The following is a 72,089-nucleotide window of genomic DNA, read 5'->3' as shown; positions in this document are numbered from 1 at the left end:
CTGCGCTGGTGTTTTGGACTCAGTGCTTCCACTGCAGAGGGCATGGATTCAATCCCTAGCGAAGTAACTAAGATCCCATAAGCTGAGAGGCACAGCCAAAGGAAAAACAAGCAAACGAACTTTCCAGTTGTTAAGAGCCCCCAGCAAGAACCTAGAAGGGTAGAGGGAAAAATAAAAATTTTTTTCTCCTCTACAGTGATACTCCATTCTCACACTACAATTGATCTGTCCTCTATCTTCACCTTTAATTCTCCTGTTGGCCTAAAAGAGGGTTTCTCTACCTCAACACTATTTCGGGAGGATAATTCTTGGCTGGGAGAGACTGTGCTGTACCAGGATACTTAGCAGCATCCCTAGTGTCTACCTTCTCAAGACAAGTGGTATGCCCCACACACCTGGTTGTGGCAACCAAAAATGTCTCCAGATAATGCCAGATGTCTTATTTTGAGTTAAACAGCAATTTCAGTTAAATGACATGATTATATAGTATAAGCATGTTCCATGCAACATTTAAGAAATTGATCTAAAATTTACATTTAACTGAACATCCTGTATTTTTATGTGCTAGATCTGGCTGTCTTATCTGGGGAAGAAAATCATCCCTGATCGAGAGTCTGTGGTTCAGAGGTTAATGAACGTGTTTCACCACTTGCAATGAATCAGCTGCTTTTTTATTACTTTGCTTTTAGTGTCTGCATCACGGACTCAGTGGGTATGAATTTGAGCAAACTCCAGGAGACAGTGGAGAGCAGAGGAGCCTGGTGAGCAGCAGTCCATGGGGTAGCAAAGTCGGACACGACTTAGACACTGAACAACACAACAATACCTACATTCAAACATTTCATTTTTCACGATTATAATAAGTCTCATGCCTTTAGAAACGGATTATAGGGCAGGAAAAAGGATTTTCCCTCTACCCTTCTAGATTCTATGGCTGAGAGCCCCCCTGTAATAAAGGCAGATTAACAAGAGAAAATGGTGCAGACGTTTACTAGCATGTATACCTCATGTACTGGAAGAGAACCAGGGAAACTCTTGGAAATGGCCAAGTCACCACCTTCAATACCATCTTCAGGCAGAAGATTCTGGGGGAGCGGCAGTTATGGGAGGTGATCAAGAAAGCACAGGAAACAAGGGTAATGGTGTTAGGCAGATTTAAGTCATTCTTTCTCCTCGGAGAAATTTCTAGAGATTTAGAATCACTCTTTCTCTCTGGTGGGGTTTCCCAGGTGGCTCAGTGGTAAAGCATCTGTCTGTAATACAGGAGACGCAGTTTGATCCCTGGGTGAGGAATATCCCTTGGAGAAGGAAATCGCTACCCATTCCAGTATTCTTGCCTGGAGAATTCCATGGAGAGGAACCTGGTGGGCTACAGTCCATGGGGTGGCCGAGGCAGACAGACTTAGCAACTGAGTAGGCACACGCACATTTTCTTCCAGGTGCAGTGAAGGAGACACTACAAATGGAGGCTTTCATTTTAAATGTAAATCTCCCTTGCAAAAGAGTAACTTCTGCTGTTTTCAGATCACCAGTCCAGGTTCGATGCATGAGACAGGGTGCTCAGGGCTGGTGCACTGGGATGACCCAGAGGGATGGGATGGGGAGGGAGGTGGGAGCAGGGTTCAATATGGGGAACACATGTACACCCATGGCTGATTTTTGTCAGTGTATGGCAAAAACCACTACAATATTGTAAAGTAATTAGGCTCCAATTAAAATAAATACATTTAAAAGAGTGAATTCTACTGTTTTCAGAGATTCTCTTGAGAATTTGCAGTTTTAATAATAATCAATTCAAAATAATCCGTATGTCAAAAAGGCCTATTTTAGGATGACATATTCTGTTACCATTTATCAGAAAGGAAAAAAAAATTCTCTACTCTTCTAGGTTCTTTGGCTGGCCTAAAAATTAGTTGACAAGAAACAGATTAACAGGAAAAGATCAGATTTAATTTTGTACACACTGGAACCACACATACATGAGAAGTTCAGAGAGAGAAAAGTGAATGAGGTATATATGCCATCCTGAGCTAAGGAATGGAACAGGGGCCTGGGGCTTCAAAGGACAGGAAATTCATTTGCAAGAAAATAAGAGGACATGTTTGGTAATTTAATATTTGCCCTGCAGTATTAAATGAGTCACTTAGATAAAATTTATCTCCAATAGCAAGGCTTTTTTTGGGAAAAACTCCAAACTTAAGTTCATCTGGGTAGTCAGTTCAGTTCAGTTCAGTCGCTCAGTCGTGTCCAACTCTGCGACCTCATGGCCTGCAGCTCGCCAGGCCTCTCTGTCCGTCACCCACTCCCAGAGTTTACTCAAAGTCATGTCCATTGAGTCAGTGATATCCAACCGTCTCACCCTCTGTCATCCCCTTCTCCTCCTGCCTTCAATCTTTCCCAGTATCAGGGTCTTTTCAAATGAGTCAGTTCTTCACATCAGGTGGCCAAAGTATTGGAGTTACAGCTTCAGCATCAGTCCTTCCAATGAATATTCAGGACTGATTTCCTTTAGGAGGGACTGGTTGGATCTCCTTGCAGGCCAAGGAACTCATAAGAGTCTTCTCCAACACCACAGTTCAAAAGCATCAATTCTTCGGTGCTCAGCTTTCTTTATAGCCCAACTCTCACATCCATACATGACCACTGGAAAAACCATAGCTTTGACTAGATGGAGCTTTATTCATAAAGTAATGTCTCTACTTTTGAATATGCTGTCTAGGTTGGTCATAACTTTTCTTCCAAGGAGCAAGTGTGTTAATTTTACGCTGCAATGATTTTGGAGCCCAAAAAATAAAGTCTCTCATTGTTTTCACTCTTTCCCCATCTATTTTCCATGAAGTGATGGGACCAGATGCCATGATCTTAGTTTTCTAAAAGTTGAGTTTTAAGCCAACATTTTCCCTCTCCTCTTTCACTTTCATCAAGAGGCTTTTTAGTTCCTCTTTGTTTTCTGCCATAAGGGTAGTGTCCTCTGCATATCTGAGGTTATTGATATTTCTCCCGGCAATCTTGATTCCCAATTTATGCTTCATCCAGTTCAGCATTTCTCATGATGTACTGCTGAATATAAGTTAAATAAGCAAGGTGACAATATACAGTCTTGACGTAATCCTTTCCCGATTTGGAACCAGTCTGCGGTTCCATGTCCAGTTCTAACTGTTGCTTCCTGACCTACATACAGATTTCTCAGGAGGCAGGTCAGGTGGTCTGGTATTCCCATCTCTTTCAGAATTTTCCACAGTTTGTTGAGATTCACACAGTCAAAGGCTTTGTCATAGTCAATAAAGCAGAAGTAGATGTTTTTCTGGAACTCTCTTGTTTTTCGATGATCCAACAGATGTTGGCAATTTGACCTCTGGTTCTTCTGCCTTTTCTAAATCCAGCTTGAACATCAGGAAGTTCACGGTTCACGTATTGTTGAAGCCTGGCTTGGAGAACTTTGAGCATTACTTTACTAGCGTGTGAGATGAGTGCAATTGTGTGGTAGTTTGAGCATTCTTTGGCATTACCTTTCTTTGGGATTGGAATGAAAACGGACCTTTTCCAGTCCTGTGGCCACTGCTGAGTTTTCCAAATTTGCTGGCATATTGAGTGCAGCACTTTCACAGCATCATCTTTCAGGATTTGAAATAGCTCCACTAGAATTCCATCACCTCCACTAGCTTTGTTCGTAGTGATGCTTCCTAAGGCCCACTTGACTTCACATTCCAGGATGTCTGGCTCCAGGTGAGTGATCACAGCATCGTGATTATCTGGATGGTGAAGATCTTTTTTGTATTGTTCTTCTGTGTATTCTTTCCACTTCTTCTAATATCTTCTGCTTCTGTTAGGTCCATACCATTTCTGTCCTTTATTGTGGTCATTTTTGCATGAAAATTTCCCTTGGTATTTCTAATTTTCTTGACGAGATCTCTAATCTTTCCCATTCTGTTGTTTTCCTCAATTTCTTTGCACTGATCACTGAAGAAGGCTTTCTTATCTCTCCTTGCTATTCTTTGGAACTCTGCATTCAAACCGGTATATCTTTCCTTTTCTCCTTTGCCTTTTGCTTCTCTTCTTTTCAATGCTATGTGTAGGGCCTCCTCAGACAACCATTTTGCCTTTTTGCATTTCTTTTTCTTCGGGATGTTCTTGATCCTTGCCTCCCGTACAATGTCACGAACTTCTGTCCATAGTTCTTCAGGCACTCTGTCTATCAGATCTAATCCCTTGAATCTATTTCTCACCCACTGTATAATCATAAAGGGATTTGATTTAGGTCATAGCTGAATGGTCTAGTGGTTTTCCTACTTTCTTCAATTTAAGTCTGAATTTGGCAATAAGGAGTTCATGATCTGAGCCACAGTCAGCTCTGGGTCTTATTTTTGCTGACTGCATAGAGCTTCTCCATCTTTGGCTGCAAAGAATAAAATCAATCTGGGTAGTTAAGAGAGGGGCAATGGATTCTTTTAAACCCACTGGAGTCTCCATTGCCTTTAGTTCAAAGCAATCTTCATGTTAACATGGCACATTTGGGGAAGCTTGTTTCAAATTCCCACACCTTCAAGATGTAGTCAAGAGAGAGATACAGATTCCAGTTAGAGGAGCTGTGGTCCTGATAGGAAATTAAAGGAGACTTCTCAGTTCAGTTAGGGTGCAAAGAGCTTGGAGAAGCCAGCAGCAAGCTTAGCGTGGAGGTAGTGAAAGTGAAGAGTTCTGTTAAATAAGTTAGTTAGAAGAGGTTACAAAGGAAGCTAAAAAAGGTTACAGAAGATTTACACAAGAGAGTGAAGTACCCCCTGGAAATAGCATTAATGTTTAGGTCAATGGGAAAGACACTGAATGTCTCAAGAGTAAAGAAACGCAAAATCAAACTAAGCCAAAGAGGAAGTCAGCTGCAATCTTAGTGCATATTGCAGACTTCCGTCTCCAAGTCTCCAACAGAAGTATTAGCTAATTCTTAAAACTATTGGGGGATTGGCTCCAAAGCCAAGGCATAGTAGTGTATAATTCTCATGATAACAACAATAAGGCTAGCCCTCTGCATCCATCAGTGGAGTAGAAAGAATTTCCCTGGGGGGTAAAAGAAATTCAAGAGCTCAGGTTGAATCCTAGCTCCTTAATCTTGACCAGAAAGAACCTCAGTTGATCAGAGAGTCCCATCCGTTTGCTTGGGATGATTGAACTCTTTTCTTGAGTGTGTGTTTTAATTCTGGGAATGTTTAGCACTTTGCTGTGGTTGTGTTAAGTTCAGAGAAAATGTGTGAATATTTTGTATTATATTTGGTACCAAATATGACAACTTCCCTGGTGGCTCAGCTAGTAAGGAATCCACCTGAAATGCAGGAGACCTGTGTTTGATCCCTGGGTTGGGAGAATCCCCTGGAGACAGGAACTAACCACTACCCACTCCAGTATTTTTGCCTGGAGAATTCCATGGACAGAGGAGGCTCTGAACTGGAAGGCTACAGTTCATGGGGTCACAAAGATTGGGACATGACTGAGCAACTTGAACTTTCACTTGGTATATAAAATGTCTGGTTTTCCTAGATGGCGCTGCTGCTGCTGCTAAGTTGCTACAGTTGTGTCCGACTCTGTGCGACCAGAGAGCAGCCCACCAGGCGTCACCGCCTCTTGGATTCTCCAGGCAAGAACACTGGAGTGGGTTGGCATTTCCTCCTCCAATGGCGCTTGTGATAAAGAATCCACCTGCCAATCCAGGAGAAGTAAGAGAACTCCATGGGGTTGATCTCTGGGTCAGGAAGATCCCCTGGAGCAGGAAATGGTCACCTGCTCCAGTATTCCTGCCTGGAATATTCCACTGATGGAGGAGCCTGGCAAACTACAGTCCATGGGTCTGCAGAGAGTCAGCCATGACTGAGTAACTGACTATTCACACACACAGACACACACACACAGACACACACACACACGCGCGCGCACACACACACACACATGCACACACACACGCACACACACACATGCACACACACAATGTCAACAGTGCTTAAGAGATTTGGCATGCTAGCCTATTTGACCCTGTGGCCTGGTGATTCCATGAAAAATGTATTGTTGTTGTTCAGTTGCTCAGTCGTGCCTGACTCTGTGACTCCATGGACTGCAGCCCACCAGGTTTCCCCCTGTTTCATCGTCTCCCAGAGCTTGCTCAAATTCATGTCCACTGAGTCGGTGATGCCATCCAACCATCTCATCCTCTATCGTCCCCTTCTCCTCCTGCCTTCAGTCTTTCCCAGCATCAGGGTCTTTTCCAATGAGTTGGCCCTTGGCATCAGGTGGCGAAAGTTTTGGAATTTCAACTTTAACATCAGTCCTTGCAATAAATATTCAAGATTGGTTTACTTTAGGATTGAATGATTTGATCTCCTTGCAGTCCAAGGGAATCTCAAGAGTCCTCTCCAATACCACAGCTCAAAAGCATCAAGTGTATAGTAGAGATTTTAGACTTATGATTTTTAAATGGAATATTATAAATTAATTTGACTAGATTTGAAAAAAGAATGTTTAAGACAATTTAATATTTGTTTCATTAGAGTAAGTTTAGTTTATTAGATTCACAAAGTTGTTTAGCTGTGAAAGTATTACTTGTTATGCTCAGAATTACAGTGCTTATAAAGGAAAATCAAATATGGTAGTACTATAAGTATAATTTAAACCTTTCAAGGTAATTGAATTGACTAGAATGTAAATGGGACTAATTTTTCCAAAAGTTAGTTTCTTTTTGAGTTGCTCAAACTTTACTCAGAGATGCCCTTGAAAGTCATTATATTTATTTATATAAAATAGTGTAGCTCACAAATTGATTTATTATTTTAATTAGTTTATATTAAAACATCAAGGAATGTTAAACAAACTTATCTGTGAATAAAGATAGCAATAATCCATTAGTTTTAAAGTTGATTTTTCACAAAGGTCAGGTCCTGTACTGACATATATGGGTCTAACAAGTGAGTTTGTTTGCACTTAGCCTTTCTCAATAGCTACTGAAAACCAGATTTCACTAGGAAATGTCCCAAACACAGTACCCCATTTTGAGCCCTGAGTCCTTCCTGCCCCTGTGAGAACTTTCCTTCCCTCTTCAACTCTGCTTCCTCCTTTTCACATGTCACCATTGGCAGAGTAGATAGGACTCAGAAACCGGTTCCTCGGGGTTGTAACATTAGATGATGCAAGACTGGGTCATTCATTACACAGTAAACTAATACCCTTGCTTCCCTGGGTTGGGCTCACTGGAAGGTGTGTTGCTGCCTGGGCTGCTGAAAGAGTACTCACCGGCGTGGGAAGATACGACTTGCCACTGACCAACCTGGGCTTCTAGAGACCTTTCTCTGGACTGGGAAGGATTTAGATATTAACTGGAAATACCTTGAGAAGATTGAAGAAGCTGTAGAGGTGAAGTAAATCCGTGAAGGCCTAGTATGGGAATCCTATACTCTGAGGTATGTAAGTTCTCTGGAAATAAGATTCCCAGGGTGTTAAGACTGGCTCCTGCTTTTCAAATGGAACTTCCTATCCCTCTTAATATGTCTCCATTTCTCTTTTCTAATTTTCTGTAAGGGCACTAAGTCGAAATAAGGTCCTGTGTGCTAGTCTTTTTGATATGTTTAATATTGTTAAGGCAATATTATTTTGCAGCTCTAAAACTTCAGCTAGACAGAGTCATAGTGTGTACAAGTCATGATGTCCAGATGTTTATGGGGGTAATTTGGATTCATAAAATGAAATTTATGAAGATGGAGTTAATGGAGTCGTGTTTTTTGATGTCAAATATCCAGGGGATAAGTAAAAATTGTCCTCAGATGAATTTTCTAAACAGACAAAAGATAGCCTGGTTCTTTTAAGGATCCATTTGTATAATACAGAGTAACACCTTTTTTCTTGGTATTTGAAGGGAAATTCACCTCTAGCAGTTACTAATAAAGCCTCTGTCTATATAGAAGACAGATAAAAACAGAATATATTTTGATATTTTTCTTTTCACATCTGATGGATACAGAAATACTTTTTCCTATATTGAGAGTAACCAGTTAGAATCAAATAGATTTTTACTAATGTTTTAAAGGAGAACAAGAGAGTGATGTTTAAACAAGAGAGGAAATGATGCTATTATTCACGATTTGCTCCTTCTCCTTTCTGAAACAAATAGCCTGTCTGTCTGCATTTCATTGCAGACGCTCAGTAGAACCTCTTTGAGTGGTTCATCTGTTACTAAAGGCAGTTTCTCAGTGTTGGCAGTTTTGTCTAATGCCAGTTGTGGGTGTGTGTTTCTGTAGTCAACTTGTTCTTTAATTAGTTTATATTTCTAGGTATGTCTTGACCAATGACTGTAGGCTGGTGAAAAACTCACATAGATGAAAGTGTCAACATGTATAATATTCTAAAATGCTACTCCGGCTTTTCTTAAACCATAGATTGCCTAAGCGCCGGGGAGAGGAACTTGTTGAAAATGCAGTTTCAAGGGCCCCCACCCTAGAGAGTCTGTTTCACTCAGTTTGGGGTAGGGTCCAGAAACCTACTTTGTAGAGGAGCCTCTCAAGTGATCCCTTGTAGGCGATCAGCTTACCACCTCTTGGAGAGAAACATTGCTTTATTTATTTATTTTATATTTTATTTTGCTTTACAGTGCTGTGTTGGTTTTGCCATACATCAACATGAATCTGCCATGGGTGTACACGTGTTCCCAATCCTGAATCCCCCTCCCTCCTCCCTCCCCATACCATCTCTCTGGGTCATCCTAGTGCCCCAGCCCCAAGCATCCTGTATCCTGCATCGAACCTAGACTGGTGATTCATTTCTTATATGATATTATACATGTTTCAGTGCCATTCTCCCAAGAGAAATACTGCTTTAGGCCAGTGCTTTTCAAATTTTAATGTGCATACAGGTCACTCAAACATCTTGTTCAAATATAGATTATTATTCTGTAGGTCTGGCTGGGCCTAAAATAATGCTGCTGGGCCAGGACCACAGCTGTGAGTTTTAGTCGTTCCCTTCTCCAAGGCATCTTCCCAACATAGGGATCGAACCCAGGTCTCCTGCATTGCAGGCGAATTCTTTCCTAACTGAACCAATAGGGAAGACCAGACTGTAGTTTAGGCCCCAGAAATAACTACTTACAGAAATTTCTGTGTGAGCAGTGTAATTGTTAATGGCCTGCTGATGTGGCAGGTGGTTGAGTCAAGGCAAGGTAAGACATAATGCAGTATCAATAAGCAGTATCAATGTGGGCTTCCCTGGTGGCTCAGAGGTTAAAGCGTCCGCCTCTAATGCAGGAGACCCGGGTTCGATCCCTGGGTCAGGAAGATCCCCTGGAGAAGGAAATGGTAACCCACTCCAGTATTCTTGCCTAGAGAATCCCATGGATGGAGAAGCCTGGTAGGCTACAGTCCATGGGCTCGCAAAGAGTTGGACATGACTGAGGGACTTCACTTTACTAGCAGTATCAATGAGAATATCCTCAGAAGCAGAATGAATGGTTCACTTTTCAGATATATTGAGGACAAAGCAATGTGGAATTTACTGTCATATCTGAAAGCAAATACAACAACCACATGCATATACACACATCACATGCTTACACAGTTCAGTTCAGTTGAGTCGCTCAGTCGTGTCCGACTCTTTGCAACCCCAGGAATCGCAGCACGCCAGGCCTCCCTGTCCATCACTATCTCCCGGAGTTCACTCAGACTCACATCCATCGAGTCTGTGATGCCATCCAGCCATCTCATCCTGGGTTGTCCCCTTCTCCTCCTGCCCCCAATCCCTCCCAGCATCAGAGTCTTTTCCAATGAGTCAACTCTTCTCATGAGGTGGCCAAAGTACTGGAGTTTCAGCCTCAGCATCATTCCTTCCAAAGAAATCACAGGGGTGATTTCCTTCAGAATGGACTGGTTGGATCTCCTTGCAGTCCAAGGGACTCTCAAGAGTCTTCTCCAATACCACAGTTCAAACACATCAATTCTTCGGCACTCAGCCTTCTTCACAGTCCAACTCTCACATCCATACATGACCACAGGAAAAACTATAGCCTTGACTAGATGGACCTTAGTCGTCAAAGTAATGTCTCTGCTTTTGAATATACTATCTAGGTTGGTCATAACTTTTCTTCCAAGGAGTAAGCGTCTTTTAATTTCATGGCTGCAGTCACCATCTGCAGTGATTTTGGAGCCCCCCAAAATAAAGTCTGACACTGTTTCCACTGTTTCCCCATCTATTTCCCATGAAGTGATGGGACCAGATGCCATGATCTTCATTTTCTGAATGTTGAGCTTTAAGCCAACTTTTTCAATCTCCTCTTTCACTTTCATCAAGAGGCTTTTTAGTTCCTCTTCACTTTCTGCCATAAGGGTGGTGTCACCTGCATATCTGAGGTGATTGATATTTCTCCCTGGAATCTTGATTCCAGCTTGTGTTTCTTCCAGTCCAGCGTTTCTCATGATGTACTCTGCATAGAAGTTCAACGAGCAGGGTGACAATATACAGCCTTGACATACTCCTTTTCCTATTTGGAACCAGTCTGTTGTTCCATGTCCAGTTCTAACTGTTGCTTCCTGACCTGCATACAGATTTCTCAAGAGGCAGGTGAGGTGGTCTGGTATTCCCATCTCTTTCAGAATTTTCCACAGTTTCTTGTGATCCACAGAGTCAAAAGCTTTGTCATAGTCAATAAAGCAGAAAGAGATGTTTTTCTGGAACTCTCTTGCTTTTTCCATGATCCAGCGGATGTTGGCAATTTGATCTCTGGTTCCTCTGCCTTTTCTAAAACCAGCTTGAACTTCAGGAAGTTCACGGTTCACGTATTGCTGAAGTCTGGCTTGGAGAATTTTAAGCATTACTTTACTAGCATGTGAGATGAGTGCAATTGTGTGGTAGTTTGAGCATTCTTTGGCATTACTTTCTTTGGAATTGGAATGAAAACTGACCTTTGGCAGTCCTGTGGCCACTGGTGAGTTTTCCAAACTTGCTGGCATATTGAGTGCAGCACTTTCACAGCATCATCTTTCAGGATTTGAAACAGCTCAACTGGAATTCCATCACCTCCACTTTCTTTGTTCGTAGTGATGCTTTCTAAGGCCCACTTGACTTCACATTCCAAGATGTCTGGCTCTATATTAGTGATCACATCATCATGATTATCTGGGTCGTGAAGATCTTTTTAGTACAGTTCTTCCGTGTATTCTTGCCACCTGTTCTTAATATCTTCTGCTTCTGTTAGGTCCATACCATTTCTGTCCTTTATCGAGCCCATCTTTGCATGAAATGTTCCCTTGGTATCTCTAATTTTCTTGAAGAGATCTCTAGTCTTTCCCATTCTGTTGTTTTCCTCTATTTCTTTGCATTGATCGCTGAAGAAGGCTTTCTTATCTCTTCTTGCTATTCTTTGGAACTCTGCATTCAGATGCTTATATGTTTCCTTTTCTCCTTTGCTTTTCACCTCTCTTCTTTTCACAGCTATTTGTAAGGCCTCCCCAGACAGCCATTTTGTTTTTTTGCATTTCTTTTCCACTGGGATGGTCTTGATCCCTGTCTCCTGTACAATGTCACGAACCTCATTCCATAGTTCATCAGGCACTCTGTCTATCAGATCTAGACCCTTAAATCTATTTCTCATTTCCACTGTATAATCATAAGGGATTTGATTTAGGTCATACCTGAATGGTCTAGTGGTTTTCCCTACTTTCTTCAATTTAAGTCTGAATTTGGCAATAAGGAGTTCATGATCTGAGCCACCGTCAGCTCCCAGTCTTGTTTTTGTTGATTGTATAGAGCTTCTCCCTCTTTGGCTGCAAAGAATATAATCAATCTGATTTCGGTGTTGACCATCTGGTGATATCCATTTGTAGAGTCTTCTCTTGTGTTGTTGGAAGAGGGTGTTTGCTATCACCAGTGCATTTTCTTGGCAAAACTCTGTTAGTCTTTGCCCTGCTTCATTCCACTTTCCAAGGCCAAATTTGCCTGTTACTCCAGGTGTTTCTTGACTTCCTACTTTTGCATTCCAGTCCCCTATAATGAAAAGGACATCTTTTTGGGGTGTTAGTTCTAAAAGGTCTTGTAGGTCTTCATAGAACCGTTCAACTTCAGTTTCTTCAGCATTACTGGTTGGGGCATAGACTTGTGTTACTGTGATATTGAATGGTTTGCCTTGGAGATGAGCAGAGATCATTCTGTCGTTTTTGAGATTGCATCCAAGTACTGCATTTCGGACTCTTCTGTTAACCATGATGGCTACTCCATTTCTTCTGAGGGATTCCTGCCCGCAGTAGTAGATATAATGGTCATCTGAGTTAAATTCACCCTTTCCAGTCCATTTTAGTTCTCTGATTCCTAGAATGTCGACGTTCACCCTTGCCATCTCTTGTTTGACCACTTCCAATTTGCCTTGATTCATGGACCTGATATTCCAGGTTCCTATGCAATATTGCTCTTTACAGCATCTGATCTTGCTTCTATCACCAGTCACATCCACTACTGGGTATTGTTTTTGCTTTGGCTCCATCCCTTCATTCTTTCTGGAGTTATTTCTCCACTGATCTCCAGTAGCATATTGGGCACCTAATGACCTGGGGACTTTCTCTTTTGGTATCCTATCATTTTGCCTTTTCATACTGTTCATGGGGTTCTCAAGGCAAGAATACTGAAGTGGCTTGCCATTCCCTTCTCTAGGGATGCTTACACACATCCCTGAAAGACTTTAACTTACCCAGAAACTCATAGGTAATTATTCAAAGCTCATAATTAATATTGAATTGTGAATAGTATTGACTGAAAAACACATGCACAACCTAAAAGTTGAGAGTTATGTTTTATTCAGCAGACACTCTGAGGACCAAGCCCAGAAAGCAACATCTCAAGTAACCCTCAGAAAACTGCTCCAAGGAGGTGAAAGGGAAGCCAGGATATATAGGAGCTTTGCAAGCAAGGGCAGGGAGTAGGAACAAAAGATTACTGTTAACCGAAGAAAGCTAAATATCTCAAGTTAAAGAATTTAGTGCTTTTCTGTGTATGGAAAGACGCCAGAGTCTGGGCTCACTGAAATCATTTCTTTGATATGCATCTCAGCTATCTGGGGCCTATATCCTGGTTTCCACATCCTGAGTGTTCTCAGGGCTCACTGTAGGTAGTGGCCGCAGTCTGATGGCAGGTTATTCTTTGTTTTCTTCCTGAGTTCCCTCAGGGCTCACCGGGTCACCTTTGATGGTCAGAGGTGGCTGCAGCCTATGATGACTTTGACATCCTTTGTTTACTGATGTGGCAGGCAATAACGTAGTGATGGGATAAAAGGTATTTCCATGCAACTAATTATCAAATGCTACTACTCTGGGCAACTCAAAGAGGTGCTTACCACTTGGGCTCACATAGCATCTTAACAAAACAACAACGAGTTTGTATATCAGTGGCAAGATGGAAGGAAAGAACTTTGGGTTCCTAAGGCAGAAAATTGAGGGACGGCAAATACATAAGCTAGCTAATGGAAGACGAGAGCTAGTTTCTGTAGATTGCTTTGTTGCCTTCTCTGGGCTGACAAGGGTAATATTGTGTTTTCTGGTAGAGAAGGAAGGGAGATACCTTCACAAATTTATATCCTGCTTTTAGTTAAATAGGAGGGCAGAGAACAATCTTTGTATCTACTTTTTCTCAATTGCTTTTACCTCAAAATAACTGTTACATTAAGAGGTGAAAATTGGGGTGCATATTCTGCTACTCTTTAGAGTCTTACATTGCTAATAGTTATGCTATTTTATATTAATATCTATTTATATTAATACCTAGCATATATATATTTATTGAGATATAACTGACATAACATTACATTAGGTTCAGGTGTATAAAGTTATGATTCAATATTTGTATATATTGCAAAAGATCACCACAATAAGTCCAGTTAACATCCATCACCATATGTAGTTAGAATTAAAAAAAATTTTTTTTTTGGCCATGTGGCATGTGGAATCTTAGCTCCCTGATCAGGGTTTGAACCCACGCCCCTGCACTGCAAGCTTGGAGTCTTTATCACTGGATTACCAGGGAAGTTCCTAGAACCTTTTTTGATGATAACATTTAGGATCCACTCCTCTAGTCGCTTTCAAGCAAGAACTGTACTGTTACTAACTATAGTCACCAAGCTTACATTGCATCCCAATGACTTACTCACTTTATAACTAGGAGTTTGCACCTTTTGGCTTCCTTTACCCATTTCCCCTGCCTTCCGCTTCCTTCCCTCTGTCTCAGGCAACCGCCATCTATTCTCAGTATTCACGTGTGCATTTTTGTGTGTGTGCTTGTTTGTTGTTTTCCTGTGCTGTTATTTGATTCCGCGGAGAGTCAGACATGACTGAGCAACTAGTCACAGCACAGAAGTTAGAGCATCTGGTATTTATCTTTTTCTGTGTGACATACTTCACTTAGTATAATACCCTGAAGGTCCATCTTTGTTATGAGCCCCTGCTAAGTTGCTTCAGTTGTGTCTGACTCTTTGCAACCCCATGGACTATAGCCCACCAGACACCTCTGTCCATGGGATTCTCCAGGCAAGCATACTGGAGTGGGTTGCCATTTCCTCCTCCATCTATGCTGTTACAAGTGGTAAGAGAAACTCGCTCCTTTTTACGGCTGAATAATATTCCACTGTAGATATAGATAAACCACATTTTCTTTATCCATGGATTCACTGATGGACATTTAAGTTGTTTCTAATATATTTTTAAGAAAGAAGGAGAAACTAACACAACATTGTGAATCAATTATACTCCAATAAATTTTTTAAAAAATAGAAGGAGGGAATGAGGGGGCATCCCAGAGTCATTCCTAATGGCTACAGTAGGGGATATGCTCAGAGCTCAGTGAGAGAAGTGGAGTGATCACTCCCAGTTACACAAGCTGGACTTTTAAACAAGGTTGATTCATTTAAACCTTTATGACACATATCTGTTCACACTATTTACAACAATAACAAACACATACTTTGGACTTATTATGTGCCTGGCTGTGCCTGCCAATGCAGGACATGTAAGAGATTCAAGTTCCTTCCCTGGGTTGGGAAGATCCCCTGGAGGAGGGCATGGCAACCCACTCCAGTATTCTTGCCTGGAGAATCCCATGGACAGAAGAGCCTGGCGGGCTACAGTCTACACGGTTATAGAGTCGGACATGACTGAAGCGGCTTAGCACGCATGTACACATGAGGCAGAGACAGTTTCAGGAACCTGCTCAGAGTTATGCAACTAAAGAATACTTACTGGCTAGAGACCTGCGCAGGGGAATTCTGCTTACCTGCTGGTGAACCTGCTCAACTCTTTCCCTAAAGCTCTCTAAACAGGCATGTCACTCTCCATAAAGAAGCTGGCCTTAACCACTCTGCTCCCCACGAAGACACACTACGGCCCTTTCCCTTAGTTAGAAGAACAGGGTACTAAATCCAGGTGCCAGTGAGGTGCATCTTACTCTCAGCTGTAGAGAAGCGTTGCACTGGAAAGGATTGTTGCCAAACAAAAATTAGAAAGCAGAAATATGTATAAAAACTTAAAGCGCTCAAGACTTCGTGCTTAGGAGACCTGTAGAATCTTCTCTAAGCTCTCATACTTGTCAGCTGGGGAAGCAGGCCCTAAGCGGAATATCTAGAGAATCATATGATAAGTGATGTAGCCCTTTACACTTCAGGAAAGTTAAATGTTAAAATTACCTGTAAACAGAGGTGCTTATAGACACACACACACACACACACTCTTAGTATTAATGTTTTAGAAATAAATCTATTTTTCAGATAGGAAGATGATGCCATAGAAAAAGAGCATATGGTTTAAAGAAAAGCTTATCATACTGAAATAAACAGTGAAATAAAGTAATTTCAGCTGAGCAGGGCTTTTTGGGGAGAGCTGGTACCCCTGAGGAGGAGAGCTCAGTGGGGAGAGAAAGAGAGATGTAATGAGTGGAAAGGCCATCAGAATGGAAATCCGGAAGACCTGGAATTTAGTCCCCATTGTGCCAGAAACTCTTGGCCCTTACAGGAAACCATTTAACCTCTCCAGGTCACAGTTTTGATACACATAAAGCAAGAGGGCTGGGTGAGATCCAGTTCAGCATGAAACACTGTGTCATTTCAGATGAGGGAAACGGAGAAGCAAAGGCAGTTGAAAAACAAAATTCTCCCTCTTAATTTTGCAAGCTGTGTCTTCTTTGTTTGTATATTGCTCCCTTTGCAAAATTTTGGCATTATGTATTTAAAAAGAGCACCAAAGAGCACCCAGCTGATGTCTTGATTCCTTCCTTGTATATTTTAAGTATTTTACAAATGATAATAAGGTACTAAATCACTTTTCAAAGAGGAAATGATAACTTCAATGTATTAGCAGAAACCAGAACTAAGTGCTAATAAATATTAATTCATGCATTCAGTCACCTGTTTGTTTAATCAACAATATTGATCACATACTACGTTCCAGGCACATGCTAGTTCCTGGTACATAGTGAGAAAAAATAAAATAAAAGTGGATCTGGACCTCTTGGAGCTACCAGTGTGAAATGAATATACAAACTGAAAAAAAGAGAATTATATGAAAAAGAATTATAGTGAAAAGAGGAAGCAAGGAAGCAACAGGGTAAAGAAAGAGTATCTAAGAGGGGTGTATGTATGGAATTAGATTTGTCCTGAAAGGCTTCTCTGAGATAGTGACATTCGAGCTGAACTCTGGGGAAAATGAATCAAGCTTAGAATCTACTCTTGGAGATAGTGTCCTGGACAGAGGATGCATGTGTGGAGAATCTGAAGCCTGGGAGGTTGGGTCAATTGGACTAGCTGAGCAGTGTATGCAAGGCATGCTGGTGAGAACAGTTCATCTAGGTACAGGCAAGAAGAAGTTTTATTGTCTATTCAGAATTTGTGCTTTCTTGTGCTCAAGTTGTGTCTGACCGTTTGTGATCCTATGGGCTGTAGCCCATCAGACTTCTCTATCCATAGGATTTTCCAGGCAAGAATACTGGAGTGGGTTGCCATTTTCTTTTCCAAGGGATCTTTCTGACCTGGGGACTGAACCCACATCTCTTGTATCTCCTGCACTGTCAGGCAGATTCTTCACCACTCTGCCACCAGGGAAGCCTGGAATTTAAAGATTAATGAATCTGACTCAGGATTGATTTGCTTTTTGTCATCACTGTTCCAGTGATTCTAAATAATGTCAGTTTAACATGGTCCTCCCCACCCTTGGGCAGTCATTGTTTGGCAGCAAGTCCCGGAGTACAGGAAGCAGGAAGTGTGACACTAATCTCTGTTGGTCTCGACCTGTAGCAGCTTGAAGCAGAGTTCTAGCTCCTGGCAGAGACTGATGTCGGGCTACGGCAGTGAGAATATCAAATCCTGGCCACCAGACCACCAGGGACCAGTGATCGATGACAAGACCCTGGCCCCGCAGCTGTGTGAAAATGAATTTCCACGTAGCGATGGAAAGTTGTGAAGCAAGTAAAGTGTCTATTAGGAGGAAAAAGAGTCCATATGGAAAGACACACAGGCAGGCTCAGAGAGAGAGTGCTGTCCCCCTGGTAGTTTGAATTACTTTTATGGGGCATTTCTTCTGGGTTTCCTTTGGCCATTCACCTTGCTTTGCTTGGTTCTGATATATTTGGTGCATGCCAGGATCCTCCTAAGTGTGCGTATGCGTCTCTTAGCCAAGATGCATTCTAGCAAAGAGGCCCCCGGGAAGTTGACATCACTTGCTATGAGGTGATGCTGCCTCCCTTTCTGACCTTCAAGGAGTCTTTCTGCACATGTGTCATCTGGAAGGTCTCCTTGCCTTCGAGAATGAGGAATATGTGATCTTTTATCTCTGACCTGGGTAGGGCTCAGCTCCTCTCTTGCTCCAGCTATTTTGGAGTATCTATCTACAGGGAAGAAACTCCAGCTGTTCAGACTGGGGCCCATCTATCTCCTGCCTCAACACTACTTCTTCCTCAAAGCTCTGCACTTACTTCTTTGGAGGTCTGAGCTGGTGGGGAGATACAGGGCTTCTGATGTGCGAAATTTAGCAGTTAGAACCCATGCTTCCTCTGCCCCTTCTCAAGCAAGCCTTTGCCTTCTTCTGGTCCCCATCACTGATCGCAGGGCTTCTCAGTCTCAAGTGTGGTAATGATGCTTCTTTAGCTTTCTGGCAGTGAAGACATCATCACATTCTCAAGAGGATATTTGTTGGAGAAAGAATAGAAAATAGATAAATGTGTGCCTTGCCTTGATTTCCCCTTCACTGCTACTACTCCTGATAACCCAACCACTGCTGAGACTATCCTTCACGTAACATAAAGGATAGTGGACCTAAAGACAAAAAACAGCAACAACAACAAAAACACCTTGTGCCTTTTTAGAAATTTGTCTGAAAGAAAGAATTTACTGGGAAATTTAAGTCACAGTATGTGGAGAAAGAAGTCATCAGAAGGAAAGGCTTGAGATTTATTGTACAAATAAAATTAAACCTTCATTATTGTTCCTTAAGATTTCCTGAATTGAAGAGGAGGAAAATGCTTTCTGGACTTTTCTGGGAAGACATTTCGTTAATATACAAGGCTCTTTACCTGAACCATGTTGCATCAAAAGCCACTCATCCTTCTTAGAAGTTGTTAGGGAACATTTTAATCGCCCCCCACAGACCTTTTTTGCCATGCCGTGTAGCATGCAGGATCTTAGTTCTCCAGCCAGGGATCAAACCTGTGTGCTCCCTGCATTGGACCTTAACACCTGGACCACCAGGGAAGCCCGAGGGAACATTTTAAATGAGTGGATCTTCAGCATGGAGATGGTTAATAAGCAACTTATCAAGGCAGAGTTCCACATCACCTTTCTTTAGACCGACAGTTCAGGAAGATCCTCTGCACTTAAAGGGAAGCAATACTGAGGACGGCAGTGGTGGGAGAAACTTCGCTTTCAGAGAATCTCTAATGGTGCAGGGAGCTCAGATTCTTCCACGTCACTAGAAATGCAAACCCGCGGACTGTAACCCACCAGGCTCCTCTGTCCATGGAGTTCTCCAGGCAAGAATACTGGAATGGGTTTGCCATTCCCCTCTCCAAGGGATCTTCCCAACCCAGGGCTTGAATCTGGGTCTCCTGTATTGGCAGGTGGATTCTTTACCCTTTAAGCCACCAGGGAAGCCTGAAAAGGTGAGATACACAGTGGGCAGAGGTGGGCTTCCAGCACCCAGCTCCTGACTATTTTTAAGGCCAGACACGTACACTTCCTCTTCTTCTGGCTGATCTGCGAATTAGATGGGCATGAGGAAGATACACAGGAGAAAATCAATCGAACGTTTGATAACGTATTTACATGGGAGAGACCCAGGAAAACTGAGGAGCTCGCCCAAATGGCTGAAACCCTCACGTTAAATACCATCTTCAGCTAAATATGAACAGGATGTCGGGGTAGTGATTTGAGACTTCAAAGGGGAAGAAGGCAATTCACGTAAAGGTGAAAACGCACAGAACTTCCCTGGTGGGCAGGTGGCTAAAACTCCATGCTCCCAATGCAGGGGGCTCAGATTTGATCTCTGCTCGGGGAACTAGATCCTCATGCCACAACTAAGACCCGGTGCAGCCAGAAAAACAAGAATGAATGTTTTTCTTTAAAAAGATGAAAAAGCAGATATTTGGTAGATGGATGTTTGCTGGGCCTGCATAAACAGTGGGACAGAAAGTGAACTCTGACTTTTAGGCTTTGCTGAGTTTTCCCATATTCCTTGCAGAGACCTCTGGTGATAGCTCTATTCTGGAACGGGCCTTTTTTTTTTTTTTTAAATTATAGTTGATTTAGAATGTTGTGCCAATCTCTGCTATATAGAAAAGTGATTCAGTTTTACATATACATACATTCTTATTCTTAAATTTTTTTCAATTATGGTTTATCCCAGGAGACTGGATATAGTTTATCCATTCTAAATGTAACAGTTTACATCTGCCGCTGCTGCTAAGTCACTTCAGTCGTGTCCGACTCTGCCCCGTAGACGGCAGCCCACCAGGCTCCCCTGTCCCTGGGATTCTCCAGGCAAGAACACTGGAGTGGGGTGCCATTTTCTTCTCCAGGGCATGAAAGAGAAAAGGGAAAGTGAAGTTGCTCAGTCGACTCCGACTCTTAGTGACCCCATGGACTGTGTAGGCCACCAGGCTCCTCCATCCATGGGATTCTCCAGGCAAGAGTACTGGAGTGGGGTGCCACTGGCTTATCTACCAGCCCCGAACTCCCAGTCCATATCTCTGCCTCTCCTCAGCCCCCTGGCAACCACAAGTCTGATCTCAACCGATAGTCTCTGAGTCTGTTGCTATCTCATAGATAGGTTCATTTGTGCCGCATTTTAGATCCCAAATGAGTGATATCACATGGTGCTTGTCTTTCTCTTTCTGACTTATTTCCCTTAGTATGATGATCTCCATATTGCTGCAAATGGCATTAGGTTCTATGTCCATATAGGTCATTACCGGGCATTGAGTAGAGCTCCTTGCGCTACACAGTGGGCGCTTTCTAGTTATCTATTTTATATACGCTGCTAAGTCACTTCAGTCGTGTCTGACTCTGTGACCCCATAGACAGCAGCCCACCAGCTCCCCCGTCCCTGGGATTCTCCAGGCAAGAACACTGGAGTGGGTTGCCATTTCCTTCTCCAACACAATTTTATATATGGTAGTGTGTATATGTCAATTTCAATCCCCCAGTTTACCCCTCCTCCAATAATTAGTGATGGGGCTTCCCCAGTGATGCGGCTTTCCAGCAGTAAAGAATCTGCTTGCAATGCAGGAGACACAGGAGACTTGAGTTCAATCCCTGGGTCAGGAAGATCCCCTGGAGTAGGGAATGGCAACCCACTCCAGTATTCTTGCCTAGAGAATCCCATGGACAGCAGGTCGCAAAGAGCTGGACACGACTGAAGTAACTTAGCAGGCACAATAATTAGTTATGTTGAGCATCTTTTCTTGTTCCTATTGACCCTCTATATGTCTTCTTTGCAGAAACGCCTAACATCAGTTGGTAAAGAGTCCACCTACATTGCAGGAGACCCCGGTTTGATTCCTGGGTTGGGAAGATGCCCTGGAGAAGGGACAGGCTACCCACTCCAGTATTCTTGGGCTTTTCTTGTGGCTCAGCTGGTAAAGAATCTGCCTGCAAAGCGGGAGACCTGGGTTCAGTCTCTGTGTTGGGAAGATTCCCTGGAGAAGGGAAAGGCTACCCACTCCAGTATTCTGACCTGGAGAATTCCGTGGTCTGTACAGTCCATTGTGTTGCAAAGAGTCAGATACAGCTGAGTGACTTTCATACACATGGCAAAGAATCATAATAGGCCTTTTTATCTAAATTCTTCAGGTAACTAAGTGGGAGGTAAAAAAGAAAGAGTTTCTGAGTCTTCAGTTTCTTAAAAATAATCAGCCTAAATTAATCCTCATGCCAAAGAGACATATTTTGGGGTGTCAAATTTTGCTCCCCTACATCATAAACCCATCCATCTATTTAAACATAATTGGTATTTATTAACTATGTCTATATTTATTTATAATAAAAACATGTTAGCATAAAGCATGAAGGTCAAACCTCAGATTTTCTGGCAAAAAATTCAGCTAATATAAAGTTCTCTGTATCTTGACTATCTTTTCTCTGTTGCTTTGAACCAAACTGTTCAAATTTCCTTGGCACCAAATTGTCATTCTCTTTAGTAAGGTTAATGCTTTGACTTCTGTTTTCTATCCCATCATTACTCTTTCAGTAATTATTTATCTGATAACCATCTCTGCTCATCTTCTCTGGCTCCTATGTTTAAAAAAAATAGTTATAAGGGTATAGTTTATATTAATTGAGGGTTTATTATGAGTCAGATCTGAGCTATGTGCTTATCTATACAGTCACACTTAATCCTTTTTGTAACCTAGTAAAGAAGATGTGATTATTAAATGAAGAAACAAACTGAACACAAATTGTTTCAGTTGTCCAAATAGCACAGTTGTTGAATGGCAGAGCTGAGATCAGAACCTAGGAATTTTACTTCCAGTGCCCGTATTTATAACCACTTGAAACCACCATCTTGTCTGTAAGGGGGGTAGAACTTTGGCTGGACCCTGCTACTCCCCTCTGGGTACCCACTGGCTCCCTCATAGCTGTCACTACCAAACTTGCAACCCACTCCAGTATTCTTTTCTGGGAAATTCCGCAGAGTGTGATCAGAGAGGAATTTGTGGCAAGTTTGGTGTGTGACTCAGTCATGTCTGACTCTTTGTGACCCCATGGACTGTAGCCTACCAGGCTCCTCTCTGTTCATGGGTATTTCCAGGCAATAGTACTGGAGTGGCCATTTCCCTCTCCAGGGGATCTTCCCGACGCACGGATCGCGAATCTGGGTCTCCTGCATTGTAGACAGACGCTTTACCGTCTGAGCCACCAGGGACTGTGGTGAACTTGATCTCTGAATGGTTATTAATGATCAGATCCAACAATCTTTTCATGCACTTGACTTTCTTAATTCTATCTTCCGTCTTGAAATTTTTAAACTTTTTTTTTAAGCAGATATTGCTAAATACAGAAACTGTGTTTCTAGGATATAAGAAGCCTAGGAATGATGGAAAAATTAGGTCAGGTTAATATTGTAAGTAATGTTGCTCAAATGGGATTGAGAAAACACACCAAGGCACTGGGCAACTCTTGCAGGAAAACTGTCCACTTTTCCTTTCCTCCTCATATTTAACTCTCAATGAAGATTTTGAGCAGCCCAAGCAGAGGGAGCTTTGTGTGGTGTCCTGTGTGAATTGTGGGCTCTTAAAATGTTTGATCTGGAAAGCCAGATTACTACATGAAAAACTCCACGTTTTTAAATATTGTCAACAAAAATTTTAGAAAAAGAAAAATTAACAATTCGTATAGGATGTCTAACCAAGCCAGGAGGACACTTTACTAAATAACAGAAAATTTAACTCTAGAGCCACCTGTTTTTAAGTTTTGGAGACCATCATTTCCAATGAGTAGTAGTGATCAGAGGCAAAGTTTCACAGGTATATGGTTAAATTTTTAAAAAATGAAATGGGTTTTTCCAAACCGCTTAATCTAGCTAATATGACAGACTGTTTTTTCCTTCTGATTACAGACGTCTGTTGTCAGTGCTTTTATGACTCCGAGCTGCCCCCTAGTGGAGATAGCATGTATAACAACATAGACTTTTCTCATCTGCTTGTGCAAGTCATCCAACAAATCATTGTGTGATGTCTAAATAAAAGTTGAGAGTGAAGGTGTAGTCGCTCAGTCGTGTTCGACTCTTTGAGATCCTATTGACTGTATGTAGCCGCCAGGCTCCTCCGTCCGTGGGATTTTCCAGGCAAGAATACTGGAGTGTGTTGTCATTTCCTTCTCCAGGGGATCTTCCGCACCCAGGGACGGAACTCACGCCTCCTGCATTGCGGGCAGGCTCTGTACGGTCAGTTCAGTTCAGTTCAGTCGCTCAGTTGTCTCCGACTCTTTGTGATCCCATGAATCGCAGCACGCCAGGCCTCCCTGTCCATCACCATCTCCCGGAGTTCACGCAAACTCATGTCCATCGAGTCGGTGAGGCCATCCAGCCATCTCATCCTCTGTCGTCCCCTTCTCCTTCTGCCCGCAATCCCTCCCAGCAACAGTCTTTTCCAATGAGTCAGCTCTTCGCATGAGGTGGCCAAAGTATTGGAGTTTCAGCTTTAGCATCCTTCCAATGAACACCCAGGACTGATCTCCTTCAGAATGGACTGGTTGGATCTCCTTGCAGTCCAAGGGACTCTCAAGAGTCTTCTCCAACACCACAGTTCAAATTCATCAATTCTTTGGTGCTCAGCCTTCTTCAGAGTCCAACTCTCACATCCATACATGACCACAGGAAAAACCATAGCCTTGACTAGACGGACCTTAGTCGGCAAAGTAATGTCTCTGCTTTTGAATATGCTATCTAGGTTGGTCACAACTTTCCTTCCAAGGAGTAAGCGTGTTTTAATTTCATGGCTGCAAACACCATCTGCAGTGATTTTGGAGCCCCCCAAAATAAAAGTCAGCCACTGTTTCCACTGTTTCCCCATCTATTTGCCATGAAGTGATGGGACCGGATGCCATGATCTTCGTTTTCTGAATGTTGAGCTTTAAGCCAACTTTTTCCCTCTCCTCTTTCACTTTCATCAAGAGGCTTTTTAGCTCCTCTTCACTTTCTGCCATAAGGGTGGTGGCATCTGCATATCTGAGGTTATTGATATTTCTCCTGGCAATCTGGATTCCAGCTTGTGTTTCTTCCAGTCCAGCGTTTCTCATGATGTACTCTGCATAGAAGTTAAATAAGCAGGGTGACAATATACAGCCTTGATGCACTCCTTTTCCTATTTGGAACCAGTCTGTTGTTCCATGTCCAGTTCTAACTGTTGCTTCCTGACCTGCATATAGTTTTCTCAAGAGGCAGGTCAGGCGGTCTGGTATTCCCATCTCTTTCAGAATTTTCCAGTTTCTTGTGATCCACACAGTCAAAGGCTTTGGCATAGTCAATAAAGCAGAAAGCTCTTTTTCTGGAACTCTCTTGCTTTTTCCATGATCCAGCGGATGTTGGCAATTTGATCTCTGGTTCCTCTGCCTTTTCTAAAACCAGCTTGAACATCAGGAAGTTCACGGTTCACGTATTGCTGAAGCTTGGCTTGGAGAATTTTAAGCATTACTTTACTAGTGTGTGAGATGAGTGCAATTGTGCGGTAGTTTGAACATTCATAACAATCTAATTTTATAATTAAAAAAAGCTTTGCCTCATTTGCATTTGGGCCATATCTTTTCCTGGCTTCTCTTGCAACCTCTCTGGACACTACTTCTTTACCTCTTCGCAGATACTACTGATTAATTTAATTAATACTTGCTTTAGTCACTAAATTATGTCCAACTCTCCACAACTCCATGGACTGCAGTCCGCCAGGCTCCTCTGTCTATGGGATTCTCCAGGTAAGAATACTGGAGTGGGTTGCCATTTCCTCCTCCAGGGGATCTTCTTGACCCAGGGATCGAACCTGTGTCTCTTATGTCTCCTGCAGTGACACGCGGGTTCTTTACCACTAATGTCACCCGGGAAACTCATAAGTGATAATAATAGCTTCCATAAACTAAGTATGATTCATGTGCTAGGTATTTTTAGTGTTTTTTAATACTGTCTAATTAAAATCAATCTGAAAATACTTAATGTTTTTCTCCTCTTTCCCCAGTGCTGCCCAACACTGCATGACCTCTGAATGGTCATTAATGATCAAATTCAGCACTCTTTTCTGGGGCTGTGGTGGTGAATAGAATTACGTTGTTTCTATTCAAGTGGAATTTCTAGCCTGAGCTTCAGTGCTTCCCCACACTCACTGTGGCCTCAACATCTCCTGATTCACACTGGTGTGAAACACACAATTATAAATAAGAAAAGAGGTATAATTATGCCAGTTGCTGTAAAGGAATGCTGCAGTCAGGAAAGACTTGGATGAAAATAACTTATGACATGAAGGACAAGCTAGAAGTTAGCCAGGTGAGGAGAGAGGTGAAAAGTGTTTTGCTTAGCTTGTTTATTTTGCAGAGGGGGTAGTAAGGGCAGAGGCCCCGATGGGGAAATTAAACCTGGGCTTCCCTGGTGACCCAGTGATGAAGAATCCATCTGCCAGTGTTGGAGATGTGGGTTCGATCCCTGCGAAGACCCTCTGGTGAAGGAAATAGCAATCCAGCCCAGTATTCTTGCCTGGGAAATCTCATGGACAGAGGAGCTTGGCAGGTTACAGTCCATGGGGTTGCAAAAGAGTCTGGCACGACTTAGCAACTAAACAACAACAAATTGAAAAAAGAGAGAAGTTCAGAGGGAGAGCAAAGAGGGAAAATTAGGCAAGATTAGGTAGGCTCAGAACCTCCCATTGTGTTTTGCAAAGTTCCTTTAATGCTTTCATAAAATAAACAGCATCTAATTGCAACTAATTACATAATTCATCATTTGTATATTATTTGTCTGAAATAGGTCTTTCCCACTGCGCAGAGCTCCTTGGTGGGGTGTGCGGGAAGGGAGCAGGTGGTCATATGTCCTTAACCCATTACTTGCTGCTGCCCTGAACTCCTCCCATAGGCCAGTTCCATTTTAAGTAAAATCCTGCTTTCCTGACAGACATTAATCCATGAACCCCACACATGATTTCCTTACTGAGTTGGTAATATTGTATCCATTCTTTCACTCTCTGGTCTTGGATGAACATGCGTGTGTGCCAAGCAATTTAGGAAATCATAACAGGTTCCTTGTGTACTTCTGCTTGTCCCAGACTTAAAAGTAGGCATAATGAAGACTCAAGATCTCATCTACAAAGCAGAGAACGACTGTTCCAAAACACTGAATTTCAAGGTGTCGGGTGATTTTTTTTTTCCTGTAGTTTAATTATTCCCGTATTTCAAAACCTGCTTTTGTTTTCCTCTCCTCAGCCCATCTGCCAGGCGGCCTATCAGAATGACCTGGGTCAAGTGTGGCGGTGGGTGAGGGAAGACGGCAACTATGTCAACATCCAAGACAGCTTTAATGGAGACACCCCCTTGATCTGCGCTTGCAGGCGGGGGCACATGAGAATTGTTTCCTTCCTTCTGAGAAGAAATGCTGATGTGAATCTCAAAAACCAGGTGAGGCTGTGACTACAGTAATGCCTTTCCCCTTGGCTCAGTGGAAGCAGTGGACATCATATCAACAAAAATTTTTCTGGCCTTACTTTAGAGAGATTGACACTTACTGAGGCCATGTTATCAGGCTAAAAAGCAAAATAAAGCATAGTTCCATGAGTAGGCATATTTTGTGGGTTTTGTGGCAATTATGTCCTTGCATTTATGAAAAAGCAAAACAAAACAGGAATGGTTCACTCATTTGTCTGCCAAGAGTGTCTTCCTTTCTTTTCCTCCTTCTCCTCCTCCCTAGGCTTCTCTTTGCCCTTCTTCTTTCCCTGCTCATCTTCCTCACTATTACAAAAGTAATTGGCAAGAGTTCCTGGAAAAAAAGTATTGACCTGGTGCTGCTATTTCATCAGTTAGACTTTTGTCTACTATGTCAATGTTCTGATCTCTGGAAGATTCTATAATTTGCTTATGGAATAAAAGAATTTCAGTAAGAAATTTTCAAAGGACAAATATGAGGCTACTTGAAACCAGACAGGAGATGCTGTGAACATCCTTTCAGAGCCCGATGGGAATGTCCAGTTCTGGCATCACAGAAAAGCCGACATTTAAAGGACACTGAGTAAACATAAAAAGTCACTCTTTGTAATAATTGTGGATGCCCAGTACCCACTCAAGTACATTCAATGACGGAAAATAGCCCATAAGGCCCCACCGGCCCCTTCCAAGTCAAAATCCACATTTGGAGTAATAATTTATTATCAGAAAATGGATCACTGCTGGACTTTCTTGTTTGTGCTTCCTGTTTCTTGTGTTGTTGGGCTTAAAAGCAAGTCACGGCTGGGCTGAATCTAACAGATAGGGAGTTTAGTGGAGTGTGACATGATTGCCCCAGCACCCAGCTGAGGAACCAGGTAGGTGGCCTTGTGGTGAGAGCGGGTGGCCAAGACAGATGTGTCTGGGTTCATGCCCTCTCAGGAGACTTGGTGTTTAGGAAGCTGAGAGAGGGAGATGTTTGTCAACACCAGAACGGGCTGAGGAGGCAGCTTAGCTCTGTTTGGCAGAGAACCTGAGCCAGCCTGCTCATGGAGGTCATGGAAAGGACTTCAGTGGCTACTTAAGTAGAGATTTTATGAGAAGTGGTATTTGGTTTGCAATTTAAAAAATATTTTTAATGTTTTTTAAAGGTTTAATCTGTTACATTTTCCCCTATTATTGATTCTTATACATTAATAATTTGAACTGGTGCTTTCTCATTTCTTAGGTCTATGAACTGCCTTCAGGAAGTTCTCCTAACCTAGGAGTTAGGAGTAAGGACTCCTAACTGGAGTCCTTAAAAACAAACAAACAAAAAGCTCCGGTGTGTACCATTGATGATTAAGGAGGGGTGGTGGTGGTAGCTTGGTTGCTAAGTCATGTCTGACTCTTGTGATCCCATGGACTGTGGCCTGCCAGGCTTCTCTGTCCTTGGGGATTCTCCAGACAAGAATTCTTGAGTGGGTTGCCATGCCCTCATTCAGGGAATCTTCCCGACTCAGGGATCAAACCCAAGTCTCAAACCTGCACCTCCCACATTGCAGTTGAATTCTTTATTGCTGAGCCACCAGGAAAGCCCAGATTAAGGACTAACTATAGATTTTCATACTAAATTCAGTCCTTTGTTTATATCTCAATGCATTTTTCCCCCCAAACAGAGTGTGATAATCCATCTTTTGATAATTTGTAAAATGTACATTTTATTTACTGTCTTCTTCTGTGGCCCAACTTTTCCTTTAGACTTACTGTGTTCAATATTCTGGTCAATGGAAAACGGGGTTTATTTGTTAGATGTACTCTTCAGAAAAGGGTGCCATGGGTACCACAAAAATAAAAATCACAGACTAAATTTTTTGATATTATAATTTAAAAATCTGAATTTTGAAAAAGTGTTTTATTAATAAAGAGTCCTTTTATGAATTTTTTAGAAACAGAGAACCTGCTTGCATTATGCCGTGAAGAAAAGATTTACCTTCTTTGATTATCTACTCATTATCCTCTTAATGCCTGTCCTGCTTATTGGGTACTTCCTCATGGTGAGTACAATACTCATGAGATAAGTGAGTAACAGTTCGTCAACATGAGTCATTAAGTTTTGCTACACTGGTGAGATGTAAATAAATGGTAACAAAAATAAGCTCTTGGTTTGTATTCTATAAATGGCATTACCAACATATATGCAATGCTATGACTGAAGTAAAGCAAGAAGAAAGGAACCCAGGTCAATCAATCAATGATAAAATAATCTATACAATGTTTGTTTGGAAAAATAAATTAATTTTGATTACGAATCTTCTGAAGGAAAAGCAAAAATTTTAAATATTAAAAAATCTCCTTCCTACCGTTTATTTTCTCTCTCTCTCTCTCTCTCTTTTTTTTTTTTGTAAGGAGAGTGTAAGTCTGTACATATCTTTCTGAGTTTCTGACTTTTAGGACTCACCCTGGTGTGAATTAAAAAACAGATCCCAGGAGATTTGCATCAGAAGCTGACAAACATAAGAGATCTTTACAGAGAATTTGAAGCCCACCTTTCCCCTTGGTAGATTTATTCATGCCTGAAGGAAGCTTTGGAGTGCAATAATCTGCTTGCATAAAGAAAGATGCAGTTGGTATATGAATACAGTCCTATTATGAGTAGAGAATGAAGCTTGAGTTTTTTCCCAAATAGAATGGCAGATTTGCACTAACTCATTCACTTTTTCCCATCTGGTTCCTCTTTTGGCAAGTTCCACGTTTGAGAGATGACTCAACATATATGCAATTCATTTCAGTTAAGTGACCAACTCCCTTCCCTTCTTGCTAATAGACTATGGCTGTTAGTTATTCTTGTCAACATAAGCTCCAGAACAAACTTTGCCAGTAGGCAATGTGATTATCTCCTTGAGTAATTAAATGTTATAAATTTTGAAGAACTATAATTAAATATGGTAACATTGATTCTGATACTTGGATTTATGAGAGAGCGGGAAAACTATAATTCACTGACAAACATATAATCTGTTTATACTCTCAAAAAGTTCTTAAAAATGTATATTTAGTCTACAGCATTCAAATATTTGTAGTTTTGGTGTGTGTGTGGGGGGCAGAATCTGCCATTCACTTCCAAGCCTTTTTAGAGATTATGAAGAAAAAGTCTCAACTATGATTGGTTAGGCTGTTTCAGAATTTGTTGACACACAAACTTGCACTCTAAAACAGTGCAATGTTTAAAGCTGGAGCCTGGGCAAAAAAGATGAATTACAGCGAATAAGTCAGCTTTGATTGTACATGTATTATATTAATTCACGGGGCCTGAAGTTGTAGATATAATGGTCATCTGAGTTAAATTCACCCTTTCCAGTCCATTTTAGTTCTCTGATTCCTAGAATGTTGATGTTCACTCTTGCCATCTCCTGTTTGACCACTTCCAATTTGCCTTGATTCATGGACCTGACATTCCAGGTTCTTATGCAATATTGCTCTTTTACAGCTTTGGACCTTGCTTCTATCACCAGTCACATCCACAACTGGGTATTGTTTTTTCTCTGGCTCCATCCCTTGATTCTTTCTGGAGTTATTTCTCCATTGATCTCCAGCAGCATATTGGGCACCTACCGACCCAAGGAGTTCCTCTTTCAGTGTCCTATCATTTTGCCTTTTCCTACTGTTCATGGGGTTCTCAAGGCAAGAAAACTGAAGTGGTTTGCCATTCCCTTCTCCAGTGGACCACATTCTGTCAGACCTCTCCACCATGACCCTCCCATCTTGGGTGGCCCATATGGCATGGCTTAGTTTCATTGAGATAGACAAGCTTGTGGTCCATGTGATCAGATTGGCTAGTTTCCTGTGATTATGGTTTCAGTGTGTCTGCCCTCTGATGCATATTGAAAAGCAGAGACATTACTTTGCCAACAAAGTTCTGTCTAGTCAAGGCTATGGTTTTTCCAGTGGTCACGTATGGATGTGAGAGTTGGACTGTGAAGAAAGCTGAGTGCCGAAGAATTGATGCTTTTGAACTGTGGTGTTGGACAAGACTCTTGAGAGTCCCTTGGACTGCAAGGAGATCCAACCAGTCCATCCTAAAGGAGATCAGTCCTGGGTGTTCTTTTGTGCTGAAGCTGAAACTCCAATATTTTGGCCACCTGATGCGAAGAGTTGACTGATTGGAAAAGACCCTGATGCTGGGAGGGATTGAGGACAAGAGGAGAAGGGGATGACTGAGGATGAGATGGCTGGATGGCATCACTGACTCGATGGACAAAAGTTTGAGTGAACTCTGGGAGTTGGTGATGGACAGGGAGGCCTGGCGTGCTGCAGTTCATGGGGTCACAAAGAGTCGGACATGACTGAGCAACTGAACTGAACTGAAGTTGTAAATTTATGATGCATAAGGAATAAATGACATGAGAGGAAATAATCTGGGAAGGGATCAGAAAGGACTGTGTTACCTTAGAGGACAGGAGGAGAAAGGCAGATATTGAGGTGGGAGGGAACTGCAAAGAGAAGACAGTTGGATGCAGCTTCCTAAATGATAAAGGGCATTAACTCCAGGGCATGCCCACTTGAATAGGGACAGCCATGCTCCCTACACAGTGGACTGGTGGGGGATGCTCAAAGTGTCCCCCAGAATCTCAGAAGACTAGGCAGGAAAGGTGGATTTCTGAGGAGCCTAGTTAATTTCATTCATGTTTTCAATCATTCACCACATAATTATAAAACTTTTATGTGCCAGACACGGTACTGGGTATTAGCAATACAATGATGCACCAAACAGGTTTGGTCCTTGTCCTCATGAGAGTTAGATGATAGTGAAGAATGAGTCACTCAATCAAACAGTGAAAGAAACTTATGAAACTCTCATGAGGTAGTTGGTACACAGAGGTGGTCAATGGAGAGGGATGTTGCCTGGACAGGTAGGTCAGAGAAAGCCTGCTGGAGGAAGAGGGGCATAGGGTGAGATATTTACCAGGCAAAGAAGAAAGAGAGGAGGCTTCTAGGCAGAAGAAACAGTCAGTGCAACTCTGCTATGGCACAGTGGAGCCTGTGGGGATGAAAGACTAACAGAGGCCAATGCGGCTGGAGCAAGGTGAGCCGGGGGGTGTGGTTGAGATGGCTGAGCCGTAAGTGGAGGGCAAATATATGGGGATTGCCACAGGCTGAAGATTTTGCTTTTGTCCCCAGAACAATGGGTTGTTATAGAAAGGTTTTGAGTGAGGAAAAGAAAGAAAGGTCACTGGACTCCAACCTCAGTAGCATTTGGTGGGTCTGGCATGGCGCCCTAGATTTTGCATTTCTAGGTCCCCAGATGCTGATGCTGCTATTCCAGGATTACACTCTGACAACCATGGCTTTCCCTAGTTGTTATGGGAGGGCAGGGGGGAAGTGGGGAGAATTTAAGAATGATACATAGATGCAGGGGGATGTTGGGATTAAAATAAAGCCTATTGATGGGAATATTCCAGATATAAGATGGAGACCATGTTTGTAAATAACCCTCTCTTGTTCTTCTTGTGCTTGCCGTTGTAACAGGTGTCAAAGACGAAGCAGAATGAGGCTCTTGTACGGAAGCTGCTTAATGCTGGTGTCGAAGTTAATGCCACAGACTGTGTAAGCTTACATCTTTAGTCACTTTGAAATAACATTCAAAATGGTATTTATGGGTAGTATGCTGCTAAGTCGCTTCAGTCGTGTCTGACTCTGTGTGACCCCAGAGATGGCAGCCCACCAGGCTCCCCCACCCCTGGGATTCTCCAAGCAAGAACACCGGAGTGGGTTGCCATTTCCTTCTCCAATGCGTGAAAGTGAAACGTGGAAGTGAAGTCGCTCAATCGTGTCCAACTCATAGTGACCCAGTGGGCTGTAGCCCACCAGGCTCCTCCATCTATGGGATTTTCCAGGCAAGAGTACTGGAGTGGGGTGCCATCGCCTTCTCTGTATGGGTAGTATACTTGTCTCGAAAGAGTCAGACATGACTTAGCAACTAAACAGCAACAATACTTGTCATCTATAAAGTTGCTTGTTTTTTATTTTGTGAAACACTTGAACATTTAGCTACTCCTTCCTCCTTTCTTGCCTTTCTTCTTCCCGTCCTCCTTCTTTGCCTCACTCCCTCCTGCCCTCCTTTTTCTTCTTCCTTTTTACTGTGTCAGGCAACCTTGAGATTGCCACTGAACTCACGGGATTAATACTTTTATTGAATACAGGACATTTTTAAGAGAACTGCTCCACCAGTAGTGGGAAGGTAATGAAAATGGAGGCTCTGATTACAAAATTGCATTCTCAGTAGTTAAGCTGGGATCCCAATGCCTGTGTGTAAACTGACAGATCCCTTGCCAGTTTTTACGTATGCGAGTTGTGGCAAGTTTTAAACTTGCCTGACTCTTGGGTTGTAAGATGAGGACATCACTAGTTCTTACAAGGCTCTTCATGTGAGGCACTGAGCAGAGTGACTGGCACACAGTAAGTGCTCAATGAATCCTAACAGCTGTTGCAGCCAAAACCCCAACCCACTGGTGAGAAGGTCCCCAACTGCAAACTAAGGAAAAATAAGGGCAAAGGTCAAAGAGAAACCCAAATGACAGTAAAAACAGCGATAACAGAAGCAGTGTAAGCTATTTTCTTCCTGTTTAAATATAAGATTTTGAATTCACCTTTTGCCCCATACCCTTGTACTCATCTTCTCTTACATGATAATATAGGGATCAGAAGTTTACTGGCATGAAATTTTGCTTATATTAGTAAAATGAAACTTTGATTCCCAGTTCTTTATTGAAAGGGCACGCAAGTTGAAATTTGATCCTAAGAAAACCAATATTCTTAGGTTTTCTTTATGATCCATGCTGTGTACATCCATGCTGTGTATTTTATGCTGTGTACATCTGTGTGTGTGCATGTCTATTACCATTTTTCTGTGATAGAGAAAATGTCCCCACCCCTGTTTGCATTATTGTAATTTTAGTTTTGGTTATATTGGTATTGTTTAAATGGAGGTAACACACTCTGTGTGTGTGTGTGTGTGAGAGAGAGAGAGAGAGAGAAAGAGAAAGAGAGATATAGTAGGAGAATGCCCAAGAGAATATATTTATGAAATGAGTGTTTTCCCTTTTATTTAGGGTAGAATTTTTGGATTAATTTGGATAGACTGTGCATCATCATTTTCTTAGATAACTTTGAAATGTATTAAGTAAGATGTTTAAAAAACCTAAAAGATTTGTTGCAGGTATTGCTTGGTCTTCTTATTTAAATTCAAAAGGTGAATTTTTTTTTTCTTTTTTAAATAGTTTTTGCTTTAAGTATTATCTAACCATTTGCGGTTAGAGACTGTATTGGTTGACTTCTGATGTCTTGTCTAATTCAAGATTCTGCTTATTTAGTGTTATTTGTTGGAGAAGGCAATGGCACCCCACTCCAGTACTCTTGCCTGGAAAATCCCACGGACTGAGGAGCCTGGTAGGCTGCAGTCCATGGAGTCACTAAGAGTCAGATGTGACTGAGCGACTTCACTTTCACTCTTCACTTTCATGCATTGGAGAAGGAAATGGCAACCCACTCCAGTGTTCTTGCCTGGAGAATCCCAGGGACGGGGGAGCCTGATGGGCTGCCGTCTATGGAGTCGCACCGAGTCGGACACGAATGTAGCGACTTAGCAGCAGCAGCAGCAGTGTTATTTGTATAACTAAAAATATGTAAAGCACGTGGAATGTCTTGAAAGATCATTTCATCCAGAGCTTTTTAGTTTCTAACTTAGTAGTTGATGATTTTCAACGTGCTACACCAAGGATGTATATAAATGAGTCAACAGAGAATGTATCTATTTTTAAAAATGTGTTCATAATAATAATTGCAAACTTAATTTCCCTTAAAAAAGGTTTAAAACTTTGCCTATGACTGAAATTTCCCTAGGACATTTTTCTCATTATCTATGTCTCTCTCCATCTCTGGATAGAAAATCACATTTCTGCATACACACAAGCACATACATGCAGACACACTCTTTCATCACTATTTTTCAAAAACCATCTGAATATTAAGGTCCCTTTTCCAAATCTAAGTAACATAGTATATTGCATTTTTAGGTAATTAGATCCTATTTATTTCATATGGAAAACTCAGATCCAGATCTTCATTTAACATGTTATCATTTAATAAAAAATAAGCAATTGCAGCATTATTTCCTATGATCTTAGAGGAATTTCTGAGGAATAAGATCCAGAGTCAATTTTATTAGTTTTGACAGTCAAGCATACTATTTCTTCACTTCTTGAATATTATTATTCAAAATCATAGTTATTTGGCAGCTTTTTAAAAGACAAAATTTTGGGCATGAATATCTCAGCTATAAATTTCCTTTGACTGTCAGCTAGTGTTTTAAATTAGACCCATCTAGTAGGTCTGCTATTGTATAATACATAATATAAGCTACAACAAAGCAAGGATGGGCAATGACTATGTGGACCAACACTAATCTCGTAGGTGTGTTATAACATCTGAGCACCAGCAACCTTCTTCAGACTGGAGGGGTTTTGATTATGAACCATAAAGGATGATATTTGTAAAAACTTGGGAACTCTTTGAGAGAAAAGATGGTAACATAATCAAGGTGGTGATTGTCCAGAACTGTAGAAAGAAACCTTGGGATAGTTCAGCATCAGCTGTTTATAAGCGGAGTTTGTTTAGTCTGGAACAGAAAACAAGGGAAGATATGGATGACTTACAGGATGTTGATAATATACACACCGAGGCAGAACAGACATTTTGAGCACAAGAAATGTAATTGCACGTGGATGGTTTGCAGACTGTTGGCTTGGCTTAGTTGTACAAGACAAAATATGAAAAATGTGTGCTAAAGAAGCCACATGCACAGTGTGTAAGGGTTCCGATGGGTCCATTGCATTGTTGGTCTTTTGCGTTTCAGTATGGCTGCACTGCGCTACACTATGCCTGTGAAATGAAGAACCAGACTCTCATTCCTCTGCTCCTTGAAGCCCATGCAAACCCCATGATAAAGAATAAGGTAAGGATCTGTGGACCACGGTCTGAGGTCCTTCCAGCAGCATCGCCTTCTAACGTTGGCCTTGTGTTGACATAAATAAATTGCCCCTGAAGTTGTTAATAGCAAGTTATTAAGGAATCAAGTTATCCCATTAAAGTTAGAACCCAGTGGCATTCAAAGCCCTTGCCAAGCCTGTGAGTCAGTCACACTAAACTGGTTACTAGAGCCTTTGCAGTGACATTTGACTTTCTTGGCGATAACTACAGTTTCTTTTTCTTCTCAGCATGGTGAGACTTCCCTGGATATTGCACAGAGATTAAAATTTTCCCAGATTGAATTAATGCTAAGGAAAGCATCATAATCTTTGTGATCTCGTATGAAGAAGTTAGGCCTGGATTGTGTCTCAATCTTGGACTATGGGTCTGCAGACCACTCATGCTGGAGACCCCCGTGGTATGGGGATAAGGTTGGTTGCCATGGGTAACATTTTTGAAGGGCTTTGTATTTCTAATGTCTTTTGCTCAGTGGAGTTCATTGTGGTCACAATCCTTTTCAGAGAGACACTAAAGATGTTGGACTCTCCACATCAGTCAAAAAAAGTTAGTGTTTCAAAGTCAATTTCTCCTGAAGGAAAGGATCAGTGTTCTTTTCTCTTTTCGGTTGCACTGCTCTTATAAAGAGGATGTCCCGTCCGTATCCTGTCCCAAGAGACAAACTGTTCCTCTGAGGCTCCTTTGAGTAATAAGACAAAGAATCAAGCATATATATTTGTACAGAATGGTATATGTATGTGTGTAGGTTTAGAGATTTATATGTAAATATTCCAACTTCGACAAAATCATGTATCAGTTGTCAACCACAGATATTGGCAAACGCTTCAAGTCAGCTTTTTTTTTTTCCCTTACAAAGAGCCAGTGTACCAGCACATCTCGAGATGTTTTGCTATCAGTTTACAAATTAGAGCCGTCTTGATTTCCAACGTGATTATGTGACTATCAGGTTGTTTGTTCAAAAATATTTTTATGATTCTCTTGTGAATGCAGGGCAGTTACCTTGTCAGTGTAATTTTTATTGATAAAATAAAAATATTGTAAATTATTTGAATAAAATAATTCTTTACAAGAAAGAACTATGTGATGAGGTGGCGTCTGGATTAAACTTCTAGAAGAGAGATAGTGAACATTGAAATATCTGTCTCAAGTTCTTTGTCAGTGAGACAGAACAGAAATAAGCACATTTAAAAATAATTGAATTTTGCAAAGCAAGACTGCATCTTAATTATTTTTATCCATGGACTACACAGTGGGTAGTAACAAATGCAGTCTAAGAATGAAAGGTTTACCATCTCCAAACAGAACAAAGGTCTAACAAAAAAATAAAATCCAGGAAAATTCATTGAATTCTGCACAGTACCTTAAGCACATACTTTGTGAGGGAAGTAGTTGTGTGTAGATACAGATTCTGAAGCCCTTAAATGTCTCTTACTACATTATCTAAGATCCATTCACATTGAACTGAGTTATAAGGTGACTTTGAAGATTTAAAAACAAAAAAGTGAAACTTCCAACAAATTGCCAGTATGCCTTTGGTTTGGTGTCAGAGTTCTGCAAAATCACCATATCATGTAATTCATAACTGTTGTCTTTGAAACTGTGTGAAAATTGAACAATTTTCTAAAGAAATAAATCCAGATTTATAAACAAGTTACTTTGCCAACAAAGGTCCGTCTAGTCAAGGCTATGGTTTTTCCAGTATTCATATATGGGTGTGAGAGTTGGCTTATAAAGAAAGCTGAGCACCAAAGAATTGATGCTTTTGAACTGTGGTGTTGGAGAAAACTCTTGAGAGTCCCTTTAACTGCAAGGAGATCCAACCAATCCATTCTGAAGGAGATCAGCCCTGGGATTTCTTTGGAAGGAACGATGTTGAAGCTGAAACTCCAATACTTTGGCCACCTGATGTGAAGAACTGACTCACTTGAAAAGACTCTGATGCTGGGAAAGATTGAGGGCAGGAGAAGGGGACGACAGAGGATGAGATGGCTGGATGGCATCACTGACTCAACGGATATGAGTTTGAGTCAACTCTGGGAATTGGCGATGGACAGGGAGGCCTGGTGTGCTGCAGTCCATGCGGTTGCAAAGAGTCGGACACAACTGAGCAACTGAACTGAACCGAACTGAACTGGGTATGATTGTCTAATAACAGTACCTCTGTTAAGATCAAAACATAATGTTGTATTATGTTCATGATATTTTAAAAACTTTCTTCCTGGTATTTAACTTTTGAAGGCAGAAAACTGGGCTGGACATTTGTAGCCAGTAGGTCTCCTAGCAACAACCTGTAAATTATCAAAGAAGCTTGAGCTAGAATCTAGGTACTGAAATACACACGCATGCTTTATTGGAAAAACTCATAAATATCCTAGAAGATAATCTTCTTTGACTCTCAGCTATGAATCTTGGCCTTTTCATCTATACTGTACATTGATTTTTCTTTTTTGGTTAAAGCAATTTGGCTTCCCGAGGTAGTGTTATGTCTCTGTAGCAATAAGGTAAAAACATCTAGCTTATTTTTTCAAATTCAGCAACCATCTGGAGATTCAAGACCTCTGGCTCCAGTTCATCATTTTACTTTATTGCTCCAAAAATATGGCTCATAGACATGAACAAAAGTTTTAGGGAAGTTTATTTGAATGATGTAAAGAATGACTAGATAATTCCTAGCTGTCAGCTAAAACCTACCTTTCAAGATGACAGAATACACAATAGTACATGAAAACTGTGTTTACCCAATGAGTAGTTCAATTAACTGAAAAAATTAAATGTCAGTTTTAGCCTCAAATGCAAAAAATCTGAAGGAATGAATACAATCCTAACCCTAATGTCTGCCCTCCCTTTTACTAATATGGTGGGTTTCCAATGCTGAAAATCTTTAATATCTTTCATTCTTGGCCCTATCATTCATAAGGTTTTTCCTAAGACTAGTTAGTAACAGATGCTTCACAAGCTTACACTGATAGCTCCCCAGGAAAGGGAACTTCTTCCTGTTTCATCAGATGTACGATTTCATTGTACATACGGTGAGGAGCATCCAGACCCCAGATGAAATCCACGTGAGCCCATTCAGGAATGTTCTTATGGTAGATGAGGTTGGTCACCTCGGAGAGCAGTGTTCTCACATCCTCCGGATTTGAAAGCCAGTCCTGACCCCCGGTCCACATTGCTGTAGGAACTGTCATGTCTCTAACTCTGTACCTTACAGGAGTTGGCTAGAGAAAAAAAAATCGTTTTTAACTGTACAACATTTGGACTTCCAAACTCATAATCTACTTTTCTAATAAACACAATTAATGTGCTCTGTGTTGTGATGAAAGGTGCATGGGCACTGGAGCCATTCAAAACTTCATTAAGAGTTTCCACTCCAACTCCTGCTTAAGCTCATTTAACCTCGGTTTCTTCATCTGCAAAACGTGGATGATGCCTGGAACAATTTACCAAGTTAAATGAGAAAACATCTCAGTGAAAACATCAGCTAGCCCCTTTGGCACTGCATGTTCAATTCTTTCCCTTCCTATTAGTAAATATTTAATATATAAATTGTCTTTAAAAGATAATACTCCTGTTTTTTTCAAAGATAATTTCACAACATTTCATGAGGTCAGATTGAAGAGAGTCTACAGAGAAAGGCGAGAGGATGGAACCTACCTAGAAGGACTTGGCTGTCCACAGGGGTTTTCTGTTCTGTGTCTCCAGAAACATGGGGAAGCCAATGGCACAGAAACTTAAGGAGTTTGAACCCAGAAGTGGTGAGAATTAGATCCCTGCTCTAGTCGCCCATCACCCAGAGAAAGGATATCTAGGATTCCTAGTTCTTGAGATCTTCTCTTAGTCAAACAGAACTACCAGATCAGTTTGGCTGGCTGAGAGCCCTTGATGTTAATAAACAACGAGAACTCTCAACAGAAATGTCCACGCCCTCTTCTCAGAAAATCCACCCTGGACCCAGGACTCCAATCCTGGGAGTCTTTATTTCTCTTTGTGGCTTTTAAGAATTTGAAGGTACAGCATCTGATACTGTGAGTTATAATAAGACATATGTGTATGGTCTTCATCCACGTTTGAGGTCAGATCCACTTTTTAAAGAGTAACTAGATGTGAAAGGTTGTAATAGTCTATGGAACCTATAATATGTTTTTCTCATCTAACAGGTGAAAAGATTGAACTGAATATCAGGACTGGCTCTAAGGCTGTGTGCTTCTATGATACCTTTTTGTGTAATAATACCTTTTGGTATGTGTGTTTTTCTTTCCATGACATTTTCTGTCACCTATTTTGCATGCTTCACTTTCTAACTCATGACCTTAAATATTGATTAATTAAATCTACCTTGGAACTGGTATGCTTTCTCTAAAGATATATTTTAGGAAACAAGAAGGATCTAAAAATATATAGTTGATACTCGTGATTGAGAGTTTGCTCTTCAGTGGCACTGCGGTGGCCTCTCCAGTTTCCTAGACTTTCATATCTAGACTGTAACAGAAAAATGGATGGTAAGTATGATGTGAGACTCTCAAGAGATTCACCTGTGTGTGTATTCTGCTACCTCCAGCTTTGTGTTTGCATGGTCAATATCTGTTTACATTCATATACGAGCTAACCAATAAACTTCAGTGAAGATTTTATGCTCAGAAAAGTTTGATGCCCATTACTTTTACTTTAAATTTTAGTCCATAGCATTGACCACACACACATTTTCTTGGGTAATTTTTTTCATATTTTTCACTTGTAGATTACAGATTCATTAGAAGTGTAACCAGGGAGAATTCTTAAAAGTTACTTCGTCCAATAATTTTCATTTTAAAGAGAAACAGATTGAGGCCTGAAGAATTAAAGCAGTCTAGCCATCATTACACAATTTTGTAGGGTAGAGGCCCAACTAATGCAGTAATTCTCACTTGTTATTAATACTCCTTTTATTGTACCTCACTCCTGCCATCGTCATTTTTTTCTGGTTGTCATTGTTGTTTTTAAATCTTGAAAGATCTTTCTAGCAGCCACCAGACTACACCCTTCCCTTCACTGTCTACCCAGTCTTGCTCCTAAGAGGCCCGGTCCCTTGTTCACAGAGGCAGCATCACCAGAAAAGTTCTCCTAAGCATTATACCAGTTTTTTTTTAACTTCTAAAAGTCTCTTGTCAAAGCTTTAAATTTTCTCATTCTTAAATGAAGTTGAATCAGAACTAATTACTTTCTACTTGAATTCTTTTTTAAGAATTTATTTTATGCCATGCACATAGTTGACTGACAATGTCGTGTTAATTTCTGCTGTACAGCAAAATGATTCAGATATATATTCTTTTTCATTTTCTTTTCAATTATATTCACCAGATATTGAATAGAGTCCTCTGTGCTATACAGTAGGATGCTGTTGTTTATCTCTCCTATATATAATAGTTTGCATTTGCTAATCCCAAACTTCAGGTCAATCCCTCTCCTAACCCCTCCGCCCTGGCAACCACAAGTCTGCTGTTCTCTTTGTCTGTAAGTTTGTTTTGTAGATAAGTTCATTCGTGTCATATTTTAGATGCCACATATAAGTGATAACATATGGTATTTTTCTTTCTTTTTCTGACATGCTTCACTTAGTGTGATAATCTCTGGGTCCATCCATATTGCTGCAAATGGCATTATTACATTCTTTTTTTAAAGGCTGAGTAGTGTTCTATTCTAATTGAGTTCTTGTACTTTATTTCCATTTCTAGAGTAAACTGCCAGGATAACTTTTCTCTCATGCATTTCAAAAGGATATGTTTTCAGCAGATGGTATTCGATTTTCTTACCTGATTTCCTTTTTCCAGATTTTTGGTCTCACTGCCCCAGTCAAATGCCCGGAGTTCCCCAGAATTCATTGCCTAAAAGGAAACAAAAATTTAGATGGCATACAAATGTGTTAAGGGATAAAGATGGGAGGAAGGGTGGAAACTGCTACCAAATCTGCAGTTATGAGGGAAGCAGAGAACAAAGCCTGAGCTGCTTTCCATTCAACTTCAGGATAATCTTCAGGAGACTGTAAAGACAAGAATAAGGTCCTTCAGGAAGAAAAATGGGCTATAGAACTTGACCTCCATATTATACAACCCCAGGAAGTGTATTCCCATCATAGTCTATGTAGGTGGATATCCTGCACAAACCTACAGTGGGAGAGTACCCAGTACAGTTGTGCAATGTAGTGACTCTGGAAGAAGATGACCAACACTTAATCCAGTTTAGAAGTCTTTGATTTTGATGATGAAATGCCTCTCCCCACTCTTTTCTCTCTCTTTCTCCTGCTCTCACACACATCTACTAAAATATAACAATGACCTTTGAAGAACAATTTGACTAGGTTCTAAATTAGAAAAATGGACAGCACCAATATTTATGATTTATTAATGTCATCATCACTATTACAACTTTTTGTTGAGTAAAAAGTCTCTCATTTTTAAAAAACAAAGTAGTATTTTTAGTATATATGTATATACATTAGCTGCTCAGTCATGTCTGACTCTTTTGCAGCCCCATGGACTTTAGAGTCCACCAAGCTCCTCTTCTATGGAATTCTCCAGGCAAGAATACTGGAGTGGGTGGCATTCCCTTCTCCAGGGGTATTTTTAATAGGTGAGAATCTAAGGTTGGTGAGGTTCTAACTCTCTGTCCTATGTGCATTTTTATTCCCACAGCCAATTGGGGTCACTCTATAGTCTCATCTCTAATGAGCAGTATCAGTTTTGTTGCTTCTTCACATGTGAAAGAATCATTAACAGTCACGTTGTTCCTTGAACCAATGCAGAACAAACTCACCACACTGTGCCTAGAGATAGTTCCTGTGACTGTTAATCAGGACATTCCTTCCTCGGCTACAGGTGAAATCTGCAGCACAAAGGACTTCCCTGGAAACCTCTTTGGGGAATTAGACCTGCGTTTGCATTTTTTTTCCTACTTGACCATGCCGTCCTGCTGGAAAAGCCTATCTCCAGTCTCATCTTTGAGGTGGCTAGGGACTGAGAAGGTCTCACCTGGACCGTCTGAATTCACATTTTCAGAAGTCTACTAAAGATGTCCTAGGGCCAATCCTTTCCTCCCATTGAAAAGTTTCAATGTTCTAGATCAAACTCACAGTTGAAATAGTATTGGCAGAATCACGTGTCATCTTGGAATAAAGGTGAGACAACTCCTGGGCTGTCCGAAGAGCGTTGACTTTTCCAGACAAACTGCACAAACACCTTAAACAAAGACTACAAATTCAGCATCCTTACCTGGCTCCAGTGCAGGATATTTTGCACAGATGTTCCTGAAGGAGTATGAGCAACATAGACATTTGCTCGGCTCTGTAACAAAGTATGAGTAGTTTGTGGGACATGAATGGAAAAACTCACAAGATTTGCACCTTGTTAAGATCAAATCTTCAGGGTGTCAAACTCAGAAAAGGGAACATCATTAAAGTCTCAGCATTTATCCATGAAATAGAAAACTACACATGCAGATAATTAAAAAGTGTCCCTAAACCTATCCCAAGCACCTAAATTTTTCATCTGAGAAAAGCTTCTTATTAGACATCTGACTTTATCTTTTCAAAAGCTTTGCTAAAGTAATTAAGGATAAAGACACAAAAACTGAGACTGCATTCAAATCTCACTTCTGCTGTTTAATTTTTAGGAGAAATTAAGAGCATAGCTTAATCCACTAAATGTCAGGTTATTAATCTGTAAAGTGGGAATATTGATAATACCTGTCTCATAGGGTTGTTATAGGGAATAATAGCCTGGCATACAATAAAATGCTTATCAAATGATAGCTGTTCATCATATTTTTGATTAAAAAAAAGGCAAAACAATCTTCAGGAATTAAAAACATGTTCCTCCAGCTGTTGACAGATAGCCCTCTGCTGTCTGGTGTCCTTGGGGAACTGTCCCCTCTGCAGAGAGCTGCACTGCCCATCTCCCCATGACTGGTGCTGTCTGCATTAAATGACTATTTGATGTGGGGGTTATGAAGACCCAGCCCTCTCATGCTAACTTGGGACAGTTCTGAAGGATCATCCCGTCTTTACAGATCCCTAGAGGGTCAACTGCCGGGGTCCAGTCCTGGTGGATCCAGGGTAATTCGAAGCAGGGATGGCGTGGCGAGGAAAAACTTATTTATTTAGAAATATAAAAAGAGATTATGAAGAAAGAGTATAGTAGAAAAATTAGTAGAGAAAAGAGGCTGAATAACTTAGTTTACGTGGAGAACTAATAAAACCTCAGGACAAGAGCTTTGCACCATCTACGTTAGGCCACTGGTGCCTGTTTGAATAGTGGAAGGTGCCCTGCTTTGGGCTCCCTCTATCATGGGTCTTAGAAGCTGGGGCAAGTAAGTAGACATGGCAAGCCTCCACACCCCAGATGGGAATTCAGCCTGAAAATAGAGTAAGAAAAGAAGACACGGGGGAAACCAGTCTTTCCAGTGACTTGCCCATCCTCTTTCGTCCGGAAAGGCCTTATATACTTTTGGTTGTACATAGAGATCAATGGATAATACAAAATTATGCAGCATCAGCAGCCCTGACTCTTATCAAGACCAGGCTTTCTCTCTGCATACCTAGTTGCATATACAAGTCTTAGGTGATTTACATCATCTTCTGGCCAGAAGGCCAATTAACATTTTACGGCCCTTCTCTGATAAGGGTTTGTCAACCAGAAGACTTATTTGTCTTAAAAGTGTTGTTCTTCCCAAAGTCTGGTGCCACTCTCAGAAAACACTAAATAAAGTTACGTTCTTTCATAGCAAGGACACGACAATTTATAACAAGAAAAAGGAGTACAGTGATTTATAACAAAGAGAAAAGTAATTAACTCAAAAGTCTAGTGTTGCTAACATCAAAACTACTATATTCCTTTTTCTACATCCCAATTACATTGATTAATATCCTTCAGGTGCCTAAAAGATAAAGAATATGGAAGCCTGGCAGCAGTCATTGACTCAATAGTGAAACCCGTCACCAATATAATTTTTAGCTCTTTAGAAAAAGGCTTTGTATCTTTAAGATGCTTCAAGCTTTGTGCCTCTCACCGTTGGGGGGGCTATAAACAATTCACAAGTTATAAAAGTCTGGGCAGACCGGTCAGGTAAGTTAGAAAGCTATCAAAGGGGTTTAAGCCAAGACATTCTTTTTATATGCAGGAGACTGTTAACTGGGGCCCTAAGTTAATTCCTTTTAGAGGCAGAAGAGTGGAAAGCACAGTACAATAAGGCAGGCAGACTCTGGTTTTTGGGGGTAGATGTTCAGGAAAACCCAGGGGGAACCCCTGAAGTCAGATCACGCCTTTGCGTATGTCTGGCTTCCTTCCTCATAACCTTTGCCACGGGCGGGATTCCTCATGTTGGCTCCCAGCAGTCAACTGAGGTTCCCACTAAGGCTACATCTCAGTTGGACTTTTTTGATCTACCAAGTCCTGTTGCCTTCCCTTTCCTATGTGTTGTTATCCCAAGGCCATAGCCTGAATCATTCTGCACACGAATCTCCATCTCAGAGTATGCTTCCTGGGGAACCCACTGTCATACTTGCCAAATGGTAGCTATGCCTTGTGTGTGCTAAGTTGCTTCAGTTGTGTCTGACTCTTTGCAATTCTATGGGCCATAAACTGCCAGGCTTCTCTGTTTACGGGATTCTCCAAGCATGAATACTGGAGTGGGTTGCCACGCCCTCCTCCAGGGGATCTTCCCAAACCAGGGACCAAACCTGTGTGTCTTACATCTCCTGCATTGGCAGGCAAGTTCTTTACCACTAACACCACCTGGGAAGCCCTGGGAAGCTATCTTAGCCAAACTGAAACTCCCAGGCAGCCTATCACAGAACTTAAACTACAAACCAGAAAAGTCTGAGTAAAAAGAAGACATGGATGGTGCACAGCAGTTTTCTCTTTTGACTTATGGGTTCTAATCACATATTTTTGCAGATGTTAATTCACTATAGTAAGGCTGCTTTCAGACCTCTTCAATCTTGAATCTATGGAGTTAATGTGTCGTCATGTTAAACTTGACTCAGCCCATGTTGAAGTATTTTTTGCATAGTATTCTGATTTGAAGAAAACTGAGTTTCTTGGAGCATCACTTCCCTAAATTTTTCCTGGCATTAGCTCACCCTCAAGGAGGGAGGCTAATAATTGTTTGCTTTGTTCTGGGACACTGAGAATTGACTAGGCTGCCACTTACCATGTTCATATTCTTTGCATTAAATCCTCCCAGGAGTAAGATGATGTTGCTACAAATCTGATCCATAATCACCTGGCCACAAAGGTAAATAACAAACTGTCTAAGAAATCGGGTCTGGTAGAGAAATTCTCTTTTGCCAAACAATCCCTGTAAAAACATGAAATGAAATAGTCATTATAGGAAAAAAGAAGTGTCTCTAATGTAAAAGTGTATTTCCTAGCCAATGGGCTGGAAAACTCTTGTGCATAGGCAAGGAATTTTCTGAGGAGTCACATACCTTGATCATCATATCTGGCAGCAGCAAAAATTTGGTCCCAGGGCTTTTTGCATATTTAATAGTAGCTATGGGTGCTAAAGCAAAATACATTTTTATTTTCTGAGCCAGCTCTGGCATGGTGGAAAATGCAATAAAGCCTGCCAAAAAAAAAAAAAATATGTCAACATGGATATCGAATATCCTAGAGTGAATAAAATGCTTATTTTACTTCTATCAAGATGTTTCAGTAATTGTTTTGTTGTTTAGTAGCTCAGTAATTATGTGTGCTAATGGACACAACTGAGAGACTGAACTGAGCTGAACTGAACTGAATTACGTGTGTTCTAACTCTCTTGAGAAATTATAAGCTCCTTGACAGGCAAAAACAACAGCAGCAACCACATCTCTGAGCTTCCTCTGACGTATAGGATACTTGCTGCCCATTACTAGGTTCTCAGTGAATTATTAAATTATTGAATCCAATAATATGGATTTTGAGAAAATATGTATATTGAGAGGCAACTGTATGTTAGACACTTTGCAGGAGACTTTCATGGATCTTACTAAATTCTCAGATGCTTGTGAGATATTTTTCATACATCTTTATAGTGAGAGACATCAAGGATGAGAGATATTTTCTTGTTTATTGATAAAAAGCATGTTCTCTAACATAATGGGTATTGAGACAACAGAGTTTTGCTAGTTTTCTTGGATCTCCAGCTTTTCTGGAGCCCAAATTGGAACACAGTAGCTCAGGTGGAAAAAAATCCACCTGCAGTGCAGGAGACCCTGGTTCGATTCCTGGGTTGGGAAGATTTGCTGGAGAAGGGATAGGTTACCCACTCCAGTATTCTTGGGCTTCCCTGGTGGCTCAGCTGCTAAATAATCTGCTGCAATGTGGGAGACCTGGGTTCAGTCCCTGGGTTGGGAGGATCTCCTAGAGAAGGGAATAGCTACCTACTCCAATATTCTGGCCCGGAGAATTCCATGGACTGTATAGCCCATGGGGTTGCAAAGAGTGAGACATGACTGAGCGACTTTCACACACACTAGTAGAAATGTTGTTCAGTGAACTGGATTCCAGTTCTTATTTCTGCCCATAGACTAGGTCTGGGATATTGGTAAAGTCAGTCTGTGCCTCAGTTTCCATACTTATAAAATAGAGATGAATACCCCAGATTGCAAAGGGATAATCTTTCTAGAGCCTTCAGGAGGAAAATACTATCGTAGACAGCCAGAGCATGGCCGTTATATTTGAAATACTCTGTGTCTATTTTAAAATCACCTGCATACCCTCTGTCTAAGCTGATATTTGCATGTTGTGGGGCAGGAGGGTGGGCAGGGAGAAATCAGAATCTCATGGCCCTGAAGAAGCCAGATCTGAGAGAAGTGTGTGATGCCTGGCCTGGCTGTGCTCATATATGCTCACATTTCTCCTGAATATACAAACCTGATTTTTTTTGGAACCTACCCATGGTGGTGCCCTGTGAATAGCCGACATAATAAATCTTTTCTTGGCCCGTTTTCTGCAAAATAAAGTTCATGACTGCAGGAAGATCAAACCTAGCCATCTCATCATAGCTACAAGGGGAAAAGACAAAGTTATATGAAAAATTATAACCAGAAACAAACAAAAGAAGCCCTCCAGGGTTTACAAACACTCTTGAGTTGTCAGTCCCATCCATCAGCTTGTTACTGTGCTCCTCACAACAGGATGGACTTGTTTCAAACCCATGATGTGTGGGTGCCTCTGGGATCATGGGCTGTTAGCAAACTGCTGTTTTCGCTGCTGCTGCTGCTGCTAAGTTTCACTAGATACTATCAAAGAGAAATAACCATCTTAATCAACATTTAGTGAGCACAAGCTCCACCTCCTGGTGGAGGTGTCCTTGTTATTTGACTAGCAGAATAGTATAGGGCCAACCAGATTGTTTGTTTGTTTTTTTTTTTGGCCATGCCAGGCAACCTGCAGGATCTTAGTTCCCCACCAGGGATTAAACCCATACTGCCCACAGTGGGAGCATGAAGTCTGAACGACTGGACTGCCAGAGAATTCCTATGCAGATTCTTGATATGAAATGTATTAAAGATGCTGCAGGGTCCCTTCTCTGGTGAAATGGATAAACAGCAAGTTGAATATCAACAGATCATTCAAATAAAAACATTAAAAACTTCTGTAAGAGTGTGAGAGATACAGTAACCAAGTTGACGGCCCCTAAGGCTTATTCATTCTCCTTATATCCTTAACATTGCCTGTCCTCATCTTCTTCTGGGGGTGGGAGTCATCACTTAGGGAAGAGTCAGTCCCAGGATATCCATCTACAAGGAAATGGACCTACATTTCTCCCATCCCAGTCTCCATCGTCTGACACTAACCATCATTCTTACCCCACTGGCCATACCAACCTTCTACTTGGGGAACTCAGTTTACTGCCCCCAGAGAATCACTAGTCAACTATGACAATTGGGGGACATAGTGTTGTGATATTGATGGGCCAACCAAAGTAAATTATCCTAATACCAGGAGCTCTAATTCTTTACTCAGTTCTCCCAGATATCCATGCCCACCTTCACTCTCAAGATTTACATATACCTGAAAGCCCAGAACTCATCTTGGTCTATGGAGAGGGTCTTGTGCTTCCGAGACCAAGTGTTTCCTCTGCTGTTTCCCAGCCACACGTCAAAACCAGCATCTGCCAGAATGAAGCCCAGGCTGTTGTTGGGCAGGTTGGAAATCCAGTTGCTAGCATCTCCCAGCAGGCCATGCTGCAGTAACACCACAGGTCTGGGACCTACAAAAAAGTGAATTTCAACAGCATGTAATGTTCTGCACCTGCCTTATCCCTTAATGTGTTTGAAGGTTTAAAGTTAGACAGACCTGTGTTCAAACCTCGATTCAGCTGCTTGCTAACTTGATTACCTTGGCCAGTTACTTAACCTTTCTGCCTTGATTTCCTCATGAAGAAAATAGTATTTTTGTTATGATTAAGTAAAATAGTGCACAAGAAGCAGATGGCAGAATGTCTGGCACAGAGAAAGAATCAATAGCGCTTGCCTTCTATTATTGCTTTTGTGTAGTTACCATTATCATTAGACTTGCCTGGGGTCAAAGGATATTGGAAGTGCCCCAGAAAGAACGTATAGTATAATGATTAATTTAATTATATATAATTATAACTATCATATATAAATAAGAAAATAATGTCATTATATTTTAATAAGCTATATTATAAAATTATACATAAATATATGTGCATATTAATATAATATCAATAATGTATACTATGGGCTGTAAAGAGTCAGACATGACTTAGTGACTGAGCAATAAAATTAATATATAACTTAAAACTAGGATTATAAAGTATATATAATTATTGAAATACTATTAATATATACACTTATATCAGTTCAGTTCAGTTCAGTCACTCAGTCGTGTCCAACTCTTTGTGACCCCATGAAATGCAGCATGCCAGGCCTCCCTGTCCATCACCAACTCCCGGAGTTCACTCAGACTCACATCCATCGAGTCTGTGATGCCATCCAGCCATCTCATCTTCTGTCGTCCCCTTCTCCTTCTGCCCCCAATCCCTCCCAGCATCAGAGTCTTTTCCAATGAGTCAACTCTTTGCATGAGGTGGCCAAAGTATTGGAGTTTCAGCTTTAGCATCATTCCTTCCAAAGAAATCCCAGGGCTGATCTCCTTCAGAATGGACTGGTTGGATCTCCTTGCAGTCCAAGGGACTCTCAAGAGTCTTCTCCAACACCACAGTTCAAAACCATCAATTCTTTGGTGCTCAGCCTTCTTCACAGTCCAACTCTCACATCCATACATGACCACAGGAAAAACCATAGCCTTGACTAGATGGACCTTAGTTGGCAAAGTAATGTCTGCTTTTCAATATGCTATCTAGGTTGGTCATAACTTTTCTTCCAAGGAGTAAGCGTCTTTTAATTTCATGGCTGCAGTCACCATCTGCAGTGATTTTGGAGCCGAAAAAAATAAAGTCAGCCACTGTTTCCACCGTTTCCCCATCTATTTGTCATGAAGTGATGGGACCAGATGCCATGATCTTCGTTTTCTGAATGTCGAGCTTTAAGCCAACTTTTTCACGCTCCTCTTTCACTTTCATCAAGAGGCTTTTTAGCTCCTCTTCACTTTCTGCCGTAAGGGTGGTGTCATCTGCATATCTGAGGTTATTGATATTTCTCCCGGCAATCTTGATTCCAGCCTGTGTTTCTTCCAGCCCAGCGTTTCTCATGATGTACTCTGCATAAAAGTTAAATAAACAGGGTGACAATATACAGCCTTGACGAACTCTTTTTCCTATTTGGAACCAGTCTGTTGTTCCATGTCCAGTTCTAACTGTTGCTTCCTGACCTGCATACAGATTTCTCAAGAGGCAGGTTAGGCGGTCTGGTATTCCCATCTCTCTCAGAATTTTCCACAGTTTCTTGTGATCCACATAGTCAAAGGCTTTGGCATAGTCAATAAAGCAGAAATAGATGTTTTTCTGGAACTTTCTTGCTTTTTCCATGATCCAGCGGATGTTGGCAATTTGATCTCTGGTTCCTCTGCCTTTTCTAAAACGAGGTTGAACATCAGGGAGTTCACGGTTCACATATTGCTGAAGCCTGGCTTGGAGAATTTTGAGCATTACTTTACTAGCATATGAGATGAGTGCAATTGTGCGGTAGTTTGAGCATTATTTGGCATTGCCTTTCCTTGGGATTGGTATGAAAACTGACCTTTTCCAGTCCTGTGGCCACTGGTGAGTTTTCCAAATTTGTTGGCATATTGAGGGCAGCACTTTCACAGCATCATCTTTCAGGATTTGAAATAGCTCAACTGGAATTCCATCACCTCCTCTAGCTTTGTTTGTAGTGATGCTTTCTAAGGCCCACTTGACTTCACATTCCAGGATGTCTGGCTCTAGATGAGTGATCACACCATCGTGATTATCTGGGTCGTGAAGATCTTTTTTGTACAGTTCTTCCGTGTATTCTTGCCACCTCTTCTTAATATCTTCTGCTTTTCTTAGGTCCATACCATTTCTGTCCTTTATCGAGCCCATCTTTGCATGAAATGTTCCCTTGGTATCTCTAATTTTCTTGAAGAGATCTCTAGTCTTTCCCATTCTGTTTTTTTCCTCTATTTCTTTGCATTGATCACTGAAGAAGGCTTTTTTATCTCTTCTTGCTATTCTTTGGAACTCTGCATTCAGATGTTTATATCTTTCCTTTTCTCCTTTGCTTTTCACTTCTCTTCTTTTCAGAGCTATTTGTAAGGCCTCCCCAGACAGCCATTTTGCTTTTTTGCATTTCTTTTCCATGGGGATGGTCTTGATCCCTGTCTCCTGTACAATGTCAGGAACCTCATTCCATAGTTCATCAGGCTATATATATTTACTATATAAATAATACATAAACATACACTTGTATAATTATAAATATTATGATATTTATATACACACACACACATATGTATACACCCACACACCATACACTTAATGGCTTAATTATTATAGGTCTTTCATATCAAGAGGACTGGCAAGCCAACTTGAAGGAATTTCAACTGTTAAACATGTGAAAGTTTTAACATCAAAATAAATAATGATGATATAAATTACATCCCACTGAATAAATTAAAAATGTATGAGTTAACATTGACACCAACAAAAAAATAAACAAGTAATTATGGAAGAAAAAAACTCTTAGTTACAGCATGTGTGTGAAAGTGTCATTCATTTGTGTCCGACCTTTGTGACTCTCTGGACTGTAGCCTGCCAGGCTCATCTGTTCATGGAATTCTCCAGGCAAGAATACTGAAGTGGGTTGCCATTCCTTTCTCCAGGGATCTTCCTGACCCAGGGATCGAACCCAGGTTTCCTGCATTGCAGGCAGATTCTTTACTGTGTGAGCCACCAGGGAATATGGAAACTTGGATGGTGTTATAAATTCATCCATGGGTGCTAAAACTAGTGGGTAAAAGTTTGAAGAGATATAGGATATTCACATGTCTTGAAAATATCTCCTCACAAATTATTTATGAATTCCAGAGTGAAGAATATGAACTTTATGGTAGAAAAACAGCAGATACCACCTTAGCAAAGTCATCATTGCTGGTAAATATTGCCAAAATGGAAATGCCTGACTTCTTAAAAGATAGTAGCTCTTGTCATTCAGTAAACTGAGTTCTTATCAGTGAACTGAGTCCATACTCAGTCCATATTCAGAGCCTCCGTATAAGACAAAGGCCTTTCTATAACAGCAAACTCATTCAGCATCTGGGCAGTCTTCATGAATGCCATTTGCCTCATTTTATCCTTCTGGAGAGAGAACTCGAGGGCTGCTACTGCAAGGCCAGGATAAAGGAACTCAGAATGATTTTAGGCTTTCCTTTATGTCTGGTCCTTGAGTTCATCCTCTTAACCTTCAAGGAGATGACCTTAACATGAGGTGATCAAATCAAGGAGAATCAGTGCTCCTCTTTGGAACGCTAAGGACATTTCCCATGATTGAGGCAAGCTTGGTCCTCCTTAGCAGTACGCTTTGTACTTATGGTTCACCTCGTGAATGAATTGGCTTAGAAATGATTTATTTCATTTCAAATATCCCCTTGAGTCATGGGCTTTCATTTAAATTATAGCTAGCAGGTGAGTGTGTAAGGGCTGCTTAAAGATCTATCGTTTCTGAAGACGGCCCAGCCTATGTTACCTCTTGATGTAAATATTTGAAGCTAACAATGATTATTTGAGAAAATAAAATTTTAAAAAGGCTTTTGTCACAAACTTATAGACATCTTTCAGTTGTTTCACTATGAATTTTATCGGCCCTCTTTTTGAAGAGATGGTGAGAAATCCTTCTCCGTCATTGCTGGGAGATTTCTTCCTCGAAGAGGCCAACGGGAGCTGCAGGAACAACATCAGCCACTAGAGGGGAGTATTCTGCACCCGATAGCTCAGTTGGTAAGGAATCCGCCTGCAACGCAGGAGACCTGGATTCGATCTCTGGCGTGGGAAGATCCCCTGGAGAAGGAAACGGCCGCCCACCCCAGTATTGTGGCCTGGAGAATTCCATGTACTATGTAGTCCACGGAGTCGCAAAGAGTCGGACATGACTGAGTGACTTTCACTTTCACCTTGAACTCCAATTGCCTGGGCAATGAGGGAACAGTCTAAATAAACAGTATTTAAGAAAACAAACTCCATCCATGAATAGGTGCTGCAGGTAACCCCTCAAGCTTATGAAAGGCTCCTGATTGCTTGGAAGAACCGTGGCTTGCTTTCCCTCTAGGCTTCGTGGGGCTTAGTAAAAAAGTTCTTTCTATCTCCAGGCTATTCATTTATTTATAAAATATTCATTCATTCATTCCACATATATTTGGCGCCTGCCATGTGCTTGGCACTATTTTAGGCACTGGTTATACCCTTGAACAAAACTGATAAAGTTTCTTGCTGAGTTTACATCCTGGTTGGAAGAGACAGTTAATAAACATTTGCGAGAATATCTATCACATCAATGGTGTTAAGGGCTGTAAGGAAAAGTAATCAGGATAAAGGGCCAGATCTCCATAGTTGGCAAGGGTTTGTTATTTTGAACAGACTGGTTAGGAAGAACATGGCAAAAGAGCTGAAAGAGAGGCCAGAGCAAACTGCATGGGTATCTGTTGGAACTGCGCTCTAGAGAGAGAACTGTAAGTTCAAAAGCACTGACGTAAGGGCATGCTGGACATATATAAAGCACAGCTATTTAACTGGTGTGAAAAAAAGCTGCACATTCCCACCAACAGTGCAAAAGAGTTCCCTTTTCGCCACACCCTCTCCAGTAGAAAACCATAGTTTAAAAAGACACGTGTACCCCAAAGTTCATTGAAGTACTATTTACAATAGCCAGGATGTGGAGGCAACCTAAATGTCCATCAAGAGAGGAATGGATAGAGATGGTGTGGTATATAAACACAATAGAATATTAGTCATAAAAAGAAACAAAATTGGGTCATTTGTTGAGATGTGGATGGACCTAGAGTCTGTCATGCAGAGTGAAGTAAGTCAGAGAAAATCAAATATCATATAACAATGTACATATGTGGGCTTCCCTTGTGGCTCAGCTGGTAAAGAATCTGCAATATGGGAGACCTGGGTTCAATCTCTTGGAAAGATCCCCTGGAGAAGGGAAAGGCTACCCACTCCAGTATTCTGGCCTGGAGAATTCCATGGACTATATAGTCCATGGGGTCACAAAGAGTCAGACAGGACTGAGAGACTTTCACTTCACAATGCATATATGTGGGATCTAGAAAAATGGTACAGATATATCTATTTGCAGGTCAGGAATAGAGAGAGATACAGACTTAGAGAATTGATACGTGGACATGGGGGAGGGGGAAGGAGGCGGTGGGATGAACTTTGAGGTTAGGCTTGATATATACACATTGTGCTGTGTGCTGTGCTTAGCTGCTCAGTCGTGTTCGACTTTGTGTGACCCCGTGGACTTAGCTCGCCAGGCTCCCACCATGTGTAAAACAGATAGCTAGTGGGAACCTGCTTTATAGTACAGGGAGCTCAGCTTGGTGCTCCTTGATGACCTAGGATTGGGGTAGGGAGGAAGGGAAGTCCAAGAGGGTGGGGATGTATGTATACATCAAGCTGATTCACTTCCTTGTACAGCAGAAAGTAACAACATTATAAAATAATTATACTCCAAAGAGAAAAATAAAATAAAATGAAAATATATTGTTTGAAAAAGCTGTACAAATGTAAATTAGAGTAAAATAGAACCCTGAAACTTCTTTATACCAAAGCCAAACAGCATTCATTCAGCATTTTCTGGTCCTAGATAAGAGAGGAATCTTAATTTGAGTGCAGGTTTTGCAACATACTAGCAAGTACTAGCAGAGATTCTCGAGGTAATTTAACCTCTGTGAGTGGCAGTTTCTTCAGATTATTATGAAAGCTAAATGGCATTAATGTAAATAAATTTAGCATTGTAGCTGGTATATGAAAGAAGACAGTAAGAAATTACATTATCTGTACTAAGGCAATGGCACCCCACTCCAGTACTCTTGCCTGGAAAATCCTATGGACGGAGGAGCCTGGTGGGCTGCAGTCCATGGGGTCACTAAGAGTCGGATACAACTGAGCAACTTCCCTTTCACTTTTCACTTTCATGCATTGGAGAAGGAAATGGCAACCCACTCCAGTGTTCTTGCCTGGAGAATCCCAGAGATGGGGGAGCCTGGTGGGCTGCCGTCTATGGGGTCGCACAGAGTCGGACACGACTGAAGTGACTTCGCAGCAGCAGCAGCACTCATGACAGATAATGCAGTTGCTGCTGTAAATATAGCTCTAGCCTTTTAAAAGAAATAGAGCCAAACGTAGCTGAAGGATGGGTATACTTTAATTACTAATGAAGGTGAATTTCTTCAAAGCCAACTGTGGCTGAAAATCATTATTAAAAAACAGAGATTGTAAGAGCAATGGAAACATGTACCAAAACCTTAAAATATACATATAGTGCTCAGTTCTTTAAAAGACTAGTGAAAAGCTAAGCAACATCTGAAATATTTACAGGATACTTATAAGACTATCTGGATGGGGAATATATGTGCTAGGGTGGATATCAGATGCCATGTTGGAGTTTATATTCTTTGTGAGCAAGGTTTGCAGTGATCTGTTTAAGAGATCATCAGGGGATATTCTAGAATATCTATATAGGAGGGATTGGGGGGAATGAATTAATTACTAGAAGAGATAAAAAAAATAAGCTTTTCTTGAAGGTGTTTTTTGAAAAGCAAATGCTGTGTTTAGAGACTTCGCTAGTGGTCCAGTGGTTAAGAATTCCCCTTCCAATGCAGGGGATGTGGATTAAATCCCTGGTCAGGGAACTAAGATCCCACACGCTGACGGGCAACTAAACCTGTGTGCTTCAAGTAGAGAAAGCCTGTGTGCTCAGCACAGCCAACAACAACAACAACAACAACAACAACCATACCTCGCTGTTTATTTGAGATAATTGGGAGTGGGACAGTGGTGATGGGAATTAAGAAGGAGCTGAAGCCACCTTCTGACTGGCATAATGGGCCCAGTCTGTACCAAAAATCCATGTTTCTTTCTACATACTCAAATCACAAGAAATTCTTTACTGTAGGGAAGACTGCGATGTTGGGATAATATAGGGGAAATCATACCTGTCTTATTAAGTTGCACGAGGCCTTGAGGAATCCTGTTAACAGAAAGGATATATCCATCTTCTGTTAAGACTTCATACTCCTCACAAGGATAACCTTTATGTTGGATGATTTCACTCTACAGAAAAAGCAAAAAAAAATTTTTTTTAAGTTCAGTTCTCAATGATTTTAAAGTAAAAAGTAGATTTCTTGAGCATGGAAGAAATAGACAAGAAATTCCTTGCTTCTCACTAGCTAATTAGGTTATTGTTTTTTTTTTTAAAGTAAACCCTCTCCAGTTCTCATTTTCTTTATCTTTAATGTGGAAATCTCTAGTCTTTCCCATTCTGTTGTTTTCCTCTATTTCTTTGCATTGATCGCTGAGGAAGGCTTTCTTATTTCTTCTTGCTATTCTTTGGAACTCAGCATTCAGATGCTTATATCTTTCCTTTTCTCCTCTGCTTTTCACTTCTCTTCTTTTCAGAGCTATTTGTAAGGCCTCCTCAGACAGCCATTTTGCTTTTTTGCATTTCTTTTCCATGGGGATGGTCTTGATCCCTGTCTCCTGTACAATGTCACGAACCTCCATCCATAGTTCATCAGGCACTCTATCTATCAGATCCAGTCCCTTAAATCTATTTCTCACTTCTACTGTATAATCATAAGGGATTTGATTTAGGTCATACCTGAATGGGCAAGTGGTTTTCCCCACTTTCTTCAATTTGAGTCTGAATTTGGTAATAAGGAGTTCATGATCTGAGCCACAGTCAGCTCCTGGTCTTGTTTTTGTTGACTATAGAGCTTCTCCATCTTTGGCTGCAAAGAATATAATCAATCTGATTTTGGTGTTGACCAGCTGGTGATGTCCATGTGTAGAGTCTTCTCTTGTGTTGTTGGAAGAGGGTGTTTGCTATGACCAGTGCATTTTCTTGGCAAAAGTCTATTAGTCTTTGCCCTGCTTCATTCTGTATTCCAAGGCCAAATTTACCTGTTACTCCATGTGTTTCTTGACTTCCTACTTTTGCATTCCAGTCCCCTATAATGAAAATGACATCTTTTTTGGGTGTTAGTTCTAAAAGGTCTTGTAGGTCTTCATAGAACTGTTCAGCTTCAGCTTCTTCAGTGTTACTGGTTGGGGCATAGATCCCACCCATGACAAGGTCATGTGGAGAGACCTGGCAAGTCAGGTCTCGAGGGGTCCTCTGCCTGAGCATCTACCCCGAAACCAAAATCTGTCTGTTTACTGTCTGCTATACTATACTCTTCTGACATTACAGGGGGCTATCCCTGACCACCTTTCTCTGGAAAAAGTTAACTTAGAGCTCCAACTGGTCTCCTGCATATGAAAGGAATGTTTCAGCTCAAATCCCTCTGATGGCTCTCTAACTTGCCTGACAGTTGGAGACTTTTACAACTTGTGATTGTTTACAGCCCCCAACTGTGAGAGGCACGAAGCTTAAAACATCTTAAAGATATAGAGCCTTTTAGAGCTAAGAATTAGTTTGGTGAAGGGTTTCTTTGTTGAGTTAATGTCTGCTGCCAGGCCTCCATATACTTTATCTTTTAGGCACCTGAAGGATATTAATCAATGTAATTGGGATATAGAAAAAGGAATATAGTAGTTTTGATGTTAGCAACACTAGACTTTTGAGCTAATGAACTTTCTCTTTGTTATAAATCACCGTACTCCTCTTTCTTTCTTATAAATTGTTGTGTCCTTGCTATGTAAGAATGTAACTTTATTTAGTGCTTTCTGAGAGTGGCACCAGACTTTGGGAAGAACAACACTATTAAGGCAAATAATTTCTCTGGTTGACAGACCCTTATCAGAGAAGGGCTGTAAAATGTTAATTGGCCTTCTGGTCAGAAGATGATGTAAATCACCTAAGACTTGTGTATACAGCTAGGTATGCAGAGAGAAAGCCTGGTCTCAGTAAGTCAGGGCTGCTGATGCTGCATAATTTTGTATTATCCATTGATCTCTATGTACAACCAAAAGTATAAAAAGCTTTCCCAGACAATAAAGGATGGGCCAGTCACTGGAAAGACTGGTTTCCTCCATGTCGAATCTCTCTCTCTCTCTCTCTCTCTCTCTTTCTCCCTCTCCCTCACTCTCTTTTTCAGGCTGAATTCCCATCTGGGGCGTGGAGTCTGTCCGAGTTTACTTACTTGCCCCGGCTTCTAAGACATACGCGAGAGGGAGCCCAAGGTGGGGCACCCTCCACTATTCAAGTGGGCGCTGGTGGCTTAACGTAGATGGTGCAAGTTCCTTGTCTTGGAACTTCATTTGTTTTCCACGTAAACCAAGTTATTCAGACTCTTTTCTCCACTAATTTTCCCACTATACTATTTTTTCTAATCTCTCTTTATATTTCTAAATAAGTAAGTTTTTCCTTGCCACGCCGTCCCCCCTTCGAATTACCCTGGATCCACCGGGGCTGGACCCCGGCAGGGCATAGATTTGGACTACCATAATATGGAATGGTTTGCCTTGGAGACGAACAGAGATCATTCTGTCGTTTTTGAGATTGCATCCAAGTACTGCATTTCAGACTCTTCTGTTGACCATGATGGCTACTCCATTTCTTCTGAGGGATTCCTGCCCACAGTAGTAGATATAATGGTCATCTGAGTTAAATTCACCCATTCCAGTCCATTTTAGTTCACTGAGTCCTAGAATGTCGATGTTCACTCTTGCCATCTCTTGTTTGACCACTTCCAATTTGCCTTGATTCATGGACCTGACATTCCAGGTTCCTATGCAATATTGCTCTTTACAGCATTGGACCTTGCTTCTATCACCAGTCACATCCACAACTGGGTATTGTTTTTGCTTTGGCTCCATCCCTTCATTCTTTCTGGAATTATTTCTCCAGCGATCTCCAGTAGCATATTGGCCAGCTACCAACCTGGGGAGTTCCTCTTTCAGTAACCTATCACTTTGCCTTTTCCTACTGTTCATGGGTTTCTCAAGGCAAGAATACTGAAGTGGTTTGCCATTTCCTTCTCCAGTGGACCACATTCTGTCAGACCTCTCCACCATGACCATCCCATCTTGGGTGGCCCCACGGGCATGGCTTAGTTTCATTGAGTCAGACAAGGCTGTGGTCCTAGTGTGATTAGATTGACTAGTTTTCTGTGAGTATGGTTGCAGTGTGTCTGCCCTCTGATGCCCTCTTGCAACACCTACCCTCTTACCTACCATCTTGTATGGTATGGACCTAACAGAAGCAGAAAATATTAAGAAGAGGTGGCAAGAATACACACCAGAACTGTACAAAAAAATCTTCACGACCCAGGTAATCACGATGGTGTGATCACTCACCTAGCACCAGACATCCTGATGTGAAGTCAAGTGGGCCTTAGAAAACATGACTACAAACAAAGCTAGTGGAGGTGATGGAATTCCAGTGGAGCTATTTCAAATCCTGAAAGATGATGCTGTGAAAGTGTTGCACTCAATATGCCAACAAATTTGGAAAACTCAGCAGTGGCCACAGGACTGGAAAAGGTTAGTTTCCATTCCAATCCCAAAGAAAGGCAATGCCAAATAATGCTCAAACTACCGCACAATTGCACTCATCTCACATGCTAGTAAAGTACTACTCAAAATTCTCCAAGCCAGACTTCAGCAATACGTGAACCATGAACTTCCTGATGTTCAAGATGGTTTTAGAAAAGGCAGAGGAACCAGAGATCAAGTTGCCAACATCTGTTGGATCATGGATAAAGCAAGAGAGTTCCAGAAAAACAGCTCTTTCTGCTTTATTGACTATGCCAAAGCCTTTGACTGTGTGGATCACAATCAACTGTGGAAAATACTGAAAGAGATGGGAATACTAGACAACCTGACTTGCCTCTTGAGAAATCTGTATGCAGGTCAGGAAGCAACAGTTAGAACTGGACATGGAGCAACAGACTGGTTCCAAATAGGAAAAGGAGTATGTCAAGGCTGTATATTGTCACCCTGCTTATTTAATTTCTATGCAGAGTACATCCTTAGAAACGGTGGGCTGGAAGAAGCATAAGTGGGAATCAAGATTGCCAGGAGAAATATCAATAACCTCAGATATGCAGATGACACCACCCTTATGGCAGAAAGTGAAGAAGAACTAAAAGGCCTCTTGATGAAAGTGAAAGGAGAGGGAAAAAGTTGGCTTAAAGCTCAACATTCAGAAAACGAAGATCATGGCATCTGGTCCCATCACTTCATGGCAAATAGATGGGGAAACAGTGGAAAGAGTGTCAGACTTTATTTTTTTGGACTCCAAAATCAGTGCAGATGGTGACTGCAGCCATGAAATGAAAAGACGCTTACTCCTTGGAAGAAAAGTTATGACCAACTTAGATAGCATATTCAAAAGCAGAGACATTACTTTGCCAACAAAGGTCTGTCTAGTCAAGGCTATGGTTTCTCCAGTGGTCATGTATGGATGTGAGAGTTGGACTGTGAAGAAATCTGAGTGCCGGAGAATTGCTGCTTTTGAACTGTGGTGTTGGAGAAGACTCTTGAGAGTCCCTTGGACTGCAAGGAGATCCAACCAGTCCATTCTGAAGGAGATCAGCCTTGGGATTTCTTTGGAAGGAATGATGCTAAAGTGAAACTCCAATACTTTGGCCACCTCATGCGAAGAGTTGACTCATTGGAAAAGACTCTGATGCTGGGAGGGATTGGGGACAGGAGGAGAAGGGGACGACAGAGGATAAGATGGCTGGATGGCATTACCGACTCAATGGATGTGAATCTGAGTGAACTCCAGGAGTTGGTGATGGACAGGGAGGCCTGGCGTGCTGCAATTCATGGAGTCGTAAAGAGTGGGACATGACTGAACAACTGAACTGAACTGAATGTGGAGACTGAAATAGAAGGATAGTTTTTAAAGTGTAGCCTTGAGCCAAGAGCATAGCATCACTTGGACAATTGGTAGAAACACAAAATGATCAGTTTCCAGTCAAACCTATTGAATTGGAAACTCCGAGGATAGGGTCCAGCAATTTGGGTCTTAGCATGTCTCTTAGGAAATTCTGATGCACTCTAACATTTGAGAACCACTCGACAAGAACACTTATTCCAAAACTTGAGCATATGTCAGAAACATTCGGGGCACTTAAATATTCCTGACTCACTTCAGGTTAGGAAACAGGTAATTCCAATGCATTGGTAGAATATAAAGCTGCCAAATCTCCTAAGTATCCTCAGTTTCTGACCATTGTCATTACTTAGAGAAGGAGGGAATTATTCCTATTAGCTGCTGGTTTTAAAGGAACAGGAGAGGAGAAAGCCAAGTGCAAAGTGGCCAGTGTAGTATATAGGATAAAAGGGCATAGAAGTTAAGAGAAAGGCTGTGGGGTCCCAACGCTTGAGGTTTTAAATCCTGACTCTTGCACTAATATGTAAACTGTGTGATCTTAGGAAATTTAGTTAACCTGTCCCTATTGCTCAGTTTCTTTGTTCATAAATTAGGTACACCAATAGTTTATTCCAGCTTCCCGGGTGCCTCGGTGATAAAGAATCTGCCTGCAGTGCAGGAGATGCAGGAGATGCAGATTTGATCCCTGAGTCAGGAAGATATCCCCTAATGGAGGAAATGGGAATCCACTCCATTTTCTTGCTGGGACAATCCCATGGATAGAGGAGCCTGGAAGGCTACAGCCTGTAGGATCTCAAAGACACATGAGCACCCACACATGTGCTTGCAATAGTTTGCATTCTGTGGGATTACTGCAAAGAATGTAAAAAGATAATTCACATATGACACCAACAAGATTGACTGGTACATAGTAGGGACTTAACGAGCATTAGCTACTACTGTAATTAAAAATCTCTCCTACCCCTTCAAGTAACTCCTATTCATCTTTCAGAATTCAGGTTAAGAAATCTTTCTTCAGAAAAATGTTCTTAATTTCTCTATTTTATATATATTTTTTTGATTTCACTGCTCTTGTGGTTAATAATTGAGTGTCTGTCTTCTCTCCTGGATTGTTAACTCCATGAACTCAGGGCTTTGATATGCTTAGATCTCTCTAACTTTGGTGCTTAGCCCAGTATTGGGGCCTAACAGGTGCTCAATTAACACTAGCTGGAAGAATACTTGAGTGAGGCAAGTTGTATACCAAAATATAGGATAAATTATATCCTTATGAATTAGTGTGTGTATATGCTCAGACACTTAGTCATGTCCCATTATTTACAACCCTATGAACTGTAGCCTGCCAGGCTCCTCTGTCCAGGACATTTTCCAGGCAAGAACACTGGAGTGGGTAGCCATTTCCTTCTCCAGGGGATCTTTCTGATACAGGAATTGAACCTGTGTTACAGTGTCTTCTGCATTGACAGGCATATTGTTTACCACTGAGCCAGATCTTTAGGAGACATCCTTCTGGCCCTTAGAAGTTCCCATACAGATTCTTCTGGGTTGTTGAGTGAAGAGAATCTCTTTAGTTGTAGATATAGCCAATCTCCCTGGGCCTCACCCACTGGGTGTGCCCAGCACCTACACAATGCTCGGGCTTCAGGAGGCCTAAGACTAAAATCCATTACATTGGACTCTGCATGGAGAATTGTACATGGAGAGGCAAAGTAAGATAGAAAATCCTTATAATCTCTTATATAAATTAAGTGAAGTAGAATAGAAGTGCTGAAGAGTACTAATTTATATGGCTTCCCCGACGGCTCAGTGGTAAAGAATCCATCTGCAATGTATGAAACGGGAGTTTGATCCCTAGGTGGGGAAGGTCCCCTGGAGAAGGAAGTGGCAACCCATTCCCAGTATTTGCATGTGTGTAGATTCAGAATATTTCAATAGCCTATTTAGAGTTTTAGAATTCATTCAAGGAAGTTTCTGTAAAAAGCATCTTAAATCTGTATAAAGGTATGTTAAGTATATGATAAAGCTATGGAGCATGAACATTACAGAGAATCATCTTATTCAGCTGGAGGCAGCCTCTTCTTCCCTGGGAGGATTTGTTGCAGAGTGGTTACAATTATGAGTTGTGTGTTCAGGCAGGCCTAGATTTGAATTCTAGTTCTACCACCTACCAGGGATGTGGCCTGATTTGAGTTGCTTAACTTCTTTCATCTCAGTTCTTTGATTTGGTCATATCTATAGCATACGACAGTGAAGATGAAATAATATCTTTTCAGCTTTCATCACAATGTCTGCTGTGGGATAAGTATTACTATATCATGAATGTTATTAAAATTCAGCTAAGAATGTGAGCAGAAGCCAAAAAAACATTCTGTGAGATGCCTAGAGAGGTCACATCATTCATGAATTTTACCGACAGGAAGGCCTCTCTATCATTTATAAGGGTCCTTTTATTGCCAGTCAACAGATTTACCAGTTCAAACTAGGATTAAATAGATTAGAATGGCACAAAATGTTACTAAAAGGGGCTGTCCTGAGAGCAAGAAAGGAGGTATAACATCTTTCTAATATTGGAAAAAGTAGAAGAGGAATACAATTAGCACAGATGATATGGAAATAATCATAGCTCTGAGCTTGACCCAAGACACTGCAATGATTTAACTGTTCATAGGATGAAGCTAAGAATTCAAGAAAAAGTTAAATTGTGTTTGAAGCTCAAAGGGATTATTATTTGCCTGAATTTACTGAAACTGTTCTAGGTGAACCCATATCCACTCACACCCAGCTTAGTGTTTTCTTTTCAGGACAATATGTTAATTTAAAACTATGCTCAACTTGCAAAAATCACCACCACATATAAATATGATATATAATGCAGATAATACACAGTGGTAAGCAACAAGCATATAAGGTACTTCCTTTCCCCCCAGACATGGAAAATCCCAACTTACAATATTCATGAATGCTTCTGGGTCCACAGTGATAGTCGGCATAGGTCCTGAATTCACATTTCTCTGGAACAAATGCGCCACCAGGATCAGAAGCCACATCTCGTTTCTGTATGAAACAATCCATTCTCTTGACAAGATTTTTGGCATGTTCCAACACCTGCATTTATCTCTTCCTGGTAATAAAACAACTGATTCTAAAGTCAGAAGAACCTCTAGGTTTAAAAACTCTTTCACATGTTTGCCAGCTATAATTTCTTCTCCAAATTCCAAAGCATATTAAATAAGCTTGGTTGATAGTAACGAAGGAATGTAAAGTAGAATGGAAACACCATTTAGAATGTCCCAGTATTATCTGGCTCCTCCCATTCCATCACATGAATTGGTGTGTAGAAAGAACTTTCTCTGATGCAACCTGCAATTAAGTGCATTTGATACAACCCATAAAAATCTCTGTTCACCATCAGGTAATATGAACCTTGTTGTGCTTAGCCACTCAGTCATGTCTGACTCTTTTCGACCCCATAGATTATAGCCCGCCAAGCTCCTCTGTCCATGGAGATTCTCCAGGCAAGAATACTGGAATGGGTTGCCATGCCCTCCTCCAGGGGATCTTCCCAAACCAGGGATCGAACCCGGGTCTCCTGCACTGCAGGCAGATTCTTTACCACTGAGCCATGAGGGAAGCCAGTATGAACACAGGAAGGAAGCGTCACTTTCTTTTTACCTATTTCTTCAAAAAATTTTTTACTGGAATAAAGTTGATTTATAGTGTGTTAGTTTCAGATGTACAGCAAGTGGATCTGTTATACACATACATATATCTCCTCTTTTTAAGATTTTTCCCCCCATATTGGTCATTACGGAGTATTGAGTAGAATTCCCTGTGTTATACAGTAGGCCCTTATTAGTTATCTATTTTATATTTATGTATACTAATGTGTATATGTTAATATGAATATTCCAATTTCTCTCCCTTTGTCCCTTTGTAACCATAGGTTTATTTTCTACATCTGTAAGTCTATTTCTGTTTCATAGATAAGACAAGTATATGATATCACTTATAAGTGGAAACTGAAAAAAAGGTACAAATGATCTTTTTGTTATTTCTTATCTTACGTTTCTTTTGTTAAGTAGAAAGACATGAAGTCTGCAGAAAACTTTATAACCCTAATTTATAGTCACATTCTAGGGCTTTAGTGATCACTGTCCTTTGGTTGAAGGTCAATGTAGTGATAAGCATTTTTACTTAAAATGTGGAAAAAATTTTAAGATATTTTCTATTTTCAGTGATGGGTAAAAACGTTGATTGAAAGACTGAATCCTCCATGTTTAGGTCATTTCTAGCTCGCTTAGCTAAATAGATGATGGGTTTTATTTGGGGTTGTAATCACTAGTTAATAGCTGAGAGATTAATTTGATGGATACCTGGTAATTAAATCATCTGCAGTAACTAAAGTGAGTTGCAGCCTAGTTACTTTCATGAACTAAATGTCCCAGTTCAGCCAACTGTTTGAGCAATGCCTTTCCCAACTAATATTTAAGCAAAGCAGGAGAATAGTCTTACTGTCATTGTAAGTAAGGAATGTGTTAGAATTTAGGAAAAAATACTATTTAAAGTAAAATATTTCTTTGCTTTGACATCAAGTCTTCAGAACTGAGGTACCAGCAGCCACATTAAACGAGAGACTTTTGGAATGTGGTTGGTGAAGGAACTAAAGCTAGAACAGGAATGGTGAGTCTGTGAGTAAATGCCCACCCACACTTTCAGCCTCACCCACTCTGGGCTGCCTGGCATAGACATGAGGAGACGAGCTTGCAGCTCTTATTTGGACCAATCTCAACATCTCCACCACGAAAGATCTGATGTGTGCTAAGAGTATGCTTTGACCTAATTTAAGAGAGCAAATAGATGGGGAAATAGAGGAAACAGTGAGAGACTTTATTTTGGGGGGCTCCAAAATCATTGCAGATGGTGATGCAGCCACGAAATTAAAAGACACTCCTTGGAAGGAAAGCTATGACAAACCTAGACAACATTGTGAAAGCAGGGACATTAGTTTGCCAAAAAAGGTCCATCTAGTTAAGGAGAGATAACTCAAATAAATAAATAAATCAAGGAATTTAAAAAGGCAACAGTATAGCAGGTACCACAGAAATACCTTTTAAAGGTATTTTAAAGGATCCAATGAAACCATATGAACAATTACATGTCAACAAATTGGATAACCTAGAAGAAAGGGATAGATTCCAAGGAACATGATTCTCAAATTCTCTAGAACTTCATCAGGTGATAAGTTTAGGGTATGAATATTTATGAACTCACCTAAACAGATTATACCTTCTATAATATCAACAACCTCAATATTGTACCATGGTTATTTTTAAACCTTCTAATTTTCCTTGTGCATAAATGTAAACATAAGTACATTCTGCTGTTTAAATAATGTTTAAAATATTCCCCCCTGCCAAAAAAAATTAGATGTTTATTTCTTTGGCGGTGCCAGGTCTTAGTTGCAGCCCTCAAAATCTTCTATCTTCTTTGAGGCATGCGGGATCTTCTGTTATAGTAGGCAGGATCTAGTTCCCTAACCAGGGATCAAACCCAGCCTCCCTGCATTTGGAGTGCAGAGTCAGCCATTGGACCAACAGGGAAGTCCCCCTAAATTTTTAAAAAATTAACTACAACTAATTTTAGAGTTTAATAGCTTTATTTTAAAATGAAACAATTTATAAGAAAATAATATCACATATTGATTAATGCAGCTGAGCGATACTGGATCTTGCGCATGCTCAGTTATGTCCGACTCTTTGTGACCCAGGGACTGTAGCCCACAAGGCTCCTCTGTCCATGGGATTCTCCAGGCAAGAATACTGGAGTGGGTTGTCATGCTCTCCTCCAGGGGATCTTCCCAACCCAGGAATCAAACCCTCATCTCTTGTGTCTCCTGCATTGGCAGGTGGATTCTTTACCATTGTGCCACCTGGAATAAATGCAGCTGAGAGACAGTGATTGATCTCAAAATGAGAATTATACATTTTTAGGTATGTGTGACAAATGCGAGGGCAGATAAACCAAAAGAGCATCTGCCAGGTGGCCCAGAGTCTCTTGTGAGATAACTCATGTTGAGAGAAGGAATAGGGCATCTGTTTGTACAAGAGCTTTGGTCATTTGATCATAGTGTGATCCTGACGAGAGAACTGACTTGGGCCTTCAGGCACATTTCATGGTATAACCTTCACTGGACTTTGGACTCTATAATCCAAAACTGGACTGGGTTTTGGATTCTAGAACCTGAATGAATTATTTTAATAAAACTCTAACTTTGGGGGAAAGCAGCGCTTGAGAGCCCTTTAAACTGAGCCCTAATTAAATTTTTCCTTGAGTATTCAGGATGTACCCACTTTTTCTTTTTTAAACCTTTAATCCAGCATGTTTCCAAAGAAAATCACCCTCTTTTTTTTCTTTCTCAATTCCTCTTTTGCCCCCTCAATTTTAGACTCTTTTCCCCCTTCATCCTGAAAGCTGGAATCTTAGACATTTTCTTATATTCTATGAGTCTGAGTGAACTCCGGGAGTTGGTGATGGACAGGGAGGCCTGGAGTGCTGCGATTCATGGGGTCGCAAAGAGTCGGACACGACTGAGTGACTGAACTGAACTGAACTGTATATTTACTTATTTACATACAGCTCTGGGAGTCTCTGTCATATAAAAGGTTTTTTCACTTCAATATTTTAAATTATCTCATTCAATGTAAATATTGCATAAAGCCACACTGTATGGTTGGGTGGCATCACCAACTAGATGGACATGAATTTGAGCAAGCTCCAGGAATTGGTGATGGACAAAGAAGCCTGGCATGCTGCAGTCTGTGGGGTCGCAAAGAGTTGGACACGACTGAGCAACTGAACTAACTGACATTGTGTGTATCAAGATAGAGTGTTGTGCCAAATATTCCTTGTTGATGGCTTACAGCTTGTTTGTAAAGTTTTGTTATTATAAATAATACCATGCAATTACCCTTGTATGTATATACATATATGTACGTGTGTGTATATATATATATATATATACATATACATATATAGTGAGCACATATGAGAGTATTTTAATAGAAAAGATTTATAGATGTAAATACTGGGTCAGAGTATACCATCTACATTTCCATAGCTACTGCTTAGTTGCCTTCAAGAGACCAGATTAATGTAAGTTCTCCTAACAGGGCATGAACATGCTTGTTTCTCCACATTTTCCTTCATCCATTCTGCACTTCGTAAATCTTTTAAATTTTGCCAGTATGATGGGATCAAGACATCTCATTGTAATTTTAGTTTGCATTTTTTTTCTTTCTTTCTTTTTTTGGCAACATTACACAGTTTATGGGATCTTGGTTCCCTGACCAGGGATTGAGCCCAGACCCTTGGCACTGAAAGAACCGAGTCCTAATCACTGGGCCACCACCAGGGAATTCCTCCATTGGCTTAAGTTATAATGAAATTGAGACCTTTTTTTTTTTTCTATCATCATGGTAGATTTAATGCATCTATAATTAAGGAGAGAAAATTTAGTATGGATATAAAATTTTTGAACACAATTAATATACTTGTTCTTTTTTGGGTAAAAATAATATATGCTATCTTTTTTGTCCATAATACAGTATCATTTATATAAATTGAAAAAATTTTTATTGGAGTATAGTTGGCTTACAGTGTTATGTTAGTTTCAGGTGGACAGCAACATGAATCAGTTACACATATACAAATAGCCATTCTTTTTTTTAAATATTCTTTTCCCATATAGGCCATTACAACATATTGAGTAGAGTTCTCTGTGCTATTACTAGTTACCTATTTTATATATAGTAGTATGTACATATATATCAATTGAATCTTCCATGAAAATGAGACTCTTAAAATGTTTTGGCTATTTGATTTTCTTTTATGAATTGCTTTTTATTATTAGCTTGTTTTCTCTGTGTTTTTCAATTTGTCTGGGCTTTTAATTTTCTATGGATATTTGTCATCAGTTTGTTATATATATTACACATATTTTTTCTTTAAAATTTTTCGATTGCAGTGCCTTTCTTTAGTTATTAATTCATCATGCAGAAGTGCTAAGATATTACGAGTTAAGTCTCTTGAGGTTTTCACTTTGGGTTTCTGGATTTTCTGAATCTTAAGACAGTTTTTCTTTACTGAGGTTACACAAATACATTTCATATTCTTTTAAATATTTTCACAATATTTTTTTCTTAGAACTCTGGACCATTTGAAATTTATTTTTCAGTATGAGTAGGTATTTTATGTGTATTATTTTTTCTTTCTAAATAGCTATTTAATTTAACCAGTATCAATTATCATATAGTCTTTTCTGATTCCACTACTTGAAAGCCACCTTTACCCTTTCACCTTATATCGCAAAATCCTGAAGCTTCTAAGCTTAACATGATTTTCCTAGAGCAATTCTTCTCAGAGGGGAGTGATTTCATCTCCCAAGGAAGCTTCAGCTATGTCCAGAGACATTTTTGGATGTCACCACTATAGGAATCTGACTCTAGCGGTAGAGGCCAGGAATGCTGCTAAGCATCTGACAGTGCACAGGATGGGTCCCCAAAGAATATCCCAATCCCAACTGTCAATAATGCTGAGGTTGAGAAATCTTGGCCTATAGAGTCATCATAGTGTCGTTTAGTTGCCAAGTCATGTCAGACTTAGCAACTCCACAGACTGTAGCCTATCAGGCTCCTCTTTCCATTGGATTTTCCAGGTAAGAATGCTGTGGGCTGCCATATCCTTTCCCGGGTTGGGGGGGAGGGGCGGGATCTTCTTGATTCAGAGATTGAATCTGCATCTTCTGCTTTGGCAGGCAGATTCTTTACCACTGAGCCACCTCTGAGGTAACTCTGAGGCCCACAGAGTCATCACAGTATATGAATATAAGCTTGAAAAAAGTCCTGTTTAGAAAAGTGTATGAACATATTTTTAAAATAAGCATTTAAAACTATTGTTTTCTGTATCTGTTGACGAATTCTCTGAGAGTTGTTTTGCAAATGAGCTTGTCATCACGATTTAGTACCTGTTTTGCAGGCAAGAAAAACAAAAGACCTTTCCTCATTGTCATTTCTAGGCAATGCTCCCTATTCTCATAACAAATATTTTATGCTCACCAACCGTAGAACACCATGTTTTATCCTCTGGATGACAGATACATATATTAAGTGTGTGTTCAAAGCACTGGCTTTTACTGGATCAGATAGGGACCAAGTTTGCAAACCTGATGTCACCTCTCATATGCAAGAAAATCAGACTGAGAATCATCTGATTGATGAGGCTGGTTTCAGTTCCCACCCTAAACCAACTGAATCAGAGTATCTGGGCTTGGGGTCCAGGCAGCAGTATTTTTAATCATATGAACCAGACGGTTCCAAGGAAGAATGGGGTTTGGGGGTCGCCACCTTGCAGCGCTCACAGACATCCTGCCTGCAGGAGGAGAAACTCTGATCTCTGTGCAGCAAATTGTTCCAGCCTTGTTCCTTCCCCAGAGATGAATTTGGTTCCAGATAGTGAAATAAGACTGGGGGCTTCCAGGGCTAAAGATTTTCCTTGTAGTCACCAGCATAAAAAATGTAGTAAAATGATGATTCATAATGACTCACAATTTCTTTGAGTTTTTAAAATGTGTAAGGAGAAATCATAGGGGTTGAAGAAATGAAAATAACAGCTAATGATAGTTTATTAGCTTCCTTTCATCTCAAGGTTGATTTAAACATTAATTATCATAAAACTGGACTGCACTTAAAAAATATAGTAAAGCCCAGGGAACAAGAGCATGAGGATTTGGTCTGAATGATGCTAGGTAGAAAACACCATGGAGCACCTAAGTCTACCCATTGGGACATCTTGCAAATAGTCTGATCAACTAAACTTTCCATGGTTAGCATTTATGGCCACCCAGTCCCAGAGATATAAGAGCTTTCAAAACAGCAATGACAGGGCTGAATTTCAAAAATTGCTTCAACAACAGTGAAAGAATTTTCTTAAATACATTTAACAATTAGGGGAAAGTTATCTTGAATTCTTTAAATCTTGGCATTCCCAATTTTTCAGCTTTTAATAGATGCATTATATTAATTATCAAAATGATTTCCTGAAGAACATGTCAAAACCCAGAAAATTTGCAATGAATTGGCATAAAATTCTGATACATCTTTCCAACAGGGGCTGTAGAGCTTATTCTTAATCACATTAATACAGAATAAATGAAATATATCAAAACAATAACAAATCCAGAAACTTCATGTAAATAGTTTTAAAACAATACCCTTAAAGACATAGAAGAAAAGCAGTTTTTTCCTGCTCTTTCAAATATATGCTATACCAATGAAGGATGGTATAATTGAGGATCATAAAATACTCTAGCTGTCATTGAGTTGCTTAAAAATTTTTTTTTTCTGGGGCCATTGAAGGGGTAAATGTGAGAATGTGTAGATTTAGTTATGATGCCTAGAAACACCAGCTGAAGCCTCAGGTCACAGGGGCACCTTGCAGAGGGTCCCACCTGGAAGGGACAATCAATGGTAGTGGAATCCAACAGACCCGTGTTTAAATCCCAATTCTGCCTCTCACCAGCTGTGGACCCCTGGACAATTTTCTGATTTTCTTTATTTCTTACTTATAAATTGATAACAATAATAACACAATAACACCTTTCTTGCATCACTGTTGTAAAGTTTAAGCAAAGTATGTATGTGAGGTGCACAGCATGATGCCTGGCACTCAGAGGCTACCTAGTGGTTATTTATTGTTCTTAACCTTATTTCTAGGATTATGTTCAATTTTCCAGGCTTGAGGTGGAGAAGACTGGAAATAAGGTTGATTACTTGGAAATTCTCTACCTCATATTTTAATATATACATAGAACCTGGAATGGGCAACCCCAACAACAAGCCATGCTCTTTAGCCGGCAGAGTTTGCTGTATGAGGTTTGGCAAAGCCACTTGG

General features: G+C 40.8%; 2 protein-coding genes across 2 annotated transcripts; one reads left to right on the top strand and one right to left on the bottom strand.

Annotated features, from left to right (window-relative positions):
- Window positions 1-25,475: 25,475 nt before the first annotated feature.
- ANKRD22 (ankyrin repeat domain 22) lies at window positions 25,476-35,976 on the top strand. The gene is made up of 6 exons (XM_052661209.1): window positions 25,476-25,502; window positions 26,432-26,623; window positions 28,573-28,680; window positions 32,153-32,230; window positions 35,538-35,636; window positions 35,899-35,976. Exons 1-6 carry the CDS (start codon window positions 25,476-25,478, stop codon window positions 35,974-35,976), a joined length of 582 nt encoding a protein of 193 aa, XP_052517169.1.
- Window positions 35,977-38,625: 2,649 nt separating this feature from the next.
- Window positions 38,626-64,237, bottom strand: LIPM (lipase family member M). The gene is made up of 9 exons (XM_052660969.1): window positions 64,091-64,237; window positions 56,293-56,410; window positions 48,700-48,898; window positions 47,578-47,687; window positions 46,128-46,264; window positions 45,851-45,997; window positions 42,913-42,984; window positions 41,458-41,529; window positions 38,626-38,886 (listed from the first exon to the last, which is right to left on the bottom strand). Exons 1-9 carry the CDS (start codon window positions 64,235-64,237, stop codon window positions 38,626-38,628), a joined length of 1,263 nt encoding a protein of 420 aa, XP_052516929.1.
- Window positions 64,238-72,089: the final 7,852 nt, after the last annotated feature.

The sequence above is a fragment of the Budorcas taxicolor genome, chromosome 23 (genome assembly GCF_023091745.1).
Source record: "Budorcas taxicolor isolate Tak-1 chromosome 23, Takin1.1, whole genome shotgun sequence".
Lineage (NCBI taxonomy): Eukaryota > Metazoa > Chordata > Mammalia > Artiodactyla > Bovidae > Budorcas > Budorcas taxicolor.
This window is presented reverse-complemented; position numbering and strand designations above follow the sequence as displayed.

Excerpts from the sequence above, each read along its gene's own strand:
- LIPM (XM_052660969.1), bottom strand. The coding sequence starts at position 64,237 with ATGCCAAAAATCTTGTCAAGAGAATGGATTGTTTCATACAGAAACGAG. Across the intron at positions 56,411-64,090 it reads CAGAAGCATTCATGAATATT|AGTGAAATCATCCAACATAA; the intron begins GTAAGTTGGGAT and ends CTTTTTCTGTAG. Across the intron at positions 47,688-48,699 it reads GATGAGTTCTGGGCTTTCAG|CTATGATGAGATGGCTAGGT; the intron begins GTATATGTAAAT and ends TTCCCCTTGTAG.
- ANKRD22 (XM_052661209.1), top strand. The coding sequence starts at position 25,476 with ATGAAGGACAAGCTAGAAGTTAGCCAG. Across the intron at positions 25,503-26,431 it reads ACAAGCTAGAAGTTAGCCAG|CCCATCTGCCAGGCGGCCTA; the intron begins GTGAGGAGAGAG and ends TCCTCTCCTCAG. Across the intron at positions 32,231-35,537 it reads AAGTTAATGCCACAGACTGT|TATGGCTGCACTGCGCTACA; the intron begins GTAAGCTTACAT and ends TTTGCGTTTCAG.